Source organism: Diadema antillarum, unplaced genomic scaffold (genome assembly GCF_040938485.1).
Source record: "Diadema antillarum isolate AM-2024a unplaced genomic scaffold, OU_Dant_1.0 scf00000071, whole genome shotgun sequence".
NCBI lineage: Eukaryota > Metazoa > Echinodermata > Echinoidea > Diadematoida > Diadematidae > Diadema > Diadema antillarum.
The window spans coordinates 13,358,494-13,430,582 of NW_027270960.1; the positions used below are offsets into that span (position 1 = coordinate 13,358,494).

Genomic DNA, 72,089 nt, shown 5'->3' on the forward strand with positions numbered 1-72,089 from the left:
ACTTTTCCAGCAACTGGACATATGAAGAGATAATGATATTTTCAGGAAACCTCCTGGAGAATCTGGGAGACTGAGTAGCTCTGTTTGAATTTTATCAAGCATGTGTCACAGTTAGCATAATCCTCCAGGAACAGAAACTGAACTCTTTATGCCATGACTTATTCTATGAGGAGTATTGCAGGTTCTGCAAACCGGGCTTTTCATTCATGCCAACATGTTCAATGTCCATCAGTCATTCCATGCACAATGCCAAGTGTGTCAACTGGGAAAGTGCATTTGTTTAACCTTTATGCACACTAGATTATTAACTCTTGTGCCAAGTCAAAAAAATCTCACTGAGGCTCGAGGTACGATTGTTAACCAAATCTTAATGGTGCTATGAAGGAAGGTTGGCAAAAGTAAAAAGACATAAAAGGATAAATAATGTAAAAGACAGTAAAATTAGCATGTTAAATGATATCTTTAGGAAACTAAGAGTGTCAAATTAAAAAAGTCAATGGAGAATTTATTCACAGCTTATTTCAACAATTCGAACAAAACACTTTGAAAAAAAAAATATATTTTTGGTTGTTAGCAGCATCCACCCTACTACATTCTACGCAAACATCATTGAATAGACACATGCTAAAAAATGTTAATATAGTCAACACTACCACTGGTGAGAACGGGATTGTGATAATTAGCAAGGGTTGTCAAATACTGGAACTAAATACTGAAGTGAGTGTTTTATCGAAAAACAGAACATAGTGTGACATCATAGGCTTCCCCAATGCTAGCAAATCATGGCAATTACACCAAAGAGTAAATGCAAAATTAATTGATAATTATGCACTGTATAAATTATCATTATTATTATTATCAGTGGTAAGAAATTACTAGTATGCATGGACACACACATTGCACTTTGGCTGTGAAAACTCACAGAGAGTCTTGGTCAAGCACGCTTCTAGTTTCTCTGTGGCCTCGGGAAGCCGACACGGAGAAGTGACTCATTGCCTTCATGGGGTGGTCGCTTTTTACATGTGATGCCCGAGTGATTTCTGCAACCGGCGACCAAAAGTTTGGTTGTCCAATCTCAAAGCAGACATATCCTGGTGATATTCAACTCCCAGCTCAGCATGGAGTCATGTCATACAAACACTTTAAAATGCTGTGGGAATCGACAGCCACCGTAAGAGCTGCTCAAAGGGTCGAAGTTCAAGTTAAGACGATGGCCACATAATGAAGAGGGTCTAGTAGCTTGGTCAAAGAGCGATCTGAAAGAAAAAGAAGAGTAAAAAGATTTTGTCCAAATCAACCTGTTAATATTCTGCACTTCATGTCCAAATCAACCTGTTAGTATTCTGCACTTCATGTCCACGTTGATTGTCATAATAAAATGAAATGAGACTAACACAGAATTTAGCTTATCATCGAAATTCTAATAAAATATCATTATTGAAGGTATGATCTCTCAAGGTTTTACGTGCAACAAAGGAATGAGGCATACAGACTTAAATATCATCCTGGGGGTGACAGGACCTCGTTTTTCAACTTACATATATCAAAAAACTTTCTGATGCAATTTTGAATCCAGAGGAAGAAGGGATTCACTGCAAGGAAAGACACAAGTAGATCTAGAGCATTCTGACTCTTTATCAGAGGGGGGGGGGGGGGGGGGGGGGACTCCAGCTGGCATTCTGCAATAATCTTCTTATTTTGTCTGCCATCACTACGAACTTATCATCTGGGCCGATCTCTGGATTTGATTTCACTACCTTTAATAAAAATATACAAAGAATGGCCTCACAAGAAGCCAAGCCTGCTCTGGACACTCACTCTTAAAGACAGCCTCATTGGTGAGGACGTGCACCCCTTTGGTGTGAGCCTGGGGGATGGCCCAGCGCCTCTGGATCCTCTGGCACAGTGCCCTGCCAGGATTCCACACCTTGCTCAGCTGGGACTGGTCAAACTCCTGCAGACCCTCTACCTCAAAAGTCTGATACTGGCCTGGAAAAGGAGAAAAATGATAACACTGGCAATCAACCCACTGAAGAAAAAGCCCGAGAATACTCGGGCAGCTGTCTGTGGGAAATGCAAGTTACAGCAAAATCAGTCACTCTTCAATGGGTTAAACTGGCTGAATTTTGTTTGGAATTGGTTGTCAGTGAATTCCTGGATTATCTTTGTGCCATACACAACAAATATGACAGCAAAATTATACAATCTTTTCGCAGACCATAGCAAGTACCACATTGGATATGGGTATATGGGACTGCATGCAGCAAGACCTTACCCTGCATTTACAGAATCATCACATGTAGTGAAATCATTTCCATTCCAATAAAGAGATGACATACAACAAACTTGCTTGATATACACAGTATACTGTATATATTATAATACGTGTACAATGTATGTTGCTGTTGTTGTTTTCTTCTTTCTTGCTATGCCAGTGGAGGGTGAATTTCTGTCTTTATTTTAACAGATAGTAAAGTACCTTGTATCCTTGTATCCTATGACATGTATCATACAAATTTGGCAAAGTATCTGGTAATCTACCGATAGATGAAAATGAATGTGACAAAGTTCACAAAGGTCATTAAGGTCAGAACCCTACCTGTCTTCAGGTTCCAGGCAAATTTGAATCCAGTCTGGTACATCTGAGGAGTTTCACTGCATATAAATAGACAGAATTACAAAAAATTATACAAAAATGAACAACTTAATCATGAGAAATGAAACACAAGTTGCATTGAAAGCAACCATGCATTATCTTTGTAAGAAGATAACTATTGTCTCAAGTTTGTCAAGCGCAAAAATTTGTCGACTGCAGAGAAGTCTTATGAGCTGATATGAAATCAGGTTTTGAATCCCTGGAGAGTAATCACAGATATTCTGCAGGCGTGAAAGTAAAAGCAAACATCTGAAAGCCTGACCACACAGATTTTGTCAAATGGCTTAACAATTTTCTATTGATATTGAGTTTACCTTCACACCCCATTCTTGCTTACCACTTCTGAATCTATATATCTAAACTCTTTTCCCTTGACCCGGGTGTAAAAGAGCATACAAAATGTTGTACCTTAAGGATTTTAATACTTGAAAAGCCCTTTGGAATGTAACTGACAACCTGATAAAGTTTACATGTGACTCACCCAAAAAGTACCCCTTGACCCGGGTGTAAAAGAGCAAACCTGAACATGGCTCGGTTTTTATACGGGCAAAGTCCTTTGGAACGTATACGTAACTGATAACCTGATAAGGTTTACATGAGTAAATAAGTCTACATCATTCCCATTCTTCTTTCATCACATACAAACGACTGAAAGCCGCGGATCCACTCACTTTGTGGGATCGTCCTCAAACTCAAACACATCTTTGGGCTTGACCGGCTCAGGCCAGGCACGAACAAGGCACTTGATCATGATCACAACGTTGCATGAATCCGAACAGACCTGCCAGTAGTAATACAATAAATATACAACTTTTGTTCATGTATATTTTTCATTTTGCACAAGAACTGAGAGCAAATTGACAAGAAATATTCACTTTGTGTCAAAGTCGATTCTGCTTCTGACCTTGTTTGTTGACAGTATCATTCTACAACAAATGTCAATGGAGACTTTTTTTAATAATTCACTGATTTTTTTTTAACTCTAATTTAAACAGAATCCTCACATGAAACACATTTCTTAACTCTGTGATTTTCTTTTGATACTATCCTGACTATTCCTACCCAATGGAAAATAAAATTGAACAAGATATGAAATAGTACATAGGGAAATTAAGTGTTTTGATGACATGGAATAGAGACCAACTGTCAGTTATGACTACCACCCAATGCATCAGTTTTGACCAAGCTTTCAACAAAGTGCTTGATTCAGCACTAGACTAATAAGAAATAGAATAGGCCAAATTTTGGGTGGGATGCTTGGAGAGACATGGAAGTATCAGATCAGTAGATGAAGGTGTCATCAGAGTTGTAAAGTTGCAGTGAGAGCAGTAATAGTAGAAGCAATGAGACTCAGAGTGCAGAAAACTCTCTTGCAGCCATGGTAGAAGTTACAGTAGTCCGAGTACAAGTAGTGATGGTGTACATACTGTAAAAGCAGTTAAACTTATATTTTGTGAGGGTTTACTTTCTGTGAAATTTGTAAATTACTGTTGGGATGCAAATTGAATAACACGCAAAAACTATCGCCACCTGATCTTGATCAAATCAATTTTGCAGAGTGAATGGACAGGCAGTAGCGCACTTATGATAGCCCTGGTGTCAAATTGCGAAGGCAAAATCTCGCAAAAATGTCTGTGACCTCATTAGCAAAAATATCTGTGCGCGAAAATAACAGCCTTTACAGTATGCAATGTAGGAGACATATGACAGGAGAGATCATGGTAAAATTCATGAAAAAGGCAGCAATACTTACATCCAGCACCTGCATGTCATAGTCGGTGAAGGCAATGTAGCGTCGGCCCCATGGTGCCACGGTCCGGATGGCTTCACACATGTAATGCTCAGCATCCATGGTCAGCTGCTTTACTTCCACAAAGGGACCCTGCCAAGGCACAGAGAAAAAAGAAAATGAACTCCTTTATTGCAAGAACTGCACTACTGTAGGGAATGTTGTATGACATTCCGACCGTCCAGGGGACAATGAGTTAATAATTGCTTATCTTGGCACAAAATAGTTAAGAGAGACAATTAATCATAATTATCTTGCCAAGAAACATCCATTGTTAAACAGGAGTATCCCCTTGCCCCATTTCATATTACTTCTACTTGTGTACCTGATTGAAATTGCACTATCATTTCTTCGAAACACCAAAAATTACATTCGTTAATAGTATTTTTTTAGTCGTAAATGTATTGTGTTGTGATGGTGTGTCATGATGTATGTCAATATAGGTTCAGTTTCAGTTTGTGGAATGTTTTTGTATGTACTTGAAATGTATTTTATGGATATTTGTTGCAATATCCAAAGTACCAAGCATGTCCACTACGGTCAATAAAGTAAGTCAACCAATCAAATATACAACGATATTATGAAACACGAGTGAAGGAAATGTTGTTGTTGTTTTTTTTGGGTGCAATACCAAAATTTTACATATGCAGTCAATTTGTCATAGAAAATATTGATCTAGTCAATCATACTTATGTTGAAAAGGGAGAGGGAAAGAATCATTGTCAATCATGGCAACAAATGTTGGCTCCATCTTAGTCTTCTTAGATCGCCTTCAGGTACATGTACACATGACACTGATGGGGTTGCGAGAAGAATTTACAGCAGGGTCAGCCAGCATCTGACAGGAAAATATGTCCCAGTCTCCTGGAGCTTGAATTGGAAACATGAAGAGCAAGACTGATAATAATACAATTTACTCAGCGCAGTCTCCTCAGTGTTGACTCTGATTATTATTACCTACCATTACCAGGTACTCATTAGTAAACACACATTGGTCAAGAGGGGGACATTATGGGCGACAAACATTGTAGAAGGATGAGCACAAAAGGATTTGAATCCTAGATGTTCCGTTTATGAATTCAAAGCCTTATCTGCTACACCACAGCACTCCCACATAGGCCCTACACGTAAGTCAGAGATATCGCATTGCTCAGTCTCAAGAATCACTCACCTCGTTTGGAAGACTCCTGTTAGCAAGTAACATGCGCATGTTGTTGGATCCCACTACAGTCAATGGCAGCATGCTGTGATACTCAAAACCTGAAAAAAAAAAATTAGAGCATTAGATGTGTAAGACATAAATATAACATTTACAACTATGACACAATTTTACTTTGATAATTACATTTCACAAGCTTGTAAAACTACAACACTGAAAGCATTTAATAGTCTTTGTCTTTGAGGGAATGTTCCTTTCACCATCTTGTTCTCTAATCTGCTGTCAATCTTTTGAATCAAAACTCATAATATTACATGGTGCACAGCATGTAAAGTGCAGTAAGCATGACAGACTTCAATACAACTGTAAATCACCATGTATGGCTTCACTTATATCTCTTGGAGATTCTGAAAATTGTCCGCTTATCATCTTATACCTGAATGGATCAGTTGCAGTTTAAATTAGTGAGGATACAACATGGCATGACAATAGACAGTACCCCTTATCATCTGGCAAGAGGAGTGAAGGTTTAAAGAGACAACTCTAACCTAAGACACAAGAACTACAGCATAAAAGCAAAAAATGAAACCCACAACAATGGTGAAGAAGAACTTAACAAGATAGCTCAGGGTACACACTTAGTTTCTTTCGATGGACTCATCTACGGAAAAGTAGGGTTTCACGAACTTCTTCACAAGGGTAGTGAAGGTTTTCAAGAAAAAAATTCAAGCCTGATACACCAGAATTACTGCACACACAAACACACACAAAAAAACCCCCAACTAAACAAACAAACAAACAAACAAAAAACCCAACAAACAATAACACCCATTATCAGACAAAGGCGAGAAAAACCCGACAAGTAAGCTTGGGATACACACTTACTTTCTGTTTCGATGGGCTCATCCACAGAAAAGTAGCGCTCCACGAACCTCCTCACAGAGTAGGTGAATCGCTGTAACTTGCAGGTGCACTCACGTATGGTGCTTCGCCCACTGCCCTGCGAGTAGTGGTCAAAGTGGCCGTGGTGGTAGGGGCACGTGTGGTCAATCTCGCTGCCAATGTCATCCTTGTCATTGGCCTCATTCAGACGGTGAAAGGAAACCGAGCTGCACGTGCTCCAGTTGTCAAAAGTGGGGCGATTGTGTCTTTTGGAAAGGAATTGATATCGGAGATGACCACGATATTGAAGACAACAGTACAAAAATGTAATGACAAGGCAACAAAAACAGTGCCCTGGGTTATCATGTTAGACTTTTCTATCTGTTTGACATCTGCAAAACTGGAACTGCATGAGAATCAAACTTTCTAAATGAGAATATATCTGATATGAGGCTTTTTCGTAGTGATCTTGAAGAAAAAAAAACAAACCCACAGCAACTTCCATACTTTGTACATCAAGGAGTGATGGTTGAATCAAAATTCACATCTTATTTTATGAGGCTAGAGTGAAGTGATACTTGAAATATTCAAAATACAGTCAGAAAAGGTACATTTCTATCCCTACCACTTTGAAATCATTTCCACTTCTGATAATACCTTGTCGAAAGACACTCACCGAAATGTTGGTGTTTGGCTCCAGCGGCTAGGCGTGGGGCAATTGCTGGTTGGTGGGCTGAAATCCTCGCTATCAAAACTTCTGGGCGATAAACCATGACAACCAAAGTATGTTTCACTCAGTCCCACATGCTTTGAAGCAGTGTCTGCAACCTGACTGTGGTACCTACATTCCGAGTCCAGCCCACACATATGTGGTAGGTGTCTAGGGCTTCCTTGTAACGGATTTGGGCCACCCAGTTTGGGCGTCATGGCACTGGAGGAGGTCAGGGTTATACAGATCTCCCCTGGGCTTGTTGCACACTTGGATAGCACCGTACGGCTGGAGTCGCTTGATGCATGGGGTACTGGTTTTCCAGATGAAGTGGACGGTTCGTGACGATCGGGGGAAGCGATGAGAGTTCTGCTCTGAACACTGTGGGGCAAACATGAGATTTTGATGCTTCCTGCATCCGAAACTTTCGAATGCGATGCATCTCTTTGCACAGTATTGGTCTTTGGTGGATGCATGCAGTCATTGTCAGTGCTGTGAGAGTCAATACTATCAGAGTCTCCTTCCTGGGACACATGCTCAGTAGTCTTAGTGCTGACTTCCTGAGGGGACGGACTAGACTGGGGTTTGACTGGTTGTCCTTGTAGTACTTTGGTTTGTTTGGCGAACTGGCACAGGTCGGCTCCTTCGAAGTCCTCCTCGTCCAGAATGTCGAGAAAGTCTCTCGAGTCGATGACTGGAGGGGAAGAGCGCTGAGGGGCCTGGAGACCACTGGCTAGCCTAGTGCCGAGCAGCAGGTCCTCAGAGTCCGAGCTCTCCTCGTCCAGCCCAAAATTGCAGAAGTCGGTGATGGCAGTGGAAGACGCTGAGTAGATAGGCACTGTGCTGAGGTCCTGGCGTCGCTCTGCCCCAGCCCGCTCCTCTCCCTGACCCAGAACCTGAGATGTGGCGGCGGAAGAGTGCAGCCAGTCGCGGCAGCGGTTGCCGCCTCCGCGCAGCGAGCTCACGTCTGAGGCACGTGTAGCAATGGACCTCGCCGAGCTATTGCCGGGAGAGTAGAGGCTGCTGCAGGGGGATCCCTTACCCAGGCTGACAGCGAGCGCAATGACTGAGTACCCTGTGTTGAGGATTGTCACCCCGTCCTTGGAGAGGCTATGCTTGGGTGAGAAAGATGGAAATGGCGGGGCGAGCTCGTATTTGGTGTGGACAGCAAAGCCGTGCTTGAGACAGGTTGGAGCGGCCGGAGTAGGAAGGTCCTCATGGAACTCTGGAGGTAACCAGCTTGGGTTGAAGCCTGTGAACACAAAGCAGTATCACATCAATGTCTCATATGAAGATACGATGTAAGCAGTAGAAAATGCATCATCGGCTATTGACATTTGGAACATCCACAGATGTTAAAGTAGTTACCCAATGACATAGATAAATATAGCTATGATCATTCGCTGATGCACCCTCACAGTCGGATACAAAACACAGAAGACATAGTACAGATTGCATATGGTGACTGGACATCCATTACCATGACGAAAGGAGAAAGAATGCATGATGGCATATTCCAGCCTTTGCTCATGGTTCATCTACAGTTGAATTATCCCTTTAACTTGAAAATATTCACCATCGCTACTACCTACTACTGCTAATATGGTCTTCTTTATCCAGGATAACCTCTTTAGTGATGCCACTGGTCTACCAGAAGGCCCTGTCATCATAATTACCCTAGCATTGCCAGGTACCCATATATACACCTGGGTTCCACAAGGTTTGGGTAAAAAGTGTGGTTACCATGGCAATGCATTGTCTGATACAAACACAAGGGACATTTTGTATAACTACACTTAAAGACCATCACACACACCAAATTTGACCTTCATAGCTTGGTTTATTTTGATACAAAAATGAGTGGTTACCATGGCAACACATTTTCCTTAAACTAACACATTGGTGTCTTGCAAAACTACACTTCTAGATCATGATACAAACTAAATTTGACTTTAATTGCTTGAATGAGGGAAAAGTAATACGATCTGCAAGGTTTTGGTAAAATTGTGGTTACCATGGCAACGGTTTGTGTGACAAACACAAAACTTATGTGTTCCACATCTATACCTCAGGGCCATAATGCCTACCAAATTTGGTATCAATTGCTTGAAAACTGTGGAATAAGTCCACACCACAGGATTAAAAACAAACAAACATGCGGTTACCATGGCAACGCATTGTCCGATACAAATACAAAGGACATTTTGCAAAACAACACTTAAAGAGCATCATACACACTAAATTTCACCTTCATAGATTAAATGGTTCAATTTGATACAAAAATGAGTGGTTACCATGGCAACACATTTTACTTATATTAACACATTGGTGTCTTGCATAACTACACCTCCCGATCATCATACATACTAAATTTGACTTTAATTGCTTGAATGATGTGGAAGTTATTCAATCCACAAGGTTTTGGTAAAATCATGGTTACCATGGCAACGCTTTGTCCGACAAACACAAAAATTATGTGTTCCACATCTATGCCTCAAGGCAATAATGCCTACCAAATTTGATTTCAATTGCTTCAAAACTGTGGAAGTTGTTCACTCCACAAGATTTCGAAGAAAACATGCGGTTACCATGGCAACGCTACGTCAAGTACAAACACAAAGAGTGTCTTGCATAACTACACCTATAGATCATCATAGATACCAATTTTGAAATTGATTGCTTAAATACTATGGAAGTTATTCAATCCACAAGGTTTTGGTAAAATTATGGTTACCATGGCAATGCATTGTCCAACAAACACAAAAAACATGTCTTGCACATCTATACCTCAATATCATCATTTACCCTAAGTTTCATTTAAATTGCTTCAAAACTGTAGAAGGAGTTCGCGACGCAAGATTTTGCAACAGACCGACCGACCGACCGACCGCCTGCCCGACCAACATCACGGTGATTCCTATATACCCCCTTCACACTACGTGTGGCGGGGGTATAAAAACAGTTTGTCCAACTGTACTAGCACTTGCAGGGATTTGAACTCGGGTCCCCAACAATCCACAATGCCACAGTGACCCCACACTGTAATTGGATGCATGCAAACCCACTTGGAAGGAAAGTTCTGCTGACTGGTCACCTGAAGAGATATTGGTAGTCATGTCTGAGGTGTACTTGAGGTGGAGACAGGCCTGGCAGGGCTCTGCGGCTGGGACAGCTGTGATCGTCACATAGCACAGCAATTTCTCCTCATCCGTCAGTGGCTTTGATGATGTTGAGCTTTGGGAGGTATCAAAGAAGATATGGAAATTGAGTTATGAATGGCTGAAAAAAAAGGACATGTTTACTGAAATGATCTGCAATGGAATAGAAAATGTAATTTGAATTTCTTTTTCCATTTCCGTGGAGTGTCCACAGAATTTTCAAGTCACTGTAAGATAGGTTATTCTAATTTCTATGGCGGGAGCAAAATTGTGACCCTGAATTAAATACTAGAGCTGTAATAATCCCACCTAAAAGAAGAACGTAAGAAGAAAATGAAAATGATAAAAAACAGGATACTCCACAAGGGAATGCAGCAAAAATTTATTTCGGTCTTTCAAATTGATTAATGAAATGAAGGCTTATGTTTAAGAGAACGGAACTCCAGTGGGTACACTTTGCTTATCATCCTTGTTACAAACAGATGAGTGGTCTCACCATCCATACACCATGACTTTGGTGTTATCACTGGGCCAACTACATACGGCAATGTACAGGTCCTGTTGTATCTCTTCCTCACCAAACAGGCCGACCTCTGACACCTAAAGATGAGACCAAACAAAGATAGGATGACACCAAATCATGATGAGATAAGCACCATATCAACAGAAATCAACACTCTAACAGTAAAATCACATTCATACACACATATGTAAACACAAATTGGCACTTAAAACCGAAGAAGGAAAATTTTTCACACATCATTCTTACAATTTGTTCATCTTTCCTGTGAAAAATGAGTAGGCCAGTTTGCACATAGCATGTCAGACTGGCTCTTTGTCAAGTGCCGACTGATTCTGTTATCTCAATATAAATTTTGGGGAATACCCACAACTCATACACAGGGCTTAGACCCTTGGACATTATCAATGTCATTTCCAGAACTTTTTGTCACGCAGCATTGTAAAAAAGTGGTATCAAGAAATGGGGCCTTGCCCTGAAATTGCCTCAATTCAAGCCCTGCTTGTATATTACATTAGATCCATCCAGGGAGAACCCTGTGGGATTTAAAGCCTACACTGCAAGCAAGTCAGAAAGAAAGAAAGAAAGGAAGAAAAACCAGCCCTGGCCATTATATATTAAAAAGAACTATGTCAATTAATATATCAACTTAAAAAGCATCAGTCAAAATGTCAAGATCTTTTCTGTTGGAACCAGGATATATTTGACATAACTTAAGTAATAGCTGACTGATTTATGTCCTATGGAATCTCTGCCAATACAAGGCACTCCTGTCGAGAAGGTAGCATCTATCCCCCTTTTACACCACCGAACAGACGAAGTACCATCCACTCTGGCTGCTGCTTTGGTCCGACTCCACTACTTTGCATTCAGCAGCTTTCCCCGAGGAAATTTACAACCTTCACTCGAGCTCACCCATACTTTCCACTGTATAGCCCCTAACCTCAAGGTCTGTACATATGACCACAAGGACTCTTTGTCTGAACCATTTTCCCCTGCAGAGTATGCACAAACTTCTTCCTCTTCTGCCTGATCTCGACACTTGGGGATGATGGACAAAACCTGGTTTTCTGAATTTTCCAGAATATTTTTGAAGTGCCACCTAGCATGTTTGTTGTTTCACTGTACACAAAACCCCAGAGTCCTGACACACACCTTTTTCTTTTGCTGTTGTTTGTTTTGTTTTTCATCCTTCCATGCAGATGATGAACCTGCTCTCATGTCTAGGTGTTTACTCTAATAGTTATTTTAAATCTTTCTGGCAATATATAATTGAACAATCAACTACTTTGCAATAGAATGCTTATAGCAATATTTGTATTACAGTTACCTTCTCCATGGCCTTGTAATGGTTGAATCTCCACCAGTGGAGCTGGTATATATAGACAGGAAAAGCTGTGTGTTCATTGGTGTCCACGTTGAGTGTGTACGACAGCACAAAGTTTCCATCTTTGCTAAAACCTAAGAATACATGGCTGTTTGGATTCAAGGGGGGAACAAGGATATATGAAAAATGCATCATTTCAAATATGAAACATCAAGGGTGATCATTTGTGACCGTGCACCTCAAAACGAACATAAAGTCGCACACACTGATTTTGCGTGAGGACTGAAAATAAGTGAAATGGGTCAACCTAGCCGAACTTGACTTTTTCATATTTTCTGAAAGAGCGGGTCTTCTTTTACATTATGCTAAAATTTGGTATCATAAAACGGGCAAAAAAGTGTGTTTTTTTTAGCAGTTTATCTCCAACATTTTTGGTAAAATAGTGTGATTAGGTGTGTCTTTAGAATCCCTTTTTCATTTCTGAAAAACCTTGTCCACACTCTTCACTTTCAATTCTAATAACTTTTGAAAGGATAGTGCTACTGCTTTGAAAGTTGGCATTGATTATGGACAGAATGTGTTAATGAGGCATGCTTAATTTCAGTTTAAGCTGATAATCCCTTCATTGTTGTTACTCTGGCGGTTTACTTCCTGTTTTTTGTCCCATTCATGGCACACCCAGCACGGTTTGGTAAAGATTAAGCGCTTGAATAGACACTGTACTTTAGAGCCTCTTTTCTCAGTTCACACTTTTCCTGAGTTTGTACTTTCTTTCCAATATTTAGATAGGTTAGGAGAGTCCATTTGATTTGAGTTATACATCATTTTAAAGCTTAAAGTCTGCTCTTTCAGAATATGGTCTTAACTAAAAATTCATGTCTGGCGACTTTTTGTTTGTTTTGAGGTGCAGGGTCACATTTGTCATTTGCAATCACGCATTCATTGATTTATCAATTTTCACTGAATAAACAAAAGGAAAACAAAATGTCGATCACATATATCAGCCACACTGTACATTAACCAATCGGAGCACATGCTGAGAACATTTAGGCAATGAGAAAGAAGTACAAATTTCTTTTCAAGAGACAAATCTGCAATTTTTGATGACATACCTTACAACATATTTGTGTCGACATGTGAAGCAATGTTTCTATTTCAGAGTTGTTAATTTTGCAAATACCAATCGACTTGCGAAATTTACAGAAATGACAACACCATGAAATAAAAGCTGTATGTATACAGTACTTTCGAGAAACAATAAATTATACCCTTTGCTTATATAAGAAAATACTGCCCAGAACCGTAACTAATAAAAATCATTTTTGTCCCATTATGGCATGAGGTTCTTCAGAACTTTTTTTACATTAGAAATCAGACATCCATACAGATTATATCACTCCCTTGTTCACATCTGCCTTCCCTTTCTCAAAACAAGACAAGTACACAAAATTATAAACAATAGAAACCAAAGGCAGACTGAAAACTTTTAGGCATTAGGTCTCACCCTTCTTCAGTGAGGAAATGGTCATCTATGATGGCTTTCAGAGGAATACCAAGTCGTCCCGGAATCCTGCCAAACAATGATCGGCACACTGGGTATGTCTGTCTGGTTGGCTGTAGACATCCTCTCAGCTGGAAGGAGATACAATTATTAGGCACAACATGTGATGAACAGTTCATGTTTAATAGCATTATATCAAATTTAACTGTAGGTGCACATTTATAATCTAGCATTCAACTTCCTCCGAGGTCAAACTGTCTTCATTTCAAATTAAAGAAAGATTTAATTTTAAATATAATTCACTTCTAAGCTGTCACTAACTATCTCCCTTGATTAAAGAAATAACACAATCTAGAAAGGATAGATAGATGGATAACTTGAAATGGGTGGCGGAAAAAAAATAAAGAGGATGTCAGATTCAATTATCGAAAAAAAAAAATGGAATAAAGACTAAGTAAGATTGTAACTCAAAATTCTTTGTCCTACGCGGTGTGGCCATGTGCAAACTGTCCCAGTTCAGTGATACAATCAAAATGAAACTGAGACAAAGAAACATTTGAAACCAAGCCTAAACTTCTTACCAAATATTCTGCAACAAATATTTTAGAATCTTTCCAAGGCCATATTTACTCACAAGTTCCTCCATTACTGCAAGAAATAGCTCCCAAAGTACACATCTTTGTTTACATCCTAAATGAAAACATTTTGAATAGAACACTTTGTTGCATTTTCTGCATAAATGAGTTTATCAATTATGCATAAAAAGTTTGTAACATCCATGTCCAAGGAATCTCAATGTGATTGGTCAATACTGAAAAATTTCCCATCTGACAGTACAGGAATCCGCTTGCAAATATTTTAAAGTACTGCAATCAAACTTAATTCCTGAATGTAACATCACAAATATTAATACAATGTAGAATCTTTTTTTGTGTGTGTATTCATAATTGATTTTTAATGTTTATTCAAATACAAAAGAACAGTCTATTGCATTATGGACATAGTAGATTTCTATAAGCTGCAGCCGATTATCACAATAGACTATAGATCTAACATGTTAGACAGTATTTAGGCCTTATGGCAAGTTAGAAGTTTGTAAGCGTGTGAAATTTATCATTATTTTTTAACTTCCCTGCAGCAAGAGCTATGCAGCAAGAGCTGGTGGGCGGGCTCTTGCATTGTATGTGACTATGTATGTATCCACAAACAGCATCATGGAGGGGTTCAGACTGCGTTTGACTTTGATGGGGTTCGTGAAGCCAGACTAGTCAACATTTCCTTCTTAATCTTAGGCTTTTAACATATCGATCTAAAATGGTCCACATAAAAAACTAACATTTCTATAACATTTTAACAACCAGGCAAAAAGTCACTAATTAAAACTCAGCAACAGTATGTTCATCATCACCCAACTAGAGACAGAGTTCATTTGACACCTTGAATCTAAAACCAGCTTATTTTGTGTTTCTAGGACTATAGAACAACAGTAACGCTAGATCTCTATAGTTCGGTTTACTGCTTAGACCGCCAGCTGGCCAGACCTACTGCATGCACTAGCACTGCACCGAATAGCAGTGGTCTACATGTAACGTTAGGGATTCACAGTCTGGCTTGATCATGTTGATCAAACCTCTCGCAGCAATAATAGTAATCTGGACCTTGGTTACTTTTCGTCTTATCTTCATCATTTTTCCTGGGAACAAGCTAACGAGATACCAACCTCTCGCATTCGCAGTCTATGTGTGACGTTGAAAGATGCGCTCACTCCCTTCCTTGTGTTCATCAAACATGGAAAACCCTTCAAAGTGCCCGTCCTCTTCTGCGACATAGCTCACACAACAGCGGTGTACGGGTTGGCGGGAACGCCGCACCTACCCGCGAACACTTGGCCAACTTATGATGCGCTCCACGGGCTCCCGTAATTCACCATGTAGCATGTATGTGGTTTGTACTCTTTGTCACTAAAATTGGTAAGAGTCTAACACAAAATAACCTGACAGATAAATTCAGAAGTTCATATTTCTGAGGCCGAGATTCTTCCTATCCTAACTCGACCTATCAAACACTTGACCTTGGGCAGATGAAGCAGTTCGGTTGATGTTTATTCATAGTTATCAGATAGACGAAGCCAGCCAGCGGTTTCACAGTTTCTCGTACGGCTCTCTCTCGCGATTTCTCGCGGAGTAAATGTCATCTCGAACAGCGCGAGACGATCATGGATAATACCACCTAGATGACCAAATTTAGGTAATATTATGTGTTGATTTTTATTTTCTCCCCCCCCCCCCCCCGTCTATACAGTACAGGTTTACAGATTTTATGTGGATGAGGTTTGTCATGTCAGAAATAATAGGCCTATGGAAGTAGAATGCTCTGCATTTCGGGGCAAGTTGCAGAGAGCTAAGATGAAAGGAATCTTTCATAGGATATCTAAAGAGACCAAAGTAGATAGGCTATAACAATAGTTTCTAGCCCCCTCTCTCTCCCCGGCCTCTCTAAATCATCGGGGGGTGGGGGGGGGGGGGGGGGGTGAAGGGATAGAGGGGGTTGAGAGACAGACAGACAGACAGACAGAAAGATATCACATCTAGAGGAGGAGTGAAATGAGATGTCATATTACGGTGTGATAACTAGACTGGAGAATGAAGAACTGAAAGATATGTGGAGGAAACATGGAAATAGTTTAACAATGGCAGTGCTCTTGCTTGAAGTATCTGTACGCAGTCAAAGCATGGAGTGATTCCGCCCCCACTTTTTACTTAGTGCAGAAGATATAAGGTCTGACTTTTTGTGTCCCCCACTTTTTTTGCAGAAAATACTTATGGTCTGACAGTTGTGTTGCTTCTTACATGTAGGTGATGCCTAACTCGATAAAGAATTGTCAGCGAAAACTGTGAAGACTTTTTTCTTTTTCTTTTTTCTTTTTTTTTTGCTTGTCAGCCGATTTTGATTTTATTTGATTTTGATTTTATTTCTGAATTTTTTTTCATACTAAATGAAATACAAGCACAGTTGAACGAACTAATTGAGCACAGTATAATTTGAATCTGACAGTTAAAACAAATAAATGATAAATTCAAATATCCAACATTTTTTTTTCTGACATATAATGCAAAATGAAAATAAACTATTTTGTGCATACATTTATGCAAACATAAGTTACAGTATATTTATTGTTCAAAGACAAATTAGGCAACTCTTGGGATACTTTTGGGATACAAGTGGCACCCAAAAGTGTGAAAGCCTTATTTTCTTCTTGTTAGCCGATTTTGGGGAGGTAAGTTGTAGCAAAAAATGTTAAAACATTTTTTTTTGGGGGGGGGGGAGGGGGGGCGGTGGGTGGAGGGGGGAACGGTTGTAGCTAATTTTGGTAGGCAAGTGGCAGGAAAATGTGCCCCCCCCCCTCCATTCCTGAAAATGAATCAATATCCCTATTCCCATACAGTTCCCCCCCCCCCTCCAAAAAAAGAAAAAAAAAGGCATAGCGCCGCCCTTCCCGGTTGTATATAAGCTTGTAGAACGTGGACCATCAGCGCAATTTCCATTATGAGCTTATGATATTATATCATCATTATACAAGGTATCGATTCTCCTTATACTCTCAGGTAATAAGATGAGAACCTGGGAGCAGTCACGCTTATGCTTTATAATTGCACCTTTCCTATTTGGCTGTTAAAGGCATCATTTTTGCAGATGAATCAAAATAATTGAAATGATAATAATGATAATAATGATAATAATAATCATAATCATAATAATGATAATAATAATAATACTGATAATAATACATTTATAAAAGCATAATAAAACCCAGCGTTAGTGCTTTAAAATGGTTTCAAAATGCGAGTTAGGGATAGAAACAACCACTGTAAAAATTTAATCCATGTAATCGATGTTAAGTATTGTTGAAATTAATACACAAAATGTGAACAATAAAAATGTTTCCAGAATAAACCGTCTATAGTTATGGTTTATCGAGAAAAGTACTGATATCTCCTAATATTTTGGGTCTTATTGCAAAAATCTTATATGGTAGGATGTTTTGTGATACAACAGACCTACACATATGCATCAAATGTGATATCTTGCACAGATTTTAAATCGCTGTTCCCAAAGGTAAAAAGGATCGACCTCTTATACAATATGAACTGTCCATAATACGGGCTCACACTAGCTTTCATATAAATATCCACTTAATTGTAAGTTTTTGTCCGTTTTACCTTGTTTTAGATTGGGGCCTCACAATATTATGGCCTTCATGTAATGCCGGAACATTATCGTATTTAAATTTGGGATAAAGAGGGCTTACATATTCGTTTGTGAAGTTGTGCTTTGTCGTATTAAAGTGGACTGGTTTAAAGGTAAAAGACGGAATTAAAATCTGCTGACCTGAGCGGGCAGTCAGCAATCCGCTCGCTCAATGAAAAGTATGTACACTGGCAATGGCCCCCAACGAGCGTGAGTACAGTGCATCTGTACTGTCTGTGGTGCAATATTTATGTAAAGGAGAAGGTGCTTGTATAGGTGCACGCTGGAGTCTTTGTCAAGATGAACTTTTGTGGCTTATGGATGTGGGTATAAAGTAAACTTCGTATTATGAAAATACTTTATATCCTAAACAAACCGATGTATTAATACCATCTGAAAGCAACTACTCATCTTGATGCACCTCCCGAAAATAGGATCTCACCCCATTCCATCCCGGTGACCTGAAGAGCGGACAGCCATCGGACATCGCACGGGAAAAGTGCGGCTTGGATTACCGCTACCACCAGCACCACACACACACACACACGGCTGTGAACATCCGTCCACGTATTGTAGATTTTCGTATACTGAGTGGATCTGTTATGTTACACAGCATTGCAACGACAGCCTTTCTACATTTTTGGGATTTTGAAATTCCATCTGTCTTCACATCCGATGAATCCTTTGCAAAGACAAGGGGACACTTCAACCACAACCACGTAACGTTAGAACTCACGGCAAACCTCATTATACAACATGTTTGCCACGTCTGGCTTCTTTCGAGGCGTACTGTGTCCAGAAAATGATGCAGAAAACAGATGCAAACGTCCATACTGCCACTTTAGACACATTCGAAGAGGTACGATACGAAGTACACAGTGTACTTAGATTTACTTTCTCAGTTTGTATCAACAAGAAATCGACTTAAAGTAAATACAGTCAGTTGAGTAAGAATTTGTCAATTGACTCAACTCAAGTTCACTTGTTGCCCTATAAACTAGTCGAGATCAGTGTAGATACCTAGTAAGAAATCATTATATGACCTATAGACTCTATCTTGTCTATGTCTACTTGAATAACTACTAAAAATGGTGTGTAGAATGCAGACTTGTGATTGTAATATGACCATGAGGTGAAGTGAGGCAAGTGCCTACTTCTACTCTAGAATTTGTATTTTACACTGTACATGTTTACATATAATGCCTTTTGTGCAGTCATTGCATTGTGGCACCTGGTAACGTTCGTGGTATGTGATACTAGAGGAAATGTGAGAAAAATACCGGTACTCATTTCATTATAAAGTTCAATAGTTGTGAGTGCTACTAGTACTAAAATCTAGTGAAGGAAAGCATTGGAGAAGACCACAACTTTGACAGTGATGAGTAAATATGTTACTCCAAACTGACATTTTTCATCACATACCCATTATGGGCTCAATTCAAATTCTGTTGAAGCATTGGGTGTTTTATTTCCTCAACCTCTTGTGTCTGTGAATATTAACACAACTGATCTTTTATGCTCTGGTATAAATGCTTTCTTATATTTCTAATTTCTGTGGGTTGTATGATATAGTTCCATCACTTCAAGACACTCCGGCAGTCAAGAATGCTGAAGAAAGAAAGGGATCTTCAAAGCCAGCCCTCGAGAGTGGCAGCTTGCCTTCCCACCGCAGACATAAAGATAGGAAACCCACTGCCAAGCCTATCAGGTATGTGCCCACGCCACTGTTTCTGTGCAAGAAGCCTGACCCAGACTCTTCATCCCATGATGCAGAGGAGACGGGAGACCCGAGCGGGTCAGCTGGGGATGACTTGGAAACTGACCTCCGGCCGAACCGATCAAGTTACACCCCAACTCCATTGGCAGAACTAGAGGCGATGGGGGCTGCTGGAAATGATTCCTGTGACAGAGGTGATGATGATGATGATGATAATGAAAAGGATATTCTGGCAGGAGAGACTATTGCTGATGATGTTGATGCAGATGGAGATGGCTTAACTGTTCATCATGCAAGCCATGAAAAAGGAGGAGGAGGAGGAAGAGAAGGAGGATTGAGAAGGAATTTGCAGTCAAGGATGCCTGAATCTGACAGTGAAGATGTCATCATTGAGACACATTCATATGGTGGTGTTACTATAACAACCAAGACTCCAAAGAGTCTGTGTAGGCAGTTGAGTGGAGGGAATGAGGAGGATTTAGAGTACGACCCATTCTCATCATGCATGGAATCAAAAGGAGAAGCAGGTCTTGATGATCATTCTTCAGGTGTTTGTGATAAACCCTCCTATGTCCCCACAAAAACTTCGCAAGTTCCAGGAGATTTTTTAGACAACCAGTGTGACAGTTATAGTCCAGATCCCGAGAGAGACCAAAATTCATATCAATTTTCAACTGATGACACTGAATACGATGTTCAAACTACCAGCTTTCATTCTACTGGCATACCTCTGTTTGGGGAAGAAGAATACCAAAGGAACAAGTATTCTCCTCATGTTTCATACTCTCATGGTGACCAAAGTTGTTCCAAACTGCAGTTAGAGTATGACCCCTGCAGTGGTTTCTCTGCTCCACATGACATGAAGAGGGATCTCCCTACATACTCAACTTCATCAAATGAGCCATTTCCGAGTGAGGTCGACAATGAATGGGAACACGATGACATTCAGTCTCCCTCTAAAGCGGACAAAAGAGCTTGGGGCAAAAATGATGCTGAAAGTCGAAAGATTCTCAAAATGAAATCACGTAAAGCTGACATAACAAAAAATTTGTCAAATTCTAAGTCAAAGAAAGAGGAAAAACTAGTTCAGAAAAGTGAAAACAAACAGGCCATGGTGAAGATTTCTCCCAGCAAAGAAAAGATCAGTGTCAAAAGGACTACATCAAGAGAGAAAAATGAAATGAATCAGTCAAGTAAAAGTAAGAAATTGCAAAATGAAGCACTAAGCGAGACAAAAGAAAAACAGTCATCAAATGAACATCCTCAGCCCGTGACAGACAGGAAAATTATGCCTGAAAGTGCAAACAAACATGCTGCCATCACAAAGGAGGGAGCAAAGTCAATCAGTCTACATGACGGTGGTAATGTGAAATCTGTAAGTACTCCCAAAACAAAAGTGTCATCCAAACAGCTCGAAGATTTCTTTCAGAAACGGCAGAAAGTGAAAAAGGAGCAGCAATGCTTGAAGGCAAATGAAAAGAACTGTGACAACTCTGACCTTGTTGAAATATCGAAGGTACACAGTAAAAAGCCAAGGTCAAATTCTGTAGATAGTGTTGAAAAGCAGCCATCATTAAATCAGACTAAAGCGAAAAATGTTGTGCAAAAAGGAAAGTATCCCATGTCAAGTAAACACAAAGAAAACACGGTGCGGGTGGAAAAAACTATGAAGAGTGATCGCAGTGTGTTTGCAAGCATAGAAAAATCGCAAAAGCGCATCGTAAAGAAACCTTCTGTCAGAGAGTGCAACTTTGATCTTTTTGCCATTGCCAATGATTCCGACTCAGAAGTTGAAGATGATGATGATGATAAGCCAAAGTCACGCAAGCCTCAATCTTCAAAAGCGCCATCGGGAAGTTCTGCCGGAGCATCGGCTGCTTCAAAATCAATCCCTCTGAAGGCAAAGCAGAGAACGAAGGAGGATACTCTAGCCATCAAAAAGAGGTCGGCTTCCCAGGGTGACCTCCAGGCTGCAAAGCGCCTCAGAACGTTCTCCTCGTCAAGGTCTGCCGAAGATAGTAAGCTCGTCGAACTTGATCTCTTCGGCGATGACAGCGATGAAGCAGAAGAGGAGGTGAAAGTCCGAAACTCAAATTCAAGGCCAGATGGACAGTTGAAACCAAAGCCCAAGGCAACTATTAAGAGTAGTGTCCAAAAATCAAATTCTCTGTCAATTGGAAGCAGTAAGAAACCACCGAGTGTGAAGAAGGAAGTGAAATCCACGTCTAGTTTTAGTCCAGTGAAAAATAAAGGACCACATTATAGTTTCATTCACAAATCTAATAAAGCCAAGTCCAGTGGACTTGGTGGAAGTGAACAAAAGAGCAGCAAAGCTCCTGTTGGCTCCAATGCTGCACATCTCAAGAAAACCTCCCTACCAAGGAGACCTTCGGTGGACGTAAGGAGCCCCCCGAAAGAGACTAAGCCTTTTCGCACCACCTTGGGCAAGAAGATCGGAGGGGGTGTGGTATCCAGCTCCGATGAGGATGACCCTGATGTGCCCAGGGATCTACCGTCCAACATCGATGATGATAGTGACTCTGAAGACGATGCCTGTGAATCTGTAGGTGATGACAGAGATGACCTGAAGAGATTTTTGGAAGATAGCTCTGAAGAAGATACGTTTGACGAGTGCCTGAGGATTTTCCAAGAGGACGGACAGCGTTTGAGGGAGCAGAGCAAATCTCATTTTGTGGTAAGCCCTTCACTCCTCACAGCAAAACCTACTCTTTGACATCTTATGCAACATTGCTGTTGGTGGTATTGAGAATTCAATACATGGTACAGTCTTTCAGCATTTTCTGTTGTAAGGGAGCAATGTTACAATGGGAGCACATGTGACATAAAAACACTTTGTAGAAGGGATATCAGCCTTATTTCTATTTCAGTGATCAGTGGTGAAACAATTTGTTTTTGATAGAGTCAAGGACAAATTATGGATTTAAGAAGCATTGCTGCTGGTCGTTATTGGTAAAAAGGAAAATGTCGAAAATTCACCCCTCTGAATAAATTAATGCTGTCCCTTATACAGACTTTGGCCATTTCAGTCATTCACTGAGGATGTATTATTTTAAATTTATATTTTGATTAAGGTGTACACACTCACATACAAATGATACTTTGGCAGCGTGAATACCAACTTTATGTGTTACAACAAATATCAGAGTAGGTAATATTTCAATTTGTGTACCAAGGCTGCCATTCCACTATACACAGCAGATATGAACTCAATGATTATTAGAAATGTTTATGATGTGACAAGTGAGATATTTTTGTATTTCACTTGTTTCCAAGAATCACCACCCCCCCCCAAAAAAAAAAAGAAGAAAAATAATAAAAATTGAAACATCTTTAAACATTTCAAATTACCGAATCAATGACATGCTTTGCACAACTGCACTGGCACCATGCACTTTATCTTTATGGCAGAAAGTTCTTGCTTGTGAAATACAAGAAGTAAGCTGTATTGCTTATTCAGTAGTTTGACACCGGTGGTATTGGATTTACTCCTCTCTCTATATGCAGAGATCAACATCACAGACTAGGAATGAAGATGCTGAGACCTCGGCGCAGAGTGGCAAACAAAGAGTTGCTCACAAGTCCAAGTTTGGGGTACGTAAGTTTGGTCAGGCAGATCCTTTTATTAGGATCCCTGTTTTGGATATCTTAGCCATTTCAAAACCAATTTTCATCAAGTGAACTTTGAATTCCTTTTAGCATTACATGCTCTTTCATATTTCATAGGATGTTTCTCTTTATCTCACAAAAAATGGAAACCTGAAGCCCCATCTCAACAAAAAATTATACCATACCTTTTTAACAGGAAAATGATGCTCTCGAATTTTAAGTCTTGTCCTGCACAAGAAATGTCATTGTCTTGTCCATATGGTAGATATTCATTCTAAGACTGCTGCAGATAGGCAGCATCGTGTCTCACGTTTGCAGGAAATGTGTCCCTCTGTTGTTAGATGTTACATACTGGCAATACTCGAGTGTATACTCAGGTGCACATTTTGGTATAGGTGTATGTCCGTGAAATTGATGAGCTGTGGCTTATGTTCACAGATTCATTTCTCCCACAAGTTGCAGGATCAAGATATCAAATTACAGTTTGCTTTACTGGAAATGCTTTGAACAGAGCATATTATAAATCATTATGAAATTCAATTTTGTTACATTTAGGCCATGGGTTTACTGATATATTGCGTATAGATGTTTTGCTATCATTGCAATATCTTTCTCTGAAAGTAGGCTTTTCCCTGTGAGTATACATGTTTGTTTGTTTTTTTTTTATTCTTTTACATACATGTAAGCTTTTGCCCATAGGAAAAGACATGACATTTTTAACTGCAGTGAGATTTTTAACACAGGCTTTGAAGAAAAAAAAAAATGATTAAAGAAAAAAGAGTGCTGCTTTAAATACAAATACCATAAAGGCTACTTTTGGACTTGCAGTATTTTTTTTCCTGGATGTCATGCAAAATTAACTACTAGGATCCAAAGAGGAGGAGGGAGCAGCCCAAGAAAGCAGCAAATGCCAGGCCCAGCCCCGCCCAGATGTGCTACAATCGCTACCAGATGATGCAAGAGAGGGTTCGGAGGTCCTCGCAGGAGGAGGAGTCCAGCGGAGGTCGGCAGAACCGTGAGGGCTTGTCCATCACGGGGAGGAAGAGGATTGCCCACCAGCCAGGTATACAACCAATTCCATTTATAGACAAGGTTCCATGAATTCCAGGTGTAGAACCAATTTTATAGAACCCTTTCCATTTCATACACAAAAAATCCATTCCAGTTTGTAATGAATAAATAATAATGATAATGATGGAAAAATTTTATTGCACCCAAGATATAAAAAGAAAAAAAAAACAAGAAAAGGAAGAAAAAGAAGTGGAAGAAGAAATACAAAAAGAAGAAAAAAGAGAGGACGATCTGGAGAAGAAGAAAGTTGGATGAAAAGAGAGAAAGTAGAGGAAGAGGAAGAGAGGGGAAAATGATGACACTCCTTTTCCTAACATCTCCAAAGAGATGATTCTTCATAAAAGATACGAATAATGGTATATATTTTTTCTTAAATGTCAAAACATAATGTGTCATTGCAGTGCATATCACCCTTTCACAGCTGGAGGCTGAATTGTACATGTTGCTGTCCATTGATCAAAAACAATCTTCACAAAAATCTTTATAAACAACTGTGAGCTGTAACTTACTTTTTTATTCTCTCTATACATATTGCTGCAATCATGTATTCTTGGTCAAGTGTGTTATTTGATGATATATCAGCAAAGCAGTCATGTAAAAAAAAAAATAAATAAATAAACATAACATGAGATATCATTATCCCAGTAATTTAATGCTACCCTCACAAAGCTCCACTTACAGTAAACATCAGGGAAGTTTCTCCTCTGTAGGAAGGACATTGGTGATAGGCAAGGATCATTTGCTTCTGTAGTGACCCCCCCCCCCCCATATCACACTAAATCTGTGCTGAATAGAAAGCAGGAGTTTAAACTGCTCTGCAGGTGAATTTAACCCCTTCCCCCCCCCCCCCCCCCCAAAGATATTTGAGTTGCCATAGGAGTTGATACATGGCTTGTCTAGTTCCTGGTGGCATTTGGGTTAACTTTTACTCTGCTTTGCCATATCCACTTGAGCGCTTTCATCACTGCTCTGCACAGTACCTGAAACTAGCTGTCAATGAGAAGGAAATCTGTTAATCTTCCTAGCCTTCATGCAAGACTTCACTGCATTGTTATCTCAAGTGAGTTCGTCTCACTTACATCATGGCCAAGTGTTTGAAAGAGTTTACCTGAATGCCATGAAGATGGCTAGGTAAGCTTAGCTTACCAGTAAATGGCATCTAACTGCATAATGGAATCAGTGAAGGTATTCATACAGAGGAATGATGCATTCTCGTAGACACAGCCCAAGTGCTGAGACTCCAATTCAACAGCACATATGTGACCCTGCACCTCAAAACAAACAAAAAGTCACCAAACATGAATTTTTAGTTAAGACCATATTCTGAAAGAGCAGACTTGAAGCTTTAAAATGATGTATAACTCAAATCAAATGGACTCTCCTAACTTATCTAAATATTGGAAAGAAAGCACAAACTCAGGAAAAGTGTGAACTGAGAAAAGAGACTCTGAAGTATAGTGTCTATTCAAGCGCTTAATCTTTACCAAACCGTGCTGGCTGTGCGATGAATGGGACAAAAAACAGGAAGTAAACCACCAGAGTAACAACAATGAAGGGATTATCAGATTAAAGTGAAATTAAGCATGCCTCTTTAATACATTCTGTTCATAATTAATGCTAACTTTCAAAGCAGTAGCACTATCCTTTCAAAAGTTATTAGAGTTGAAAGTGAAGAGTGTGGACAAGGGTTTTCAGAAATGAAAAAGGGATTCTAAAGAGTCGCCTAATCACACTATTCTACCAAAAATGTTTGAGATAAACTGCTAAAAAAACGCACTTTCCTGCCCGTTTTATGATACCAAATTTTAGCATAATGTAAAAGAAGACCCACTCTTTTAGAAAATACGAAAAAGTCAAGTTCGGCTAGGTTGACCCATTTCACTTATTTTCAGTCCTCACGCAAAATCAGTGTGTGCGACTTTATGTTCGTTTTGAGGTGCACAGTCACATATAACATCACACTGTATAGGCACAGTTTTGCAAGATATTCAACATTTTGCAGGTTTTTGATGTGCTGTTCATTATGGTGTCAGTCTTGTTTTAAGACTGGCCAGTTTACCCATGATATTTCACCTTCAGATGATATTTGATGAACATATTTTATGTTGCACTCTTTGTACATTAAATTACATAACACTGCAATTAACCACATGAATCAAATTTGCTATTGCTGTCAGAGAACACACTGTAGCTAAAATCTGCAATGTTTTCTGTCACTTTAATTAAGGGACAACCAACTCAACATTACAGCGCCTGACAATGGGATCAAACCCATCCAACAAGACGACAGCGATGTCGAACGCAAAATCAGCAAAGAGGGTGGCTCATATGCCCAAATCAGTGAGTGTAACCTTCAGATGTTTTAAGTATTAAAGAGTCTATTGACCGATTCTGTGACGCGCTATGTGTATTATCGGCATGGGCAGCGCCATTACTGCGGTGTCCCAGCCGACCCCCCCTCCCTCTCCCCCACCTCCTCCCTATATTAACACGCGCACGGAATGAAAAATTGATGCATGGTTGCTTTAGCCAATAGGTGTCTCGTACTGAGTGCGTGGATGCTTGCTTAGTGCGCGAACCTTTGTAACAAGTGTGCGTACTCCTGCTACAAATGCGCGATAAACATGATGCCCGTGGGGTGGGGGAGAGGAGGGGGGTAGGCTGGGACACCGCAATTTGAGCTTTAATATGGCTGCGCCCAGTGCCACAAATTGTCTGCTGCCCTCAACGAACCCGAATCGTTCTATAGAAACTGGATAATTCTGTGCAAAGTGTGGTGACACATTTGCTCTGTGACAATTGCTCCGCTCTTATTTTCTCCAAAAACCTAGGGTTAGGCTTATGACAGGGTTTTAGGTTTGGTTTGATGTGAGGATTAGGGTTAGGGTTGTTATTGTAGGCAGTATTTATGTTTGGCGTAGTGTGCAGATGCATCATGGGAGCAATTGTCCCTGGAGCAAATGTCATGGAACCGCACAGTGTATCTATAGAGATCTAAGGGTCTCATGTTAAATGAATCAACTGGTTTCTTAGCAATGTGAATTCACCCATATCACTTGCACTAGAATGTATGTATATTCTTTTTCTTCTACTCTCCATAGTAAATCTGCTGTCTTTGACTAAGACATAATAAAATATTTTGGAGGAGGCAATGATGCAGATAGTTATGACTATGTTTATAAAGGTAAAAGTAAAACTTGAAATTATTATAGTCATAGAAGTGATGAAAATGAAGATGATAGTGAGAATTTTCAATTCATAAAAAGAAAGAGAAGTTAAGCTTGTACTTGCTTCTTTTTTTTCCCCAGAGAACTCCTTACATAATGTGAGCCAGAATAGTAATGACTGTACTATGTATAGTAGCAAAGGTAGTCATACAAAGATAGTAAGGACAAAGAACAATAGAGAGAATTTTATCTCTTTTCTTTTCCTGTCATACTATATCCATGTCTTCAATTAAAACTTAAAGAGATTTGATGACACACCCAAACACCTGTTGTCTTATTTTGTGTATTATATAAGACGAGCAAGAGACCCATGGTGGTTCCGGACCGAAGCAACAAGGTGCCGACAAACATCAGGCAACGCTATCTCAATGTCTTCATCGATGAGATCATCAAAACGGCCAGGACAGAAAAAGAAGCCTTTGAGAAGGTAATTATTGTATGCATGACACATGGGATCTAAATGATGACATATATTCTACATAGGAATGTCATTTCTGTTTTTAGCACTCTCGTGGACCAACATGGTTGGCAAAATCATGGAAACTGCCAGGATGAGTACATAATAGATACATTGTGCATGTACTTTGAGAAGGTGATTGCACGTATGTGACATTGGGCTTGAATGAAGACTACCTCCCTGCAAAAAGTTTCACAGCTGTCAATACTTTTGTGGACCAGCATGGTCACTGGCCTAGAAAGTAAGGTGTAGAGGATGAAAGTGAAATAAAAAAAAGGAAAAAAAGTTGTTCTTCTTCCAAACATTTGTAAGGTGTAACACACAATCTATGATGATTGTCAAAGTTGGAGTTATGCCTGTAAAATTATCTCGTTTGTCAACGTCGAATATAATGTTGGATTCAATATTGTCCAAAATCAAGAATCATGAATAACAACGGGGATTATTGTGTCAATGTGAGTATTGGTCATATGGAATGGTAAACCATGATAAGAAGAAGTATGATATATTTGATAAGACCGAAAGAAAGAACAGGGTGAACTCCTACAGTGTGGCCTGATGCACCATGCAGGAAGGAACTAGTAAGAGTAAGAAGTTAACCCGTCGAGGATGAGTACCGAGTATACTCGGGCAGGTGTCTATGTTAAATGCCTGTTGTAGCAAAATCAGTCCGTCCTCAACGGGTTAAAGATGGAAAGTGAGAAAAAAAGAGGAGAAAGGTAGAGGTTTGAAAACAAGGAAGTGAGAATTTCAGACAACAGAAAATATATAAGGAACTTACAGGACATACTGTCTTATCATGACAAAACCAACCTATGCTTTGCTGGTATTTTATGACGTGGGTTCTTCTTCTTTTCCTTGCTATGTTTCTTCTACAAAATTTATCATAGGCAAGAAAAATCATGTCATGACCCCAAATATATGTAGGACTTGAGTGAATGTGCTGTAATACTGTAAAAGTGGATATTTTGGTGCAAGAAATATTTTGTGCTTGGCCGGATAAGATGAGTTTTGCGTGCTTTAATTCTGCTGAATCAAGACATCAACCACTGGAACATATGGCAAGCAAAAATATTCGCATGCTTTAATTTTCGTGCTAGCTTCTGGTTGCTTGAAATGTGCAAAATTTCAACACTGCAAAAATTTCCACATTAACAGTAGTGACAAATGTCAATTTCTGTTTTTTGTTTTGTTTTGTTTTGTTGATGAAGATAGGTTTTGTTATCTGTGAGCTGTAGTTGAAACCAACCATTGATGATGCCTATAGCATACAGAAATGATGATGTCAAGTCTTTTGTCACAGCTTGTTTTGGAACCAGGTGCGAGTATGGTTTGCAAAATAGCGTTTACAGACCAGAACAGGTGAGGTTGTCTTGAACCAGTTTCTGTGGCGATGAATAGTTGTGACATCACACTTTGGTTCTCCATAGGGACTGGAGGAAGAGAAGGTCGTCTACCAGAGGGCTTCCAGCCGCAACATCTACCTCAACCTGTGTGTGAATGCCCTGAAGAAACTGCAGAACATCACGGCGAGCCAGCTGGACTCCCCGCCGTCCACCCCGACGCTGATGTCAGCCCGGAACGTGATCTCGCACGAGGCGGTACTGGGAGGGAAGCTGGCGGCCAAGACTTCCTTCAGTATCCATCGCAGCTCACACAGCCAAGAAAAGCAGAGTTTCACCGGTGAGAACACAATCCTTTTGTGGTTTGCCTCACAGAAAACTTCCATGGAATGCTATGAGATGAAAATGGATTAATATACTAGTATTTAATTTGATATGATGTCATATCATATATTGTCATGTCATATCATATCATGTATCATACCATACTATATCTTATATCAATCACAAATAAAAGTGAGATATTGATAAGTAAAAGCAAGGATGGTTGAAGGTGCATATGCAATTATAAAGGTTAAGAATTGTGTGATTGTAGGCACTACCGTGTCAGAAAAAGAAGAGTTACAAACAAGATTTTTTACCAATGCTTGGAATTCAAAATATAGTGCCTTCTCATTGCTGATTTTGCTATTTTGTAAAAGCATATTTAGTGCCACTTCTACATCCTGAGTATTTTCTTTTTTTAGGAAGTTGTTTTATTCAATACTTGTGTGGTTGATGACTTTGTGATAAAATCTTGTGCAATTTAGCCTTTGTTGATTTAAGGATATTTTAAAAAAAAAGTATAACCATGTGAAATATGGAGCGATTTGGAGGAATTTTGGAAGTGACAATCTCCTTCTCCTGTGAAGCCTTACCAAAGCTTCTACTTTTGATACTTGTATCATGTGTAGGAGCACAGCTCTATGAGAGACTGAAACCGTTCATCCTCACTGAGACGCTGCTGCGAGAGAACGGCTATCCTCGGCCATCAGAAGTATCGGGACATGTCCTCATTTACAAGGAAGAGGAGACCAAGAAAGTGACCAGTAGTGACCGTGAGTAATGCCAACTGGAAGGAAAAGGGTCACCCTGATATCAATTTGCTTTGTATGAAAGAAGAAAATTCAGAGAAGTCGATTAGTGAAATTTTTTTGGGAAAAAGTAAACACACACAAAAAGGTTATGATCAGATAAAGTTTGGACAGAAAGATAAATTGACACTGTGTGATGTAGGTGTTGAGCAACTCTCCCATTTGTTTTTACACAAAATTGCGCCGATTTTCATATTTCTCAAATACTTTGGTACAGACGAAAGATATCTAATGTCAAATATTAGTTGTCAAGGGCCATATTCCTTTTGTATAACTTGAACATTTATCTTTGAGATACGTGGTTTATTAGATTGTGCATCGATGGAAAAGTTGTGTAGTTGTTAGGCAGCCAGAAAACAGCAAGATCTTGGACATTTTCGAGAGAAAAGGATTTCAGAAGGTGTGCCAGTTATGCCTTCTTAACATTTCATATTGTACAGGTTGGTGGAAAGCTCCTGCCCGCAATGTAGATTAGCTAACTGTGATGTCATAGCCATTCATACCAAAATGTGATGTCATAGCCATTCATCACCATGGAAACTGGTTCTAAACAACCTCAGCTGGCCCCAATGTTTATGCGCGCATTTGGTTCCAACCCAAGCTATAACAAAAGACTGACGTCATCACTTCAATACTCTATAAGATACATTCAGTGTGGCTTCAGAAAATTAACTAGGAAGTTTATTTTCCACTCCTCTCCTCATGTGTGAACACCAGCTAACCAGCAAGTATGCTGCCGTTGTGGTGCAACGTTCTTGAGGCGGCCGACGGGGCAGTATATCACCAAGGAGCCCTGTACCTATCACTGGGGCAGACTGTGGACTCGCAGAAGTAAGATTACAGCTCAAGCTTTATCTGTTCTTTATGTTCTGCTTGATATGGCAAATATGTAAACTCTAATTTTGTCTGTTTGGATCATGAGAATGATTTCATTTTGATTGATTCTTTTTTTTTCTTATTTTTTGTAACCACTTTTCTTTAATTGGAATGAATGAATGAAACAAAACAAAACAAAACAAGACAAAACAAAACAGAACGAGGTATATTTCTTTCATAGTTAATAGTCTTTGTCACTGTGTCATGAATATTCGTAAGATTGTTGCAACATGGACAAAAGTTAATTCCTGATGGGATTTGAGAATGGAATTGCTTGTTTATGGATGTAACAATCATCAATTTGTATTTTGCCTCAACTTTACACACCTTTGTAGTGTGAGGGAACAACAGAAATGATTGCCCTTGGTGTGAGTGTCAAGATGGATGTTGGGGATTTAATCTTGTAGAATGAGGCAACAGTAAGAGGAGCCAATGTTGTATGCCCATTGGGCCATATATCACATGCCGTGATAATGATAATGTAAATGAAAATGATGTTGATTATGATGATTATGATGAGGACAAGGATGATGATAGTGAAGAGAAGGAGGAGGAAGAGGAGGAGAATAATGACGATTATGATGATAAGGTGGTGAGAGATCAGGATAGTGAGGTGATGCTGATGCTGATGCTGATGATGCTTATGATTGTGATATTGGTGCTGGTGATGATGATGACTGTGATGCTGATGATGGTGATGCTGATGATGGTGGTAATGATGATGATGGTGACATTGGTACTGGTGATGCTGATGATGATGGTAATGATGATAATGGTAACGATGATGATAATGGTAACGATGATGCTGGTAATGATGATGATGCTGGTAATGATGATGATGCTGGTAATGATGATGATGCTGGTAATGATGATGATGATAGTAATGATGATGATGCTGGTAATGATGATGATGATGCTGGTAATGATGATGATGGTGGTAATGATGATGATGGTGGTAATGATGATGATGGTGGTAATGATGGTGATGATGGTAATGATGATGATGATGGTAATGATGATGATGATGGTAATGATGATGATGGTGACAAAGCAATCATCTCCCACCTCAATCTCCTATCTTGCCCTAGTTGCTGGTGTGCTTGAAAGCCGTTTCTCCTGCTGCTCCGGAGACATGGAAGCCAAGGGATGCTGCTCAGCAAGAGTAAGAATACAGTTTGTGAAACAGTTCTTCAATTTTAAGAAAAAAAACGACAACAACAAACAAAGAAGTATAAAGCGTACAACTACAAATCGTAAGCAAATAATCAGCATTGGTGAAGGTGATGGGACAAACTATCACTTCCGAGACAATCTGGATGTTGCTATCTTTCCGAAGCGCAGCTGAGGGAAGATAGCGTACGCATTCATATCGCCGAGGAAGTGATAGTTTGTCTCATTGCATGAAACCAAAAGTTGATTATTTGCTTTATATTCCACATCTATATTCCCATTTAATTCCAAATTTGAAATCTTTTTAACTGGGGGGAAACAACACAGCTAACGAATTAGATCTAGATTCTAATGTCAGTTAGACTGACGTTACACGCCAAGTCCAAAAACACTAAAACTGCAGATCTAACTCCAGCGAGAGTCGGAGAGTCTAGACCTATCCTAGGTAGGCCTACTCTAGGTAGCTTTACGTTCTCTTACCAATCATGTTGGTGCTAAAAACGCTGAACATTCTGAAACATGAACAAGGCGACTAGACTATGTACTGTACTACTTGTACACGCACAGTATAAGGTAAACACACGAGTCAAGCTGGCGATTACACAAATTTGTTACGCGCACCGCAGTGTCGCCTCACTGTCGCTAAAAGTGCGTTGCACTGTGGTCTGTCACTTGACCAAGGTCAAATGATAGACCACAGTGCAACGCACTTTTGTTTCGCGCATACTCAAAACTGTATTTATCACGCGTTAGGACTTTGTGGACTTAGAGATCAGCGAAACAAAAATGACTATCAACACAGAGTGTAACGAACTTTTCTTCTCAGGTGATGTGATGGGCAAAACCATGCTTTATCACGTGATCAGCTCGTGATCAGTCCTATAGCAAGATTCTTTAATAGTATGTGGAATATAAGACAAAATGTGCAATGCTCTGTACTGTGCTCATTGAAATGAAGAACTATCATTGCATGTATAGTGCAAACCATCTTATCTTTACATGTTGTATATCATTTTATTGGGATTATTTCACTTTTAACACATTGAGGACAGGCTGATTGTGCTATAACATGCATTTCCCATAGACACCTGCTCGGGACTAGTTTTCAATGGCTTAAAGTACGTAACCTTCCTTGAATTTGTCTCACCTCATGGATGTTTTAGTTTATTAGGTCAAGTCTGCAAGAACAGTCAGTTACTGTTAAAGACATGTACATAACAAACATGTAAATTTGTCTTATAACTTTCTGCTTCATCATATGCTTGTCTTCCTTGAGGGGGTTTGATATGAATATTTTTGAAAAAAACCCAACAACGTTGATTTGTTGGTATGAATCTGAAACAGGTCAATTCTGGATTTAAATCAAATTGAAATTTTATTCCGTAAGGCTAAATAAGTGTATATTTGCTCTTGCTTTTGATTTATTTTTAATTATTCATCCATGTTTAACAGCTCCATGTGACAGAGGACAAGACAAGTAATCTCTCAGGGTACATGAAGACCATTCCTAAATCTCCTCCCAGAAATGGACATCCTGGAATATATGCCCTGGACTGTGAAATGGTAAGGGCTGTGTGTGGCTTTCCCTCATCCAACTCTTCCCCACCCCCACCCCACCTCCTTTCCTTTCTCTCTCTCTCTCTCTCTCTCTCTCCATCTCAGTCTTTCTATCTCTGTCTTTCTGTATGACATTTTAATCCCCCCTCTCTCTGATATTTATCTATCCCCTGTCTATCTCTTCTTCTCTCACACATGTCTTTATATCCCCTGTCTGTCTTTCTCTCACACATAAACTTGCCTACCTACGTACCTGTATGACCCCTTAGCTCTGCATTCTGTGTCTATCTCTCTGATATATCTCTATATATCCTCTCTCTTTCTCTGTCTCTCACACACAAACACATCTGCATGTGATTCCCACTCTGTGTCTATCTCTCTGATATATCTCTATGTATCCTCTCTCTTTCTCTTTCTCTCACACACAAACACATCTGCATGTGAGTCCCACTCTGTGTCTTTCATTCTTCTCTCTCAGATACATCTCTATCTCTCTCTATTTTCTCTTTCTCTCAAAGATGAATACACCAGCATATGATCCTTACCTTGTGTTTTTTGGTCTGTCTCTCCCTGTCCCCATTAATGGAATAAACTGTGTTTCCATGGTGTTCTTACATTCATACCATTGCCATGTTGAGGTATGCATATTTGAATGAATAGCCAAGTAAATCAAGAATCATCACCAAATTGTGATTACGGCAGGTGAAGAAATAATCTTCACAGGATTTTGTTCTATGTTAATGTTTGAAAGAAAATTGAGCAAAGAAAATGCTCATCCTGATGGAATATCATTTTATTTGATCATTTTCATTCATGTATGTATTTCTGGATAATTTCCCTATTTGTTTGAATTTATTATATTGATGTCCTTTGAGATAGCAGTTGATACGTTTCCCTGTATTCTTCCGGCGTCATAGGTCTAAAGGATTCTTAATAGTGTTTGAAGGATTTTAGTGGTTTTAGCATTGTGTTAAGTCTAAAACTTTGAGAGAACTTTAATAGGCATTGTACAGAACAAACAAATAGGTAAACAAAACAGGCGGACAAAGCCAGCCCTGATTTTATAGTTTACCTTTTTCTTTAACCCATTGAGGACGGTTTGATTTTGCTACAACACGCATTTCCCATAGACGCTTGCCGGAGTATAGTCAGGACTCGTCCTCAACGGGTTAATTAAGTTTTTGGTGGTTTTAGCAGTCCCTCATGATAGTCAGTTATTCTCCCCTACATGTACTTCCAGTGTTACACCTCCAAGGGACTGGAACTCACCAGAGTAACAATCGTTGATTCTGATCTAGAGGAGGTCTACGACACCCTGGTCAAACCGGACAATGAAGTGGTAGACTACAACACTAGGTGAGTCTTCAAACACTTTACAGTCCACTGGGTGGTGGAAAAATTAAACACCCAAGGAATGGATTGTGTAATAATATATCCATCGCCTAGAAAATATGTAGAGGCACTGTTTTCAAGGGTGCCTACTTTATGTTTCATCCTTACTTTCATATCACTTTTGTCTTTTCTCAGTTTACAATTCTCATTGAATGTTTTGTCCCACTTTTTTATTTTGTGTACACTCTGTATGTGTGATATAATTTAATGTATGTTACCATTTAATTTCAAAGTGTTGGATAGCCTCTAAATGAATAGCAATTATGTCATGAAAATAGAACATGTAATTGTAGAGAAATGAGACTCCAAATGCTTTTGCAATAGCAGAACCTACACTGTACAAACAAAGGGGACTGCTGGTTCATGCAATGTACAGCCTTCATGAGATTTGTGTGAAGTGGAACTCTGCCCTCTTGTGTTGGTTTGAAGTGTATGCCAATGAACTTGATATACTGTACGTGTGTGACCTACCAATGTGATGCAAGTAAAATGTTGATCTTGCATGTTGCAATATCTTGCGAAGGTTAATTCACTGTTGACTGAGTAATCATGGCCTATTTTGTTCTTCATTGTTCAATAAAATGAAGATTATTATACATACATCATTTGTATCACACCTTTTCACCACAATGTGGGTGGTCAAAGCACTTTACAGCATAACATCTTTAATAGTCAGCTGAATAAAACCTGTGCCACAATCCAGTACAGTCACACCCTCCCCTTTGGGAGCCAAGCATCCAAGCCAACAGGGGAGGCTGCCATTTTTTACTGAGCACACACATGGCAAATCTAGCCACACTTATGTTCACCTTCACTACAAAGTGCCCATTGATACCTTCATTATTATGTTGAAGATGCATCCTTTTGTCAGTAATGCCGAGTGCTGGGTCCGGGTGTGTTTGGGTAATGAAAGTGTAATGCACTATCCACTTGAACAGGACACAGGTTCTTGGTTGTATTGATCTGATCAAATGCCATCTGTTTCCAAATTGCATGCAGGTTTCTGATTGCCACTAGTTTATTCAGAAAGTGACTCAGAGAAACGTTCTAGCAGTAAAAATGGTCATCATGAAGAATTGTCACCCTTGAATAAAGCATTATAATTTCACATGTGGTATTTGTATGTGCGTGTATGTGTGTTTTTGTGTGTGTCGAAGGCAAGGGAGTGAAGTAAAGGTGTCTCTACAAGAAGAAAATCAAAACTCATGGTAATCTTCAGATTTGCGAAAAAAGTAGGAGGGGGTTTTAGAGTTTTTATGGAGCTTGTCTCTGAACAGAAATGTCTATTCTTATTATGTGACAAAGCAATGTAATTCAATCCTTCACACAACACATAAAATTATCAATGTCTCATGACATTGCACATTTACCAACATCAGTCGATGAAGCTGTTATCCAAGTGGTGCAGCAAACATGCCAAGTCCTCGTGGCTGAAGAAATATGTCACAAATTCAGGATAATCGGTTTTCCAAGGCCACTAGACTTGTATCCTGCTGTATTATGTTTTATACAGTTGCATCCGGGAGTCGTTCATCCAAATATTTTCAATGCAATTCAATCTGGAGTAGCCAGATGAAGTGAGAGTAGAAAGTTTGAATCACATGTTCTTCCTGTTTGTGTAGAATGTCTTGCCAGTGAACTCTTTCTCGGATTTGTGCCTATGTTCCCCAAACACTACAGGGAACTTCCCAGAGCACCACATTGTTTCTAGGTCTGTTTTGACAGTGTATTAAAATGATATTTCATTGGCTGTTTTGACACTAGCCAGGTGATCACATTTTCTCATTTCATTTGCATATAATGTGACTGTGACCAGTACTATTGCTTTTTACAAAAAGAAATAATAGAATATTAACATTTTAAAGGGGTTGTACAGTACTGGTTGAGGTGGGGATTTATGTTTTTTACATTCCTAAGTGAGATGATGAGAAACCTCTTATGAAATATGAAAGAGCATGTAATTTTAAGAAGGATTCAACGTTTATTTGATGAAAATTGGTTTTCAAATGGCCGACATATCCAAAAAAGTGATAATGATAAAAGACAACAGGCCACAACTTTATTACGATCTCTTTGTTTCACCTTGCTTTTGGATATCTCGGCCACTTCAAAACCGATTTTTATCAAATAAACTTTTGATACCCCTTAGAATTGCATGCTCTTCGACATCTCATAGAGTGGTTTCTGTATATCTCGCAAAATGCTAAAAGGTAAATCCTCACCTCGACCAGAACTGTACACACCCTTTAACCCCTTGAGGACGGACAGATATTGCTATAACATGCATTTACCATAGACACCTGCCCAAGTATCCTCAGAACTGGTCTTCAACAGGTTAAACCTAGATGTACCTTTCTTTGTATATGTGTCAGATCTTACTTGAAGCCTACCATACCATTTATTTGATTTTACTCTATGTCTGAAAGACAGAACAAATGTGGTGAGACAGTCCACTTTCAAACTGTCTCCCAATTGCTTCCAAGAATTGGTGAAAATCTCAGAGAATCAAACCCATCATTTCTATAAAACATTTCGATGTCTCAATTTGAAAGCAAAAATTTTCAAACTCTGCTGAATAATGTCATCCAAATTCATGATGAATGCTCCAGCAAAAAAAAAAAGAAAGAGAGAATTATGTTGTCACTATAAAGAGAGCTACAGATTTTTTTTTTTTTTTTTAAACCGATACCATCACCATGCTTTTCATACATGGTATGCTTATTGAATGGTTTTGATAACCTTTGTATGGGGAATACTGCATACTGTATGAAATCTGGTCATGGACAGTTTTAGCCATGCTGAAGCATTAACCATTTATTTTCTACCCTAATTTTTTCCTCCTAATTTCCCCAAATTTCTAAACAAAACCATAGGCTCTGGTATATGCTGAAGCATGTACAATGTAGCTCAGATTTTCAAACAGGAAACAGTATTGACTGCTTTTTTAACACAAGGCAGCCCTGGTTCCTGTGAAATAGATAAAACACAGGAATTACTTGTAGGAGTGTGTGTGTGTGTGGGGGGGGGGGGGGGAGTACCTAATTATATGAAATTCAGATATATACAAAGTCAAGACTAGGTATGTACAGTTAAATTAAATATTTGGGCAACTGTGTAGCAAGTAAAATGAATCTAGGACACAGGATGTCTTTATATTTCATTAATATTTTGTATATGGCCAGGTATTCTGTGCAATAATCTTAACCTTAACCCTGACCCTAATTCTGCCGCAGACTTCCCACCAGTGTTTAGTATCTAGAAAGGAAGAAAGTCCAGGAAGTGGTGGACCAGCTCTGCAAATTATCTTTCCACTTTGCCCAGAACCTCTTTCAATGACCTTGCTGAAAATTCCCAGATGCTATATATATCGAGCCTTTGATATTTAAAGTAGGGAAGAAATCCGGGAGCCGAGTGTCCACTTCCACGCTTTGACCATTATCCAGTCTCCTGGCAGCTTGTCAACCCTGGCGTCTGTCTGCCTTGACTGTCACATGACCCAAAAAAAAAAAAAACCCTCGGCAGTCCCAAGTATGATGCGGTGTAGTGATTACATACAGCGTCAGCTCTTGCGACACTTCCTGTGCCCATTCTATTGTAGCTGCCTGTTTAATCCTTGCAGAACGCCACTTTCTTTTCCAAACACTGTGAGAACGAGATGGTGTGATCAAGACCATTCCCTTATTTGGCCTTGAACATGAACAGAAATGAAAGAAAGTGAAAGGCAAATTATGTCAAAAGGATGGGGGGGGGGGGGGGGTTATACAATTTTGGGCAAATAGTGGGAGAATCCCACTTATTGTCCAGGCCCAGCATCCAAGCTTGTGGTATCGCAGAACATCCGTTTCACCAGTTGTCAATTTGGCACACTCTTCACAAGATTATAGATTTGAAGAAAATAATTCCAACAATTAGTGCTTGTGAAATAAAAAGGAGACAATTGATGATACACATTGTATCCAATCATTTCTTAAATTTTGCCCAATACAGCGTCAGAATTGAAATGCATTGCTGTCCATCAGACATTTTTTTTTAGTAGATAAGAACAAAATTGCATAACATTTTTTTTTGTTGTTGCATATAATCGTTTTCTTTTATGTAGCTCTTGTGTGCGTCTGATGTTCTCCAATAGTTGCACATGACCTGCTGAAAGCACACCTGTGATGATGAATGATTATTTACGTATACAATTGTAGCACACATGACATGAATTATGTTTGATGCAGTCTTTTTCCATTCATCCCACAACTTTTTGCACTTCCCTTTTAGGGCAAAGTCCTTTTTCCAGCTATCCTTACCAGTAGAGCAGATCATAGTAAACATTATTCATTGAAATAATGTATAATCACATATCCCAGTACTCTGAAGAAGAAACGAATATGCTCATGAAAAAACAACGTCAAAAATATTCCTGGCAGTTACAGTCTGGCTTTGAATGGAATGGCAATCAAATATGAATAGAAAAACTAACTTAGGCTAATATGTCTGTTTGTGTCTGTACATATTTGTCAAGCTGAAAGCAAGTTTGTCTGATTGCTTCAATTGCTCCAAGTCTACAAACTATTTTACATATGGGTGTTTTTGCTGAAGAAAGTGTATGATGTGCGAGTGAATGACAGGGTACATAGGCAACTTGTGTGAATATGGTAATGTGTACGCTTGAGTCTGGATTGTTTTTTTTTTCGTAGTAAATTCAGCAATAATGTCATGGGACCTACATTGTATGTCACAACTGGTAATATGCAAAAATGTGCATGTTGTATGTTGTATCGTCTACAAATATTGTTTTGTATAAAAAATTACCCATCCTCCCAGAAGGTTTACACAATAAATGCAGATTGCCTTATTTACTTATTTTTCCATGTCACTGTGAGTTCTGTGCTGTTGTGTGTTTGTTTGTTTGTTTGTTTGGTTTTTTTTTTTTTTGTATAATGGCTTGTAGCAAAAGGGGGATGGGGAGGAGGGTGTGAATGTGTAACATACATTCCTGCTTCCATGGATTCCTGCTTTATTTACCACAAATTTGCAATAAGTTGCTCTCTATTGCTGGTTTCAATAATTGTTTTTCCCTTTTTGTATTACCGAGACAAGACAAAACAACACACGACTGTTAGTCTGATGTGGCAGTCTGATTCGGTATTAAGGAACTCATTTATCCATTCGTAATGTTTGTATTTATGTCTTTCAGGTTCAGTGGTATAACAGAAGATGACCTGAAACATGTAACAACAAAGCTCCGTGGAGTCCAAGCGGTTCTTCTCAACCTGTTCTCAGCGCACACCATCCTGATTGGACACAGTCTCGAGAGTGACCTTCTTGCACTCAAGGTACTGATAATGCTATTGTGATATATTGCAGTTGCAATGCCAGGAGATCATAATTTAATTCTTTTAATTGTAAGTTCTTGGAAATGTGCTCTGTTTTCACTGTTAGACTCCCAAATATTTCATACATACACATTGTATCTTATGTGAAAGATAGCTATTTGTACACCAGAGCAATCCCCTTGAACACAAATTACACCATCCCAGACCTACATTATCTGTATTGTATTATCCTATTATCCTATTATCCTTATCTCTATTATATTATCCAGTTCTGTCCCCCATACCCTGCTCCCTTCCTACTTGATTTCTACCCAACCTTCATCATCCCTCAACAACACACCTAGTGCATTCCTAATCCATCCCCTACCCATTACACGCTTCACGGTTTAGAGTTCTATCTCTTCCATAGCCCTGTCATTCCTACACCTGACGCTTTCCCTAGTCCAATTCATACCACCCCACCCACTTACATCATACACCTTTCCTATTACATTCTTTCCCCAGACTCACTTCCATCACATCCCAATTCTATTCCTGTCCAGCTGTTTGCACTCTACACCTTACACCTTTCAGTTACATTCGTAGCCGATCCTCCGGATCACCCCATTACACCCTACACCCTTCCTATTCCATTCCTACCCTACATTCACTCCATACTCAATTCTATTATATCCCCATTCTGTTCCTATTCCACTTGTAGCCCTCTACACCTTGCACCTTCCCTAATGCATTCCTAACTCATCCTCACCCCTTTCATGTACACCCTACACCTTTCCTGTTCAATTCCTACCCCACATTCAGCCCCAATCTCACTTTCACCCCATCCCCAGTCTTTTCCTATTCCCCTTCTAGCCCTCTACACCTTACACCTTACACCTGCCCTAGTCTGTTCTTAACCCATCTTTTCCCCTTACACCCTATACCTGTAGTTCTTAACCCATCTTTGCCCCCGTTACACCCTACACCTGTAGTATTTCAACTCAACCTGAACTCCATTATCCATACACCTGACTGCTTCCATATTACATTCCTATTCAAAGTTGTATGCCCTTGGCCTACACTGTACACCTTCCCCAGTCCATTCCTAACCCACCCCCTACCCTGCATACCCTACACCATCAGTATTCCATCTCCACCTTTGCCATTATGCTTACATCCTACCCCTTCTATATTCTATTCCTACCAAATTTCCTCTCCTTAACCCCTACCATCTTTCATCCCTTCCCTCCTGTACATATGTCAATCCTCTTTCTCTCTGTCCATTCCCACAACTACTTCACCAAACTGCTAGGTGAGAGGCAGTTTTACAAGATCATTCTCAAAAGCACTGGTTCATTTTATCCTCCGGTATCATCTCATTATCTCTACTTTCACAGCTGCTGCACAGTACCGTGGTGGACACGTCCGTGGTGTTCCCCCACCGACGAGGGCCGCCCTTCAAGCGGGCCCTGAAGACCCTCATGGCTGAGTTCCTCAAGAGGTTGATCCAAGACGATGGTAAGTTTCAACAGATTTAACCCATTCCATACTGATTCTAAAATCCCCATAAACTTTAATACACAGACCACCAGGTTCCTGTAAGGAATGGGTTAAACCACCTTCGAGAAGTCAGGTGTACGAGTCCATTTAAAACACACCTCTGTCCTGTAGTGTCACACATCAAGGTTTTCAAGTGCAGTAGTCATGAATTTTTATTACAGCAATATTAATGATCAGGGGCCCGTTTCATAAAACTTGCCATCAGTGACAAATTGTCATAGATGTGACAAGCTACTGAAATCCTTGCATCTGATTGGCTGAGAGCAAATTTGTCATAGAAATGTGGCAGTTGTCACTGATGACAAGTTTTATGAAATGGGCCGTAGATCTCCCTCTGCTCTGTACATTCATGGAGATTAATTTCATCGAGTTGAAGTTCACATACAATATTGACAATGATTTTAGGATAAAAGACTCTGAGAAGATTATCAGAGTACAGTTGAGATTACAATTATTTGCTTTTTTTGTGTGTCTTTTTACATGTGAGCTCTCTTGTTAGGTCTAACTTTAAAATCCGAAGTACAGTGGACCCCCGTTATAGCAAAGTCCTTGGGACCGGTAGTTTTCTTTCATTATATCAAAATTTTGTTATATAACCGAACAAATAAACAGTAAAATTACATGGATTGGATAATGTTATGCCCTGAATTTTTACTTTATTGTAACTGGAATAACTGTGTTCGTTATAAGGGGAGTGCGCTGTATACTGTGCTCTTAGTAGTGGGTACACTTTTGCAGAAGATCTTTTTTTACCTGTCTGTTTCTCTTTCCAGATTGTGAAATGTGTCTAAGAAATTCCATGATATGACATTGCTGTAAGACACTGCTTGGCGTTCGCGTTGTTTAGGTCTAACTTTTAAAAGTACTGTGCTCTTGAATGCACTTTTGCAGAAGGTATTACCCGAGCGTCTGTTTATTTTCAAAGATTGTGAAATGTGTTTGAGAAATCCCACGGTGTGATTTTGCTAGCCAGAAAGTGACAATGGAACCTTGGTACCTATCTTCTTCCTTATCTAAACAAAACTTTTGTTTTCTATTTTTTAATGCCTCTGTTTAGGGTGAGGGGAGCATTGTGTGTTTGGATTGTCTGTACATGTATCTGTCCCACACATCATTCCACAGCAATTTAAGGACAACTGCTTGACTCATTTTTTGTGGCCCATGTATACCATTTTACGTCCAGATTGTATCGTGGGGAAATCCATCAAAGTAATTAAAGGGTGCTGTACCATGGTTATTCTTTTCTTTTTCAGCAGTATCTTCGCCGAGAAATGTCCACTTGTGATGCAATTTTGTAGATAGGGTAGAAATGAATAGACAGCTATTTGTAAAATTATATGAGTCAACGGTCACTGTATTTTTGCAGGAAAGAAAGAAACAAGAAGTAATCCCCATCCATTTACTTTACCTTGGAATGTCCAGTAGTGATGTAAGTTTATGGAAAGGGTGGAAATAAATTGATAACTACTTGCATAACAGTTGTAGTGATGAAAGGTTAAAGTTCAAGGTCAAAGGTCACTTTTCCTTCAAGATAATCAAATGAACAAAAAAGACATTTCAAGCCATAGCATCAGCCAGGTATATTTACGGATGATATAAGTAGGTACACAGGGTAAAAATTAGTCGACAGTTACAATGTACTTGCCTGTACTTGATGGTCGTAGGATGTCAGAGGTAAAAAATCAATGGTCTATGTACTTTTGTTACTGATGTCATTTTCAAGCCATAACTGCAGCTAGGAATGTCAAGTGGTAACATTATCTGGTAAGAAGATAAGAAATTGAAAATTTTGAAAATCAACCCAAAATGTGATTTTTGTCGTATTGGCGTGCACAAACCAAATGGAATGGGAAAATTGTGAGTTGATGACTTCATGACCTCAGCTTATTTGTGGTTGCAATCAAAATCATCGTTTTGTGAAATCACATAAGAGTTCCAAAATTACATAACTTCTTTTAGTTTTAGGGTAATTTTGATGAATCTTGCATCATTTTGCTTATCTGATTTTACTCTATTCACTGTAGTCTACTTGAACTTTGTGTTGAATTGCACACTCAGAACACCATTGCAGAATGGGATGCAGTTGCTTTGATGCATTGCCATGTGACATAAAATGGCTTCCCTCTTTCCTCCGTTCAGTTGGTGGCCATGACAGCTTGGAAGACGCCAAGAGCTGCATGGAGCTCATGATCTGGAAGGTCAAGGAGGATGCTAAGGTTAGGAAAAGATGACCGCAGGCATGAGGGAGCGGTCACTCTGATATCACTCTGCATGGAGCGAGTTGAACGTTCGGAATAAATGATGAGGATGCCAAAGTCAGAAGAAGATGACCGCAGACACAAGACAATATGAGAGTGGTCACTCTGATATCACTCTCTGTACAGTGAGTTGGACATGTAGAGTGACCGATAGAGAATGCCAAGGTCAATGGAAGATGACTGCAGACACGAGAGACCGCAGAGAGAGACCCACAGAGAGTGTGGTCACTCCGATGTCACTCTTTTTGCAGTTGCGTGGACTTGATAAGTGACTGAATCTGGAACAGATTTCACCCTGGATGACATTCTACTTTTCACATGCATCATGTTGGATGTGTCTGATGCACATTTTATGATATGACACGTGGAGTTGTGCCAATCTTCAAGTCATTTTGTTAAGAGTCACAGGTATAGATATTATTTATGAGTGCACCTTGTAGAGAGGAGCTTGTTATATTCTGATGTGATGGATCCATTTTCCTGTTGTCATGCCAAATCAGCCAGTGTTTTGTAGCCGTCACTGATAGGTGGATGTGGTCACAGCTTTTTGCTCTCTTGTGTGTGTGTGTTTGAGGTCTTTGTGATGTTCATGATTGTGTTAGAGCTAAGTCAACTTGTCCTCAGTGGGATAATAGAGAAGAAACAATGCAATTTTTGTATGAACAACTATTTTCAAGAAAATTGAAAAAAAAATAGATTTTACCATTTGTTTTCTGAGAATTTGATTCAATGTCAGGTGTGACAAGAAAAGAAGTCAAATTTATCATTATATGCTCAAAATGAGCATTATATACTGTAAAGAGCTGTTAAAACAGCAACTATTTTGTGCATGATTTATGTACATGACACAGGTAGAATTACTTACATGAAATATGTGCAAAAAAAAAGTGCATTCAAATGAATGTGCTGTGTACCAGTTAGGCCTTTGCATCAGCATACACGTACACCATGTGTATGTGGTAAACTGCTAGCTCACATTGTGGATAAAAAGTGTAGAATTGTTGAAACCGTTTTATGAAGTATTTTGTTGAGTGTGGTATAAGAAGAAGAAAAAGTCATGAGTTTTCCCAAGATAATGATTGGTGTTTACTGAGCCCATCTCTTCTAATCAGAGTTACTGTGGTGCTGCTCTGAAAATGGATGGAATGTATGGAACTGTGCATTAGAAAACCAATAATGATTTACTAGTAGAGAAGTTTAAATTTGCATTATGTTTGAAAGCACAATATTCCTGTGTGAAAATGATGCACAACTCATTAACACTGGAAGTTTGTAACTGAAATTAGTGATAAGAATCAATTTGTAAGAGTGCAAGAAAGGCTTTGATGTCAGTCGACTATTGTAGCATCAAAAAGTCTCTGTCGTAGCCACATATGCACATGCACACACACACTCACAAATATGTGTAATACATGTATATTAAAAGAGTGGAAACTCCAAAGCAACAGCATGTAATGATTATCAAATTGCCTTGACACTAAGCAAACCCAGTACTCACTTAGCACATTCTGTTATGTTTTTTTTCCTCTTTTTTTTATTTTTTCAAAGTATCAATGCTGCTGCTGACTGTGTTGTATTTTTTTGTTTTGTTTTTATGTACTCTGTCATGCTGCTCATGAGTGGAATATGGGCAAATAAGTGTATCTCAAAGAAAAAAAAAATATTGGATGTTCATAAATTAAGGGGGAAAAAAAAGCACTCTCCTTTCACTCGTAAGTTTATGCTTCAGATTTTTAGATTCAGATAGGAAATACATAACATTCTCAATGAATAAAACAAAACAAATCAAAACAAAATTATTGAAAACCAACATCAATGAGCCCCAAATGTGTGTTATCAAACTCCCTATTGAGTATCCTGTGTGAGTATCCTTTTTCTTCTTCTTTTTTGTGTGTGTTTTTGTGATGCAAGGTCACATGTGGTTTAGTTTGGCAGAACATTTGTCGCCAGCCTGTCAAGAGCACCAGAGTACTTCCCGTGTGGAAGCAGCACTCCCTGTCACATTACGTCATATTTAACTGGTCCTGTGACCGCAGAACTAATGAGAGTCTCAATACACTTGTAATTCCTTCATGTATTGATGGTAGTGGGGGGGCGTGGAGGTGTTGGAGGAAGTAAGTGTAGTGTGGTAAACATGAAATGGTCTAGGTAAAAACAAGAGGAAATGTTTATTTCTCAGTGTATCAGTATTTCTGTGAATGGAATAAAAAAAAGTAGGGTCCTGTCCATCCCCACTCAATGGATGGACCACCTTTCTTTTAATCATCAGTTTGTCACTGCTACTCCGTACATCTGGCATCAGAAATATTGCCAAATGGTGCTGCTGTGATCATGTCTAATCGTAGATATCTGTGTCACATGATGTGCATCGCATGATTGGCAGAGTCGTTTGCGACACCTGGCGCAATTTGTAAAATTTCTGGTAGTCTGAAATGCAATGAGGTCATTAAAGCTGGTAGTAGCGTATCTGTTCTGGATCACTTCCTGAGTAATGTTTAGACTTCACCTGAACGCCTCTAGCACCCTTTTTGAGATATTTCCTTTTAATATGCACTGTGCATTTCCTCAGTGGTAGTGTATGGAATGTTAAAGGACATGTGACAGTTTTAATTTAATTTCTGGGTAACTTCAGCCACCACATTGCCATAGTAGTGGGCTCAAATATAATATGGTATATACATGTACGTTCATACCAGTGGAATTGTTCAATTTTTATATTGGTATGATTTTGTAATGACAACATTCTGTACTTTTTTTTTTCTAATTTCATTTTAAAATGTCTGGGTTTCTGTTACCATTTTCAGTGATTTCAATTTGATTTAATCATTATCAATTTCCAATTATTTTTTACATCAGAAGAAAGAGTGGGAGAAAGATGAGGTGGAAAATATTTTCCTTCAACCAAAGTATATTCAATCACGTGCAATCTATTGTTTGATCTACAACTCACGGCAGAATTTGTTTACATTTTATGTTCCTTTGTAGTCTTCAATTCATATATTTAATCATTAGAGAGTGTCCTGTCTATGATTGTGACTAAGTGCAGTCATTGCAAATGCTTAAATCTTCTCTTGAAAAAAAAAATTAACCAAAGTAGTTGCACAAACACAGAGACGAACATATATATTAACTTATTATTGTGTTTTGTTCATTAAGTAGTGTAATCACCCCACCCACCAATGAGATTATTGAATTGGAGGAGATATCGTGTCTGATCTTGAATGTAATGGTAGCTTTCAATTATCTTGATACCACCCTGAACACTATGAAGTTGTGTGCAAAGATTGAAGTGGGCATTAAAAAAGAAATAAAGTAGCTCTACAATTGTCCTCTTGTGGTATGGTGAGGATAAGAATGGTGCATTTTTAATGTTATTTCTTAGAGTGATACAGTTGTATTCGTATGCAAAGATTGCCAATGTATTGTGTCTATTAAAGAAATGGATCTAGCAAGATTAGCCAGAAGAGATGATTAACAAATCAAACTTTTCATGAATGTGTCTTTCCATTCTGTTTGTGGTTGTGTTTCAATGATAGTAACACTTTAAATCACCTTATCCCCAGGTCACAGGAAACTGGATCCATATTCTTTTTTTCTTGATCTATTAAATATACAGACATCCTGTTCTGATCCCGAATGATATTTTCATTTGGTATATGGTGGGAAGAGGGCGGGGGAAATTCCCAGAAAGGGCTTTCATTTTCCCCACGTCAGTTTCATTTCATTTTGTTTCGCTCTTCAATAATGAAATATTCCATTTTTTAAGTTGGGTGGAGACACATCATTTCTGGTCTTCGTCCAGATGTAGCTTGTAAAATCACATTTGAGAGAAGTGTGTGAGATATTTCACCTTCAAAGAGGAAAGATGAGTTTTATTGTGTGTTTATTTTTTTTTCACTCGATAAGCAGTTTCCATGATTATAAATCTGCATGTGAAAGTTTCAGATCACTTGGTCCCTGATGGTAGATATTCTGTGGAAAAAAAAGAATGAAATCGCGTGAGAATATTCACAGTGTTGAAAGTAAACTAGTCAAAGGGTTCACGTACAAGGTACTGTATGTTTCAACAAATATGAATTGTTTCAACATGTGAATGATTTTCTCCTATTAGCCATAACTCCACCATTGCAGTATGGCCATTTTCATGATGCGTCTCAAAGAGGAAATAACAAAGAAACATGGAGCTTATAGGTTCTTTTGTTTTTCTGTACCAAGGTTGTTTTGGCATTTTAATTGTGTCTCACGTACTTTTCATGAATATCTGATCACATCAAATAAAATGAAAAGCCTGTGACAGACGATGTGTTTTCTCTGTGTGTTAATGTGTGATTTCATTGTCGTTGATATGTGACCTCAAGGAGGAAAATAACAAAGAAACACGGAGCTTGTAGGTTCTTTTGTTTTTTCTGTGCCAAGGTTGTTTTGCCATTTTAAGTGTGTCTCACGTACTTCTCATAAATAATTATCTGATCACATCAAACAAAATGACAAGCCTGTGACAGAAGACGTGTTTTCTGTGTGTGTATTAATGTGTGTTTGTCTAGTTGTTGATATGTGACCTCTTATAAAATGAGCAGTGTGTGAGTCACCTGGAAAACTACAGCGTGTAGAACGAAACACTTCTCCCTTCCTCGTTCATTATTAGTCATTAATTACTCCTCATCGTTCACCATTTTGTCCATCTTTTTTTTTCTTTCTCTCTTTCTGTCTTTACCCGCTTTATGTCTGTCTGTCTGTCTGTCCGTCTGTCTCTGTTTATTTGATCTTCTGTCCTTCAGATTGCCAATTTCCTTTGAAATATAAGATCTAGGTTTGATAATAGGCTGGTTGTTTCGTGTGTATATCTTTGAGTCAATTGACCCACGGATGTATGCCAGTGCTGCCGGTGGAGACTTCGCCTTCATAATATTTCACTTTCTTTTCTTCTCGTTCACCGTCGGGACGTACATGTATGCTTTAAACGCATTGGATAAAGGAGTTAAAGCTTTGTGAAACGTGTAGAGTACTGCAATAGCTTGTTCTGCGCCAAATGATTATTAGAATACAATATATACCCATACTGTGTACCTTCTTTAACACACAAAACACACTTCTATGCATGAACTTACAAATTGCCCTACACCGACGTATAAAGTAAGCACCGAATTTGTCACTGTTTTACTAGTAGCCATGATAAAAGATTATGGGCATACTTACTCGGGCTGGTTTCGAACCAACGACCTCCTGATCACCGGACAGGCGTCTTAGCCACTATATAGATCATAAACCACCGAGCTTCAGCCCGACAGCCAGCTCTGGTTCTAAATCCTTGTAGCATGCACCTGGTACTGCGTGTTCATTCAATTTAAAGGACAAGTCCCCCTTCATATACATATGGATTGCGTAAATGCAGACATATCAGAGGAACACATCAGGGAAAGTTTGGGGAAAATCGAACTATTAGTTCAAAAAGTTATGAATTTTTAATGTGTCTGCACAGTCACTGCTGGATGAGAAGACTACTACAGTGTATGATGTCACATGCGTACAACGATAAAAGGAAAATATAAAGAGCTAGAATTTCACAAAATTTTACTTTTTGCACTTTTTGAAAAAAAAGTGCACATTTCCTCGACTGGTCACTGACATGTGTTACGGGTAATATTATTCCCCCTGCCTTCTGAAAGAGTGAAGTCATGTGTTCTTTTATAATGCGAGAAAAGTGAAAATATCTTGAATCTTCATATATCGTTGTACACATGTGACATCACAAGCTGTAGTAGTCTTCTCATTCAGCAGTGACTAAGCAGAAACTTCAAAAATTCATAACTTTTAAGCGGATTGTCTGATTTTCCTCAAACTCTTGCTGATGTGTTCTATTAATATCGCTGCATTCACTCAATCCACATGTCTATGAAGGTGAACTTGTCCTTTAATGAAATTTGTCAATCAGAAGCACTAAAAACAACTCGACGCAAGAATTTCATTAATTTGGGAACTTCTACACACACCTGTACGCAGAAAGAAACTAGCAGAGATCATACAGATGTACCGAATTCTTACCCCCCCCCCCTGCCGCCTCGATCCTCCCTCCCTCCCTACCCCCCCCCCCCCCCCCCCTTTGAGTCTTTCTTCCATTGCGTCTGGCATCACTACTGGCAGGATAACAAATGCTTCTTCGTAATTGTGCCAAATTGTATAGATAAACAAAAATCAATGACGCTCCTTTATGATCCATTCACTGCGCAGGAGCTCGGCCCACGAGTCTGGCTTCTGAATTCGAGGCAGCGAAAGCGTGCCTTTTTGTCCCGCTTATGTCTGAATTGGTATATCCTACATTCTTGCCTGATATTCGAAGGTTTCCTGGCTTTTGGTCATGTAGAGACACTGAGAAGAGCATGGAGACATCCAGCAGTAAATCGAACAAACAAACAAACAGCAAACAAAACAAAACTCAACATTATAGCTGTTTTTGTTACCTCCAGTTTCTCCTTGTCATCCCTTCTAGTAGAGCAGATAAGCCGAAGAATTGTGCAAAATTTGACTAAAGCATGAAACTTTCACAATTGTTAGTATATGCTATAAGATTAATTTTAAGATCGGGAGGTAAGTCTGAATTGACCTCTGATGACCTCTAGAAGTCAATGACCTCAAAATCTAAGAAAATTGATATTTTGCGTCATTGGTCAATGATAAACACAGTAATGATGTACTAAAACTTAATTTTTGTCACAGTGAAATTGTCTTTATGTTCCACAGAGACCTGACAGGTTTCTACCTTTGACCTCTGATGACCTCTAGAGGTCAATGACCTCAAAATGTCAGAAAATTGATATTTTGCATCATTGGTTAATGATAAAACACAGTAATGATGTACTAAAACTTAATTTTTGTCACAGTAAAATTGTCTTTATATTCCACAGAGCCCTGACAGGTTTCTATCTTTGACCTCTGATGACCTCCAGAGGTCAATGACCTCAAAATGTCAGAAAATTGATATTTTAATGCGTCACTCATAACTGAAACACGATAATTATGTACTAAAAACTAATTTTTGTAAGAGGAATTGCCTCAATGTTCCACTGAGCCTTTTGAGTCAGATTTCTACCTTTAACCTCTGATGACCTCAGATGACCTATGATGAGGCCAATGACCTCAAAATGTCAGAACATTGATATTTGGTGCAATTGGTTGATGACAAACATGATTGAGATGTTATATTCATTTGTATTACAATTGAATTGTTTTCCTATTCCACAGAGCAAGAGAAATTACTCACGTGTCTCTACCCTTGACCTCTGAGGAAGGTGACAGGTCAATGACCTCAAAATATCAGAATATTGATATTCTATGTATAGTCAATGGTCAACTTTGTAATACCCGATGTACAATCATTTATGCTATAACAGAAGAATCTTGTCATTCCATGGAACATTGGTCATTAGCCTGTGCATTATATCCAACTTTGACCTCTCAGGACAATGAGAGGTCACCGAGGTCACATGTGTAGGCTTACCTGTATTGATGTTTGGCTTCATTGGTGTAACCATAAATGCTTAATCATGTACAAATCACGCATTGACGTTTTGATCAAAGTATGTATGCATATTCCACAGAGCATTGGTTTGTAGTAACAGGTCTCTGAAATGTGAGAGGTCAATTACTTCAGAAATAAAGCTTAAGTTTCTTGAGTGATGGCAGTGACCTCAAATATAACTGTTATGTTTGGGTTAGTTATGTAGACTAGCAAATGTAGGCAAATATGGCCATTATCTCGACACACGAGGAAAACAAGGCCCACGAGACTGATATACAGAGTGTTTAATCTATTCAGTGTAAGTCTCATAGATCTTTTCCCCCATTTGTTGGACTCATTATGGGACTGGTTTGCCTAAGTGTCAAGCTCATGGGCAATATTTGCATAGTTTCCAGCTGGTGGGCCTGTATTGGCCAGTGTAAAGCTGGTGGGTTGTTACAGTATGTCTGCGATGAATGACTCATGGTCCTGGAGTATACAGTCCACAGCTGCGACATCATGGACCATCTTGAAAACTTCGACATACTGTGAGGCCCAACATGCATTCCACATGAAGCAATCCTGTGTATTGCAACTAGCTATTGCCATCCGAGACCTACCCAGGGAATAGATAAGCATTCATGGCAAACCATGGAGAAAGCGGATTGTGCAAAATATTTTGGAGTTCCAATAGGAGGCTCAGCTGGAATCAAATCGCCACAGCAGTTTAAAAAGGTTATACTTCAACCAAAGACTCTCTCCAGACGAAGATACGAGTATCATAAAGTTCAGGTGTTTTGCTACTACATGCCGCTCAGGACTGTCCTGGAATATGCATGCATCATCTGGGATCCATTCACCCAGGTGAAACATCATGAAGTTTGGAATGATCCAGAGAAGATATGCACTCTTTAGCTGCAATGACCATCATATGCAAAACAAGCAGTGTTACAGCCACACTTGAAAAACAAAACAAAGCAAAGCAAAACAAAACTACAATGGCAATCCCTGTAAGAAAGTACAGCACAGGCAAATTCAGCGATGATGTTCTGCATCAAGAACCCCACAATATCCACTCCGCAGGAAGTTGTGGCTCTATTGCTGCATTCTTCAAAAAGGGCAAATGACCCAAAATGTCAGGCATCATTTGCAAGAACACAAAGTAGGCCTACTCTCAAAAAAGGTGGCGGCTACATTCGGCCACTGTCTCTTGTATCTCTTTGAAACACTTCAGGAGAGAGATACTCAATATTCAGCTCTGTTATTAAAGATACATATGTCTCTCTTTTTGTTTTTGCATTTGTTTGTTGTTGTTGTTTTTTTTTTTGCTTCATATAGCTCTTTGGATACCTTCTTTAACCAATTAAGAAAAGGCTCCATGGCAGAATATTACAAGATTACACAGTATAATGAAGAAGAAGAAGAAGAAGAAGAAGAAGAAGAAGAAGAAGAAGAAGAAGGAGAAGGAGAATAGGAAACGAGATCTGTTGTCAATGATGCAGAGCCAATACCAATCAGTTCCATGGCAGATCTTAGTCGGCACTGCAAAGGTTTGGATGTCTCTCTCTGTTGACAAAGGATGTTCTAAAGCTCCAAGTAAGTCCATGGGGTGGTTTACATTGTCTGGGCATAGAGGGTTGGGTTGGGTATATGAGGATATGATGCTTTGTTATAATAATTAGGTCTGAGATATCTGTTTTTTATGTTTGTTTTGACCATCCCGCATGGATCTCCAACGAAAAGGAATGATAATGTGTTAGACCCAGCCGCCACCGTGTTTTTTCAATAGATTTTGATATTACAGAGTACCTGAGAAAAAAGTGACCGCTCATTGTCCTAGATGGAAGTCAAAATTGAACTGTGTGTGGAATACTCTGCATACAATTTGGGACACACACACACACACACACACACACACACACACAGAAAATGCATTTTTTTAATTTGATTTTTATTTCATAAGCAGCTGGCCATTACAAACCAATGAGACCAGACATCAATATTCTTACATTTTGATGCATATCTTTCAATATCCTCCAGAGGTCAGAGGATCATCGCTAATGTTCATGTGAAATGAGTACACGCCTTTTGAATTGCTCACTTTTATTGCTAGAGAAATACACAATACTTCATGTGCATCATGTCAATCATTAAATGTTGTATCATTTTCATTTTCAGTCTTGGATTATTTTTTCTAAGTACAAATAAAATCGTGGCAAAGTAAACAACTTTCACATCAAAATATAAACGGGAATACTAAAAAAGAAATAGATGTAATAACGTGCAAGGCAAATACCAGGCCTACATCATCTTAAGGTATGCAGGTGAAGGAAATCACCTTATTGATAAACAATTTACTTGACTGGGATAGCGACCACTGAACAATATTGTTTCTTAAAACTCTCTCTTCTTTTCAACAAGTGGACTAAAACACATGCACATACCGGGGCATCAGTTTGGAGGAGGGGTGGGGTGGTGGTAGGGATAGTTGACCCCCACCCCATTAAATTCTGAGATGTGGACTATGTTTTGTTGTTGTTAGTTTTTGTTGTTGTTTTTTGCTTTTTGCTTTTTAGACAGAAAACTGCCCAAGTTTTTCACTTTAAGTGTGCATCGGATTGTTAAAATTTAATTCTGAAATGCAAAATCTCCCTTCTGTGAGAGGGGATATCTCCTTTCGATAGACTCCTTCCCTCTGCTTGGTTCCTTCCACAGATATAACATACTTTGGGGAATGATAATTTCCCTTATTCTATGAAAAATGTTTTTAAGAGATATTTTTATTTGAATTCCAAAGATGAAAAGGCTTTCCTATATGCACGATTGTTCATTTTGGAGGGCAAGAGGCATTTGCCCCGCCTCCCGAGAAAATATGGGAGGGGGAATGGTGGGGACATAAAACTTTGCCTCCAAGTATTTCCTGAGATGGAGATTTTTTTCTTCACTTTTTTGACAGAAAATGAATTGTCACTGAACATTTCAGCTATAGTATGCACCAGATTAAAAGGCAGAATCTCTTTTGCATACCCCCTCCCCCATACTATCTTTCGTTATGTCCCCTTCCATATACGCTCAGTGCTTTTGTCCCATTTTTGTTCTATATCATCACAATGTACTAGATCTTTAATTTCAGTTCCGACATATTAAAGAAAATCCCTCTTGTTGGAGGGGGTAGTGTATCTTTCAATTAACAATCCCTCCTCGGTTTCTACCCTTAGATTTGGTACACTCCTTTTACTGATAATTTCCCAAATATTCCATCATAAATGTGTATACTAGATTTTTTTTTTTTACATTTCTATTCTTACTGCATAGGCTCCCTCGAATGGGAAGGATTGGGGGACAGCCCCTTTCATACCCTCCTCTCGCTGTATCAACCTCTCCTCCATGCATTGATTATGACTAGACATTTGGGTTTGGACTTTTTTTTTCAAAATGGTAGTTCAACCAAGAGTGGCACGAGATCATTGAATTGCAAACAAAAGAATGCAAAAGCTCCACAATGTGGGAGGGGGATACCTCCACCCACATCCTTCTGTCGATTGGTCTCCCTCCATAGATGGCTGACTTACTACACCTTTTTGATACAAATTTCGAGGTATTCCTTCAAAAGTGCCTGTATGCCAGGTCGTTGAATCTCATTTCTCAAAATACAAGAGCTCTCTCGAATGGGAGTGGAATACCCTACCCTCGCCAACGCTGCGCTTGCTGGGTTCCCATCCATATAGACTTGGTACACCTTGGTGATCCGTAATTTTCCAAATATTCCCCAAAACGTATGCATCAGATTCTTAAAAAAAAAAAAAAAAAAAGAATTCGTCTTTGGGAGGAGGGTAGGTGAGATGCGCCCACACCCCATCAACTTCCGTATAAGTGATGACGCACACATTAAACAAGAGCTACACTGAATCACTGATTTCAGGTCTAAACCTGCAAAAATCCAATCCCCCACCCACATCCTCCCCCTCCCCCTCCGCTTCATTCCTTTGCACCATGAACTTATGCTTTTACATATTTTCCAAGTTCCCCCCCCCACGTGAAAACAGATCGACACCCCTTGCTCTGTGCACATACCCGACTTAGATAATTACCTGAAAAGTTCTGCGGAATGAGTAGCCACTTTTTTGGTAACAGAAATGCATGGTTTGTAAGCCCTACATTATAAACAATTATTAACTATTAACTATCGCAATATCAATATTAACATCCTCACATTTCATTCGAGGTATTTGACCTTGTGTGATTTTGTAGGTGAACGGTAATGGCTCGTTAATAAACAGGGCCTACGAGTGCTCTCTAGAACATCATCATGTTTACCATTGATGATGCCAAACTATTCTGATACTTTGAGGTCATTGACCTCTCGAGATCATCAGAGGTCAAAGGCAGAAACTCGTCTGTGTGCCTTGGAATATGAAGACGATGTCATTGTATACAGATATGCTTGTTTTGTACATCTTTACCATGTTTGACCTTTCACCAATGATGTCATACTTCAATATTCTGATATTCTGAGGTCATTGACCTCTCAAGGTCATCAGAGGTCAAAGGTAGAAACCTGTCTGCTCTTTAGAATATGAAGACAATTTCATTGTAAGACAGATATGCTTCTTTTGTACATCTTAACAATGGTTACCATTAACCAATGACATCACAGATCAATATAATATTATGAGGTCATTGACCTCCAAAGGTCATCAGAGGTCAAAGGTTAAAACCTGTCAATGCTCTGTGGAATCAGAAAATGGTTTCCCTGAAGTATAGATGCATGTTTAGTGAATCATAACCACATATATCATTCACAAATGTCTAAAAACATCGATATTTTGATATTTAAAGTTCATTGACCTTTGGAGGTCATCAGAGGTCAAAGGTAAAAACCTGTCAGTGCTCTGTTGAATCTGGAAATGATTTCTCTGTGGTATAAATGCATGTTTAGTGCAACATAACCACATATATCATTCGCAAATGTCTAAAAACATCGATTTTCTGATATCTGAAGTACATTGACCTCTGGAGGTCATCAGAGGTCAAATCACACTTACCTCCCGATCTTAAAATAAATCTTATGGTATGTACTAACACTGGTGAAAGTTTCATGCTTTAGTCAAATTTTGCACAATTCACGTGATTTTGAGGGCTTATCTGCTCTACTATTCCATTATATATCTGCCTATCTTTTCTGTCTCTCTCTCTTTCTCACTAATTCCACCTCTGATTTTCCTCCCCCTATGTAGACCTTGTAAATTTCTTCACGTCATGTTAATTGTCTACTGTATTGATTAACCTGAGAGGTGGTGAGTAAGGAATTAAACCCTTCGAAGCCATGATAAACGAAAAACGCTTATGAATATATGTTACTGCCGTATCAGTCATACAACCGATTCCCGTTAGAACGAAGTCCCCTGAATCGAGCGACAGTTTTTATCTTATTTTATTTTATTTCGGTTTTATTTCCACAAGGTAGTCTCATCAAGACCAGCAGGTGCTGCTCTTCCAGAGAGCCCTACCCATGATAAAGATACATAAATATTCATCTTAACTCAAAAATAACATTCATACATCATTGAACAGTAAACATTAAAATCTACACACTTGTTTACTCATCAAAATACAATCAGTCAAAATCAAATCAAATCATCTCAAGAAATATATTTGTTTACATAAAATAGGAGTAAAATATAAGCCCGACAGTTTTCTGTGAACACCGCAAAAACAATAAAAAGGAAAATCAATCAAACAAACAAACAAACATACATACAGAAGGGATAAAGCTGTGGCCTGAAGTTCTACTTCGTTGTAACCGGTTTTTCGCTATAACCATGTTCGATATATTAGTGAAGGGCACTGTACTATACCGGTGCAATGCATTCTTTTAGCCACGCGTATTAGAGTTATACGTTCGGACTCCTGAAATAAATACACGTAGATGGGTAAAAGATGGAAGAGGTAAATAATTGAGAATAAGAAGGGAAAGTTAAAATGGAAGACATGGCCGGGAATTCAGAACAACAGAATGACTGAATCAGGGCAGGCAAAGACACGATTGTTGTATTTTGTATCATTTGCTGTAACTGTATGATTATCGACAAGTTTGCCACACTTATTAAAGTCAAATTATTTCACAGACTAGATGCTGCTGACTGAGAAGAACGACAAGGTTTTACCCTTTTTGTGGCAAATGGCTGCTTTTCAGAACGGGTCCAACCAAATAAAAATACTGTCGCATACTTACATGAGCATATAAACGACAACAAAGGTTTGAAATGTAAAAATCAATATCACTTTTTGTTGACGGAGTCTGTGTGATCTGACTTGCCGATCAGTTGCATTTATGTCTTGTTCATTCATGGCATGTTTGTCGTTTGTTTATTTATTGTAGTAGTCCCCTCCATTTCCAACATTTTTAGAGGTTATTATATTTGTCTCGAAATTTACTAATGAACAGTGTTCATAGTTTGTTTTTCATTGCATTGTTTTGTTTTCATGTGTACTCAGAAGTTGTAATCATTCTGTGTTGTAAATGAAATGAACAGAAATGAAATGAAATGGTAGGTTAGTTAATTAGTAACAGATTAACACTAATACTTGTCGACTGCTTTATCTTCTGTCATTCAATAATTCAACAATTTCTGTTTGTATGTGTGTATGTGTGCGTGTGTGTATGTGTGTGTTTGTGTGTGTGTGTGTGTGTGTGTGTGTGTGTGTGTGTGTGTGCGTGTGTGTGTGTTTGTGTGTGCGTGCGTGTGAATGTTTGTCCTTTTTTTCTTCTGCTTTCAAGAGGTAAAGAGTTTTTTGCCCATTCGTTGCCCTTCTGATTACCACAACACACCGGAGGGGGAAATGAAGTGAGACAGATTCAACCGAACAAGAAGTAGAGAAGATAAGGATTTGGACAAGCGGATGCAAAAAACGGAAGAACTAGTCGTAATTTATGTTGGTAAGCAAGGAAAGGGTGGGAGAACTAGCCCGTTGACGTAGTCAGAAATCTAAGGCGTTTTATGTATTTAAACAGTATTATCTTTACCTATTATATCTTTTGTCGTTAAGAGTTTTACATTATTTTAGCATCATTATCGTTTGGTATGATTGTAACACAGCTGTCATTATCAATGAGCTATGATTGAAAACAAATATTAACAAAAAACTACCCTTATAATCATTACACACTTCCCGATTTTATAGTCACGCATATAATTGATTTGTATATCTTAAATTTATACATAAGTACAAAAAACGTTATGAAAGAGTTCGATTGTTTGATTTGTAATGTATATTTGTGTATTTATTTGTATTTCTGTCATTATTACATGCATGCACACTGATAGTGACAGAACATAGGCTTTTTGGACATTTCTGGCGCGGGCCTGATAGGATATACGTAAGTAAACCTCTGTTTCATAACTTCAGAGTATGAAAATAATCGATTGATTGACGATAATCAATACAAGCTTTATTGTCATCATCATAATCATGGTCATTCTCATCACCTTTATTATTGTCATTATCATTATTATCATTATTATTATTATTATCATTATTATTATTATTATTATTATTATTATTATTATCATTATCATGATTATTGTCATTATTATCATCATTCTAATTGTCACCATCATCACCACCATCATCATGATTACTGTCACTACCATTATTATACTGGTGTTATCGTTATCACCACCCCTGGAGTGCACTGTAATATACTGGTAATCGTTCAGCCGCGCATATCAGATAGGCCTGTATACCTTCGGACTCCTGAAATAAAGTCAATGAGTAAAAGAGAGAGATAGAAAAAGATAGGCATAATAACAACTATTTATGTTGAGTTTTGTTTGTTTGTTTGTTCGATTTACTGCTGGATGTCTCCATGCTCTTCTCAGTGTCTCTACATGACCAAAAGCCAGGAAACCTTCGAATATCAGGCAAGAATCTAGGATATACCAATTCAAACATAAGCGGGACAAAAAGGACAAACATTCACACACACGCACACACACACACATACACATACACATACAAAGGTTGTGTTCGTTATAACTGGTTCTGGTAAAGATAGCAATATGAGAAACCTTGGCAGACGCTTCAAAACGGAAACCAGACCAGTCTACAACAACAACAACAACAACTCTGAATGCTGTTATCGGGTAATACCATGTCTTCGTCATTGGCCCATTTGTGTGTGTGTGTGTGTGTGTGTGTGTCCTTACATAGGTTCGTGGAAAGCACCTCCCCCTTGACTCTGCCAGAATGATAATAGTTAATTCGAGTGGAAAATTTCCAAAGTAATGCAGACATATTTCATATTGGAGTTCAAAGTTTCTAAAAGATTACCCATCAACCGATAGAATAGATTTGGAGATCATGACAGGACTTAGATTTAGTACTGACCGTACAGATGAGTGATCGTTCTTTGTTATTTAGATACAGCAGAAAAAAAAAACAAAAAAAAAAACAACCTCGAAGCATGTTATTCTCCCTGACGTAAAAGAATCATGACGTAAAGGGACGCCACTCCACTTTAATTTGACTAGGAATCAAAAAGAAAAGAAAAAAATTGAATGCTAGAAGTTCCATTAAAATCCAGCATATAAAACAAGAACATTTTGATTCATCCCCTCGACTTAAAAAACAACAACAAACAAACAAACAGACAGCGAAACGCCTCATAATGACATAAACGAATCAAAATGAGCAATGATACTTTAACCTCACTTTAATAATCACTCATTAATTTGTGAAATAATCTTATTTGAATCACGTTTTCATTGTTTTCATTGCCACTAACTGTGTTAGTACGACGCCACAATAGTTTGATGCGGAGAATGTAACTTTGTTTGCTTTTTTTTTTCCATAATCATGTCAGGAAAAGGAATTAATTGAAAACTTGTGTACTGGTAAATTGGAGGCTGTAGAGCCCGCAAATGTCAAAATCGACCACTAATGTCAAAATAACCACAAATGATGATGATATTATGACTTCCCCAAGTTCGCATTATTTGACTTAGACCAAGACCACTGTTTTGGGAAGAAATACTACATGAAATTGAAAACCCCTAAAACTTTCTTTATTCCATGTTCTATTCTATTGAAACTTCTTCCGTTCCCATGTTCCAATTTTACTCTATCCAGTAAAGTCAGCTTGATTTATACGTATAACTCCAATTTAAAGGAATTTACATTTTGTGGTTACTGAAGATTGTACAGAGATATTGTGTTTGGTATTAAAGAAAAAAATATTTCCGTTAGGTTGTGAAATCGAAATTATTTTTGTTTTATCTAGCATCCTATAATAGAGCTGTTTACATACATGCATTTGGCTAAATCAACCCTTTCAAAACAAAACGGACAAATAAGATAATAATCAGATGGGCTCAGCACACGTGCACACACACACACGCACACACACGAATAAAAAAACAACTTTATTTGAAAGAGAGCTGTTCAGTGTGCGCAGTTTGGCTACTTAATTGAGAGATGCCTTTGTAGAAATATTGATTTCACGCAGCGCTTTACAAACTCGAAGCGATTATTTCCTAAGAGAACATCGACAAAGGTTTCACCGACTTTTCAATTCCTAATCGCGTAATTGCAGTTTACTACGTCACGGCTTTTGATTGTGACGTAGGAGTACGTCGAGGAAGTTATATCGCATTAAATGTAATGACAGATTATGAAAAGAAAAGATCCTTCAAGATTACGCCGTGGTCAAGTGATTCTGCTATCAACGTGGCATCGAAGTGACCCCAAAGTAAACATTATTTATGTCTCCTTTCCTCTTGATCAAAATCGTCGACGATGCGGGCCACAGCGATTCTTAAAATCAGTCAATCTTGAAGAAGGTATAGGTGAGAGATGCAAGGAAGGAGAGAAGAATGAAAGAGCAGGGAAGAGAATAAGAGGGAGAAGAGGAAGAAGAGATTAAGATGGAGAAAGAAAGAGAGGGAGATGAGGGAGTGAGATAAATCAGAGCGATCAGAGAAGAGAACAAGAGAGGATATTCTATTTTAGTAGACCAAGCTTTGAATTGACAAAACGCCATAGAAATACCCGAAGAATGTAAATGTGTGCAACAGTTTTTACATTGCGGATATCCACAGCTCGACGGTTTCGATGTCTTATCAAGATCAGTTATAGCATTCTTAATCTGTTCATCGATGAAGGTATTTCGCTCTGTATTCTTCTTGTACTATTTTTCTGTGTCTCGTGTCCCCTCTCAATCAAAATAACAGCTTCGATAATGTCGTATAATATACATATGTACATTATTCATTTCTCTCTGTACATACAATTGTAGATTACTCTAAACATAATGTGTATGAATGTATAATAATTATACAAATATTGTATCTATATAAAAACAAAACGAACAAAGGGGAAACTGACCATGAACAAAAATATGATTTGACAGTGAACATTTTGAGCAGGGAAAATGGGCTTCCATCGGGATTCGAACCCGAGAACTCCGGGCTGCTGGATTGGTACTCAACCGACTGAGCTATAGAAAGCCCTGGTATAATAAACATAATACAATGCATATAAATATACAAGAGGGGGGGGGGGGGAAGATGAATAATTTTTGCTTAGAGTTTTACCTCCTCGTATTCCTTTCTCCTTGATTCATCAATATCATCTAACTCACGACTGCAACAGAAGTGAAAAGGATTGGTGAATAAGACAATCGATCAGTAGTGACATAAGAATCTTAGAAAAACTCTGTCAGCCCAGACAGACAACTCCTCTTGTCAGACTGCGAAATACTTTTTAGATCGATATGACATGAGATTAAATCCTCAAGAAAAAGGTAAGTTTAGTTATATCGAACTGCTACAGTAGCCAAAACCATTGAACGTTTTTACGTACCGAGTCTGAAGATCATTTTCGGGTCTTTTGATACCAGTTTTGATTCAAACAGGAAACGAGATTCCCCGCGGGTTTGAACAGAGTAGAGGTTCCTGTACCATCCCTTTCGCCTGCTGACCCAGACTGACCTCGATTTAGGGAATCCCTTCACTACCACTATCCCAAAATCCTCTTCATAATGTATGTTAGTATTTTGCTCATGAGATTGAAAGAGTTAGTCTATACGCGACTCGAATGACTAGGGGAAATATCTCGAGGGGTTCAATGTTGCCAGGATTATTATGACTTAAGTAAGCCTGTGTGATTTCTCTATTATTGTGTTTTGCCAGTGGTTTCAAAAATTAGATCTATTCTTAAGACGAGTCCGAATTATTCTCAATCATACGAATCCATATTACGTCACTTTTGCATGGTTTTCATATTACTTATGTAGGATGCAATAAAGCTTGTAACATTTGCACTCTCGCGGAGGCCAGATTTACTGTTACATCACTCTGGCTTTAAGTCCAGACCTTGGGTGTCCAGACGAACTTCTCTCTAAGAGTTCATCTCTTTGATTCTTGCGATAACGCAGGGTTACATTAATCACACACATGTAGTTTGGACACATAAGAGTCATTATTTGCTTTCTGTAGGCTTGCTCAAGTTGAGGAATAGCAAAATAGAACAGATTTGTTTTTGTTTTTGTTTTACAAACAAAACGTAATGTACACTAAATAGGTCAATTACGGAGAGACTATGTTGTCTTTAACCATAATGCACGTCAATCCATATTAGTTAGCTGTGCTTATCATTCGTAACTTAGTAAACATGTAAAATCTTACAATGTTCGTTTGAGAAGAGAATTTAAAACAGATGACATATGAAATATTACTGTATACTTCACTCTGTTGCTTGTTTTGTTTACTTCGGGGTTTTGTTTTGTTTTTACAAACAACACATAATGCACATTGAATATGTCAATTACGGAGAGACTGTGTTGTTTTTAACCACAATGCACGTCAATCCATTACCTGTGCTTATCATTCGTAAATTAGTAAACATGTAAAACCTTACTAGGGCCTATGTTCATCTGAGAAAAGACTTTAAAACTGATACGTTGATACATGATATACTGCGTCATTCTATTGCTTGTTTTGTTTACTTCCTTTGAGTCAATGCCGAACTGATCAATATTAGTTCGGAGAAGTTGTCTGGCGTCTGTATCTCAATCTAATCATCTCATATCAAGGGTGTGACATGTGATTGAATGCTTTATGCAGGGAGCGGCTCCTTTACACCTCTCCCAGGGACAACCCTGGTATCCCTTTTCTCACTTTCTTGGTATCTACTTCTTCTGCCGGTGCATTCAAAGTTACCCGAATGTACAAGGATGGAAAAAGAAGAAGCTGTTCGAGATATCGATCGGTGACAACACATAAAGGTCCCGGGGCGCGCCTCCCCTATTGTCCGGCGCTCACACCCGTTTCCATTCGGTCGTGTCCCATGAAAACGTCACAGGGATTAGGGGGCGTTCTGTACACCCTTCTCTCGAATTCAATACACGATAGAGTGCCCCTAGCCGGTAGGAGCTGTCCAGTAAAGCATCGATTCGTTGCACTGGACCCTGACTTTGCTCCCATATATTGATCCACTCAAGGCAGAAACTGCTGCTGCCTGTGTAAAAGGCGTGAAGTCGTGAAAGTGTCTGGCAAACGGGACATGTAGCTTGTTTATTGTAAGACGCCACCGAGTAGACCTCACTCAAATTATCTTGTTGCAGTATCATCTTTTCTATGGACACTGCATCAGCCTTCAGCCTTCTCTTTTGAAGCGTCCATCCAGCAAAATATTCAGACTTTTTTTTTAAGTACTGCAATTGTCGTTTAAACGTTAAAACCTCGTGGCGCAAGGCTGTCTGCTGAGAAGGCAGGGTATTTCTTATGTAATGAGAAGATCGCCTCAGCGAATCGCTCGGGAGAAGAAAAACAAGTCTTGAAGAGTGAACGTCAACTAGCCGTCCTATGCTGGCAAGGAGAAAAATGATTCTCTGAGCTGTAATCCTCGCGTAACAGATCAACGAGAGGCTTCTAAGTTCTTGCCACTTTCGCCTTCTATAGGACCAGGACCTCTAAATCCATGAGAACAATCATCCTTTACGGCAATGACAAACAGGAGCTCGCCTATTTGGTGTTTGTGCCGGGCAAACATACAACTCTCTTGACTTCGCTTGCAGCAAGAAATCACGAAGTCTCACAGTGGTACTGTGCTTTACGCCGCAGTGGAATGTCCTCATCTCTGAATCCTTCCTCTGAACTGCCGTAGACTAGGTAACAAGGTGAGGTGAATATTCTGTGAAGTTTTGCAGGAATTTGAATAAACTTTGGGTATATCATGAATAAGATACTCATCTGCTCGCCGCAGGAGTTTACTACTGTTATGATCCCCCCTCCAAAAAAAGAAAAAAAAAAGGGGGGGGGGGTCCGTTGTGTTAAATCTTCCCGTCAGGAAGGATGTCATGAGGCAGGCACTGGAAGAGAAGGTGGGCCTACAAGTCAATTAACAATCCTTATTGCTACACAACCTCCATACAAAGAATGCATTTTCTGTTTGAATTTAAGTATCAGGCGATAGCTATTCGTAATGTGACAAAATTAGCTTGCCAATTGTACGCGATGTCCTCGTGTGCTTATAGAGGTACAGTCGAAGGACGTACGTACATGATGTAAGGTGAGGCAAACACTCGAAGAGAAGGTACAAGTCAAGTAACAATCTTCATTGCTACAAAACCTTAATATGAAGAATGATTTACGAAGGTTAAAGAAAAATGAAATTTAGCGTGACGGTATTTTATGGAAGATTTGTGACGCAGGGTCATGATATTATCACCTTATTCTCATGTGCACATTTCATTCCTACACTAATTTCACCGTGTTCTGAGAACGAGTAAATCTGTGTAAATTTCTCATTATAAGTCCGATTTCGATGATGAGTAAACGCCTGCCGATCTGTTGGTTTGAATGTAAGGGAATTAACTTGCACGATGGATGGATTTACATTTTTTAATTGTCGGCGCATGCATAATTAGTTTTTGTTTTGAACAATAAGATTGTTTGGTTCTCCCTCATTGGAATTATCACCACTCATTGCAACTAAAACAGATAAAGTGGTGCCACTTGTTTATTTATTATCATTATCCTGTTCTAAATGGATAGTGTCCGCCTAAATAAAAACCGTCACTGTATAGGAGCGAATTCTGAAAACGTGTTCCTTTAAGTCGTAGAAATAAGCTGACATTATTTTTTAATTGAAACATAGTGAACATTTTACCCGAACTGGTATGCGTTGTGATAAAATCAGTAGAATTTATGTACTACAATTGTAACACATTCTGTTTGTTTCAATGTGCACGACTTGATTATTATGATCCCAACTTAGATTCTAAATTTGCAACCTCATTGTGCATCTTTCTGTCCATACACAGAAGCGATCATGCCATCAAAAGACAGTCGAAATACGAGAACTTGATTGTAACTAGATATAGCGATGTGGAATCACACACATTTCTTGTGGCTGCCGTGTCTTCATCTTTCGCTTTGTTGAAATATGCAATCTTCTGTTTGTTTGTTTGTTTGTTCTTTATTCATATACCGTTGTATCAATTTTGGAAAAACATCAACAGAGTACTGGACAATTAATTGACAATGGAACCATGGCAGTAGTTTCTCAACTGAGTAGTACTGTTTATGCATTCACGCACCCTGTATGTTGGACGTGTCGAATGAAATTCATCTTGAAAACGAAACGTTGATTTAACTGTGTAGTTATTATAAGCAATTCTAAAATGCTCTATTCTTCGTGTCTTGTCAATTACCTCGAAACCAACAGTATTCTTTTCTCTCAACCTTGTGCTTATGGCCATCTATTTTGCTGTTCAGCGATTCCATGACTAATTTGTTGTAGGACGCTTCAATCCAAGTTCTGTAGCTTAGAAGTAAAAATGAATTTTCCTTCATTCATCATTAATGCAGGTTTACAAGTGGCTCTATTGGATTAAGCAGCCTGGATCTTGAGCCGTCTTTGGCGAAAACAGGATAAATAACAGCCATGGGATCTGTGGACCTCCCCTCACAAATAGGTCCTGTGATGATCTTTACGATTGCCCCCTAATAAAGGAACGGTTAAAGTGCCAAAGGACTTGCTACTATTCCATGTAGGCCTCCTGCTTGTTACTGCTTATACTCGTATTGCTAGAAGCCACGATGGCAATGAAAGCAGATTTTGATGTTGACATGACTGAGCTTGGAGACAGATGGGGCACACAAATCTCAGATAATCTTGAAGGACAGGTAACTGATATGACATTGTGTTCTCTTAACAAAGGACAAAATGTATGCCATAATGCGACAGACGATGTCGAATTCTTGTCGAGCCGTCTTCCGAAATCTAGAAGACCAGGTAGGTCATATCGGCCTGCACAGATTGAAATGCCAAGGACTGAGTGTTACGAAGATAACCAATTTCGGACATCGTCATCGTTGGCGTCATCATCCTCGATGTCTGCGACGACGATGAAGTTGTCGATGAAAGAACATCCCAACGATGATTCCAACGATCTACAGCGAACGTCTTCTACTAGTAGCCTCATGAGTCCTGGATTCACGCCATCAATGATTAGCCCTCGAAGTCCTCGAATTCCACGACGCCTGAAGCCTATCAGTCGGTCTCAGTCGGAGGACACCCCATCAACGACCACTTCTCAAAGCAGCGACAACCATCACGACGACAAAGATGACTTTGATGGCAGCGAAGACGACACAATTTTTTTCGCAAACCATCAAAACCCACTCCCCTCGTCTTCCACCATCTTCAGACAAGTGTTGACTGACCTTCACGATCGTCCAACATCATCCCTGGACCTCCAGAGTCCAGGAGATTTGATGGTGAGGCGCTCCTCTCTCGCAGTAACAGGACTGCTATCTGAAGTCACCATCGAAGAGGAGGATCCTCGTGATATGGGCATGGATATAGAGCTAGAAACGCTTGACAACTCTCAGGCCAGGACTAAAGCACAGGAAACCCAACAGAGCACCAATGATGCCGACAAAATGAATAAGTTCAGCACATCTAAAAAGAATCCATTGAAGAACGTTCGAGGCGGTACCCCTCGCAATATTAGGAGCAAACCACCAATTCTCTACATCAATGCGGAGGACAATCCCTCAAAAGTCCTCTTATCGCCGCGGAGTTGTCAATCTGGATCGGTCGCACGTTCTTGGAGCGAATCCGACAGCGTTGATAATCTACAAAGCGATAGATCGACGAGAGTTCAAAGGGATCGAAGCGCAATCAAATCTCGCCAGTCCAGCGTACATCCACCCTTGATGGAAAGAGACTGTTCAAAAAATGAAGCTGAAATTTCTCAGGAGAAAGCCAGGCGGAAAACGACTGGTGACCAACCGATAAAAAACCACGCAGCTGGTTTCTCAAAGACCAATCAAAGCTCCATCCCAAAAATCAACATGAAAACTGCAGGCCAGATCTCAAAGTAAGTCTCATGAAGGATTTTAGATACCCAGGAATATCCTTTAATTTGTTCTCTGAACTTATCACATTGAGATAATAATACGCCCAAATCCTGTTTGCAATTGATTACGTTCAATACACCACTCTTCGTAAGAAAATAAACAGGAGAGGCCTTATTGTGAACTCTTTTGGTTTTTCTTTCCTATGACACGAAGATAGGTGCATTCTACAACACGATTTTCATGTGCTATTCACAGGTATTGTGCAATCATAGGGGTATGGAACCACTCTGATATAATGAACATGCTATGTTCATTATAAAGGCATCTGCACACCGAACACGGTGACAGCAATGGTCGGTTACAATATCACCTCCCCGCTCATAATTTTGTTACAAAATAAATCTTCAAATGCTGAATGTGCTGCACTTAATCTTAAATATGGGTACAATTTTTGGTGATTTTGCATCAAAATTATTGATTTTTAACAGAACCAGACATGGCTCCTTATGGCGCGCCATAGCAAAAATCGGGCAGTTGCTGTTTCCGTGTTAGATTGCGGAGGCCTCTTGACAGACCCTGTTCTAGTCCTGTCTAGTGGTAACGTTACTATGATGTTTGATCTATGATATGATGCCCCTTTCAACCCAGGTGCAACAATGCTAAAGTATTAACGATGGCAAGGCCTTCGTGGAGAATCTTGTCCACGCACAAGGGACTACGGTATCCGCTGTGAATGAACATTAATATAATGAAAAGTTATCATCAGTACTTCTTTTTTTTTTCATTATACTATATTCGTTTGTTCAATGTACCACGATCTTTGTAATTGATGTCTAAATACTTTTCTGCATCGCTTCTAAAACCAGGTTCATCGCAGCAGCTGCCGCGTCCCTTTCCGCTCCGGGTCTCAACAAGAGCCAGAAACTCCTTCCGTCCTCCGACAATCTGGAACGGCTTCCGGTCCTGGACCCAAGCGGTCGCCTGCTTCAGCGGAGACGCGACGAATCGATGCGGATGGTTCGGCAGGCCGTCGACTTGGAAACCTCGGAGGAGACGTCGGAGGTGTACAGTTGGGACGAGTTGCGGAACTGCCGCTATCTTAGAACGAAGAAGCGTGCCAGAGATTCGCGGAGAAACAGCTTGCTCGGATTCAATGAAATCTAATTTCATGATTACAATTACGAATGGACAAGTTTGGAAAAGACTTTATGGAATAAGATCATAATTTTGAGTTGGTCCATGTTGTCTTTCTGTGTTCTTAAAACCGTGGCTTCGATGGCTGCAAACCTCTCCAAACTGTTTATATTATAGTTGCATAGTAACGCAAGCAAAATGGAAATTTTATTAAACATCATAGCAATCTTTGAAAGATGAAATCACCAGTGCGAGAAATTACAGACGCCTGTAGTCTCGACTTTTTTTTTTTCACCTTTACATTCCATAAATTGGTGTCTTCGAGAATAACCTTAATCACACGTTGGAAGAACGCGCATTGGAGTTTTGGGGATGGAAATCCAATAGTCCTGTCCAAGAAAACATGCAGGGAATGAAAAAAAAAATGATGATACGGTTACGTTTTTCAATGTCTCTAATTTGATGTTGATTTGATTACATGGAAACTCCCATTTTGAGGGAAAAATTACTAATTCAACATAAATCAGAAATGGATGTGACGATCACTTGACGATACAATAGATATTTGGATCAATATTAAAAGTCACACTAACGACATCGTTACCTTTTTCAAACATCCGAAACGAATTATAATGGAAGATTACGTTCATAGGATTCAGGGATATCCCCCTCGATTTCCCAGATCAAAAAGAATTAAAAAAATTAACATGTGTGTTAAAATCCCCTGTCAGTGAAGACCTGTATTGATTTCCTGTCATGTTCCTCGTCTAACATTTGTTTAAAGTCGATACGGAAGCCGAGTGAAAGATCGGAAGTACTTAACTTTCCAAGGTCAACAAAATTCACCTGTTAGTGGTCTAGCGTCTCACCTCATCACAAAAAAAAAGTTTAAAAAGAGGGGGAAGACCAAAGCATTTAAGCGATATTCTAAAATATTGCCAGCAATATCCTCACAAGCCGAAGTGAAAGATTGGAAGTACTTAACTTCCCAAGGTCAACAAAATTCACCTGTAAGTGGTCTAGCGTTTCACCTCATCAAAAAAGTAGTTTAAAAAGAGGGAGGAAAACCAAAGCATTAAAGCAATATTCTACAATATTCCCAGCACTTTCCTCACAAGCCGAAGTGAAAGATTGGAAGTACTTAACTTCCCAAGGTCAACAAAATTCACCTGTTAGTGGTCTAGCGTCTCACCTCATCACAAAAGTAGTTTAAAAAGAGGGGGAAAACCAAAACAATTTACCGATATTCCACAATATTGCCAGCAATGTCCTCACAAGCCGAAGTGAAAGTTTGGAAGAACTTAACTTCCCAAGGTCAACAAAATTCACCTGTAAGTGTACTAGCGTTTCACCTCATCAGAAAAGTAGTTTAAAAAGAGGTGGGAAAACCAAAGCATTAAAGCAATATTCTACAATGATCCCAGCACTTTCCTCACAAGCCGAAGTGAAAGATTGGAAGAACTTAACTTCCCAAGGTCAACAAAATTCACCTGTTAGTGGTCTAGCGTTTCACCTCATCACAAAAGTAGTTTAAAAAGAGGGGGGAAAACCAAAACACTTAAGCGATATTCTACAATGTTGCCAGCAATATCCTCACAAGGTCAACAAAATTCGGTTGCTAGTGTTCTCACCTCATCACGAAAGTAGTTGAAAGAGGGGAAAACCAGGCCATTTAACCGATATTTCACAATATTGCCAGCAATATTCTCACAGGCCAAATGAAAACTTGAAAGTACTTAACTTCCCATGGTCAACAAAATTCGGCCGTTAGTAGTCTAGCGTCTCACCCCATCACAAAGGAGGGGGAAAACCAGACTATCTAAGCAACATTCTACAATTATTGTCAGCAATGTTCTCACAAGCCGAGCGAAAGATTTTAAGTACTGAACTTCCCAAGGTCGAGAAATTTAGCCGTTAGTGGTCCATCGTCCCAACTCATCTCACAAGAAGGTGAAAGAGGGGAAAAACCAGGCCATTTGAGTGATATTTCGCAATATTGCCAGCAATATTCTCACAAGCCAAATGAAAACTTGGAAGTACTTAACTTCCCATGGTCAACAAAATTCGGCCGTTAGTGGTCTAGCGTCTCACCCCATCACAAAGGAGCGGGAAAACCAGACTATTTAAGCAATATTCTACAATTATTGTCAGCAATATTCTCACAAGCCGAGTGAAAGATCGAAGGTACTTAACTTCCTAAGGTCGTAAAATTTGGCCGTTAGCAACTGGTTAGTAGTCAATCGTCTCACCTCATCATATAAGAAGGTGAAAGAGGGGTAAAAACTTGGCCATTTGAGTGATATTCTGCAATATTGCCAGCAATATTTCAAGCCAAACCTTAAGTTCGTCATGTTAACATTAGTTATGTCATTATGATTATCTTTTAAAGAAGATGTTAATCATTGTGGCCAGATGATAACAAATTCAAGTTGATCAATTCATTGTCTCAT

At 39.1% G+C, this 72,089-nt stretch overlaps 2 protein-coding genes across 2 annotated transcripts; one reads left to right on the plus strand and one right to left on the minus strand.

Annotated features, from left to right (window-relative positions):
• Nucleotides 1-967: 967 nt before the first annotated feature.
• Nucleotides 968-15,749, minus strand: LOC139716941 (DDB1- and CUL4-associated factor 15-like). Its single transcript, XM_071628467.1, has 13 exons — nt 15,422-15,749; nt 13,705-13,832; nt 12,204-12,348; nt 10,850-10,953; nt 10,290-10,429; nt 7,163-8,447; nt 6,490-6,752; nt 5,617-5,705; nt 4,410-4,538; nt 3,328-3,437; nt 2,600-2,655; nt 1,819-1,989; nt 968-1,256 (listed from the first exon to the last, which is right to left on the minus strand). Exons 1-13 carry the CDS (start codon nt 15,527-15,529, stop codon nt 1,198-1,200), a joined length of 2,787 nt encoding a protein of 928 aa, XP_071484568.1. The 5' UTR covers nt 15,530-15,749; the 3' UTR covers nt 968-1,197.
• Nucleotides 15,750-18,540: 2,791 nt separating this feature from the next.
• On the plus strand, nt 18,541-44,734 carry LOC139716860 (uncharacterized). The gene is made up of 15 exons (XM_071628389.1): nt 18,541-18,808; nt 19,522-22,361; nt 23,192-23,286; nt 24,172-24,356; nt 26,592-26,704; nt 27,887-28,018; nt 29,479-29,731; nt 30,345-30,488; nt 31,242-31,355; nt 32,489-32,562; nt 34,023-34,133; nt 35,368-35,483; nt 40,705-40,843; nt 42,220-42,340; nt 44,522-44,734. Exons 1-15 carry the CDS (start codon nt 18,706-18,708, stop codon nt 44,611-44,613), a joined length of 4,632 nt encoding a protein of 1,543 aa, XP_071484490.1. The 5' UTR covers nt 18,541-18,705; the 3' UTR covers nt 44,614-44,734.
• Nucleotides 44,735-72,089: the final 27,355 nt, after the last annotated feature.

Coding starts and splice junctions, on each gene's coding strand:
- LOC139716860 (XM_071628389.1), top strand. CDS start 18,706: ATGTTTGCCACGTCTGGCTTCTTTCGAGGCGTACTGTGTCCAGAAAAT. Junction 28,019..29,478: donor AAAAAGAAGCCTTTGAGAAG/GTAATTATTGTA, acceptor GGTTCTCCATAG/GGACTGGAGGAAGAGAAGGT. Junction 31,356..32,488: donor CAGACTGTGGACTCGCAGAA/GTAAGATTACAG, acceptor ATCTTGCCCTAG/TTGCTGGTGTGCTTGAAAGC.
- LOC139716941 (XM_071628467.1), bottom strand. CDS start 15,529: ATGTCGCAGAAGAGGACGGGCACTTTGAAGGGTTTTCCATGTTTGATG. Junction 13,833..15,421: donor ATAGACTGCGAATGCGAGAG/GTTGGTATCTCG, acceptor ATCTCCTTCCAG/CTGAGAGGATGTCTACAGCC. Junction 1,990..2,599: donor TGCCTGGAACCTGAAGACAG/GTAGGGTTCTGA, acceptor CTCCTTTTCCAG/GCCAGTATCAGACTTTTGAG.